General features: G+C 32.7%; 1 protein-coding gene and 1 long non-coding RNA gene across 6 annotated transcripts; one reads left to right on the plus strand and one right to left on the minus strand.

Annotated features, from left to right (window-relative positions):
* Positions 1-21,498: 21,498 nt before the first annotated feature.
* Positions 21,499-54,279, minus strand: LOC134238932 (receptor-type tyrosine-protein phosphatase T-like). 5 transcript variants are annotated; one of them, XM_062721048.1, is made up of 35 exons: positions 54,129-54,279; positions 46,543-46,794; positions 46,286-46,420; positions 45,278-45,415; positions 39,194-39,325; positions 38,899-39,030; positions 38,257-38,394; positions 38,020-38,151; positions 37,776-37,907; positions 37,482-37,619; positions 37,235-37,366; positions 36,777-36,914; positions 36,541-36,672; positions 35,910-36,047; positions 35,662-35,793; positions 34,754-34,891; positions 34,465-34,559; positions 34,026-34,141; positions 33,619-33,668; positions 33,196-33,470; positions 31,486-31,573; positions 30,176-30,249; positions 30,013-30,049; positions 29,831-29,928; positions 29,335-29,463; positions 27,651-27,799; positions 27,154-27,289; positions 26,616-26,762; positions 25,960-26,056; positions 25,561-25,634; positions 25,020-25,154; positions 24,617-24,736; positions 23,792-23,940; positions 22,497-22,632; positions 21,499-22,173 (listed from the first exon to the last, which is right to left on the minus strand). In XM_062721048.1, exons 1-35 carry the CDS (start codon positions 54,178-54,180, stop codon positions 22,096-22,098), a joined length of 4,374 nt encoding a protein of 1,457 aa, XP_062577032.1. In that variant the 5' UTR covers positions 54,181-54,279; the 3' UTR covers positions 21,499-22,095. The 5 variants fall into 5 exon arrangements, with proteins under 5 accessions (XP_062577032.1, XP_062577033.1, XP_062577034.1 ...); XM_062721049.1 differs by lacking the exon at positions 35,910-36,047; XM_062721050.1 differs by lacking the exons at positions 38,020-38,151; positions 38,257-38,394; positions 38,899-39,030 and having other exon boundaries at positions 54,129-54,277.
* LOC134238933 (uncharacterized) lies at positions 42,796-43,392 on the plus strand. Its single transcript, XR_009986123.1, has 2 exons — positions 42,796-42,908; positions 43,063-43,392. It is a non-coding gene; the product is annotated as an uncharacterized LOC134238933 (long non-coding RNA).
* Positions 54,280-58,970: the final 4,691 nt, after the last annotated feature.

Here is a 58,970-nt window from a genome sequence, read left to right on the forward strand (position 1 = left end):
TTTGCCAAATCAGTTATTTAACGGTTGAATGATTTTCATTCCATTACCGGAAGTTGATTTTTAGCTCCCTGAACAGAAATCAAAAATAAGCATTTTTAATAAAATTATTGACAATATTTTGGGTTTTCAAGGTTTTGTACCTGTTAATTATAAGTCTTGTACCCAAAGTCCGGAAAAAATATCCTTCTTTCTCTTCCGGATGTGATGCCTGTATTTCCTCAAATTAACTGAAAGCACGCATTTTCATTGCTAATGTTGGAAATTTTCAAAAATAAAGAAAAGGGAGAGCTACAGACGCAAATATACACTAGATAACGACTTTTCGGGCTCATGTGTTTCAAAAGCATGAATGACAGTTCCTTGACCGGAAGTCCAAGGGTTACTACACTACGCCACGTTAGAGAAAATTCGACCTCAGTATCTGAAAAACAGGCATTTAAAAAAGGACAAGAATATTTATTTCGCTCAGATTAAGACATTGATAAATTTACTGCATGGTAGAATTCGGGCTGCTTATGTTGTACAAGGCTGACTAGCACGTTTTAATTGAATGGTCGGAAGGGGGGATGTTTTAAAAGTTGTGTGTTACTTTCTAAGTTCTAAAGATAACATTTTGAGTTTAAATGAAGTATCATTGTTTTGTAAATTTACTTTTTAAATTTATGTATTCATTCTTAATCTTATCTTTAAACCTTATAAAGTAACACATAACTCTAAAACATCCCCCCTTCCGACCATTCAATTAAAACGTGCTAGTCAGCCTTGTACAACATAAGCAGCCCGAATTCTACCATGCAGTAAGTTTATCAATGTCTTAATCTGAGCGAAATAAATATTCTTGTCCTTTTTTAAATGCCTGTTTTTCAGATACTGAGGTCGAATTTTCTCTAACGTGGCGTAGTGTAGTAACCCTTGGACTTCCGGTCAAGGAACTGTCATTCATGCTTTTGAAACACATGAGCCCGAAAAGTCGTTATGTAGTGTATATTTGCATTTGTAGCTCTCCCTTTTCTTTATTTTGAAAATTTCCAACATTAGCAATGAAAATGCGTGCTTTCAGTTAATTTGAGGAAATACAGGCATCACATCCGGAAGAGAAAGAAGGATATTTTTTTCCGGACTTTGGGTACAAGACTTATAATTAACAGGTACAAAACCTTGAAAACCCAAAATATTGTCAATAATTTTATTAAAAATGCTTATTTTTGATTTCTGTTCAGGGAGCTAAAAATCAACTTCCGGTAATGGAATGAAAATCATTCAACCGTTAAATAACTGATTTGGCAAAGTAAAAGATTTCCCAACTTTTTTGGTACATAGTTAAATCCCGTATATAATTTTCACCCCTTAAATTTGGGTGTTGCGTTTCTATTGACGGTGAGTATATATTCTAATAACTTTGAGTTGTCTGAACATTTTTTTTTTTTGTCTTTGACCTCGTTTCAACCATATTAAAACATATTTCTTTTGATAGGGCGCCGTTTGGACAGCCGACTTTGCTTTTTCTGTCGAGTTTTGATATATATAATTTTTGGGGATTTTGTTTAGAATTTTTACAGTCTATATAGTAATCGATATTTATTACTATTACATATAATATCTTTTAAGTTTATCATGAAAAAATAACCAGTTAAATCCATACACTTTATTTCAAGTTTTATGACATTTTCACCTTGGTCCAAACGCACTATCTGCGACATTAAAAGACCTCTATTTTTTCATAAAAATATAAAGTTTCATCGTAAAAAAATCAGTAAAATCTGTCTGACTTGGTTTTATAAGAATTATTCTAATACACAGAAGATGTATACTATAGAACCATTTATTAAACTGCAAACGTCATTGTCAACGAACGTTTTGGACAACCCACCGTTTAAAAGCTGATTTTTCTGTTGCCCATTGTTTCAAGCTGGACCGATTCTATTCAGATGCATAAGTCTCAAAAATTTCATTTTTTTATTGCTTTCTTCGAAACAGTTTGAGCAGAAAACAAAAAACAGATTGTTTACAAAGAAAACATAAGACCACTTATTGACAAAACGTGCAATCCATTTAACGTCAATCATGCTAATTACAGATATTCTGATTCAAAATGTTGCAAACATCGTGATATTGTATAATATTCACTTTTTAGAGCTATTGGAAATATAAGTATGTACCGGGGGGGATTCTGTTCATCAACGTTTTTCAAGGTGAAAGACATGATGCAATATCTATGCATTTTCTTTTTTGTGAGTATTAACCTTGATTCACTTTTTAGCTCAACTGAGCCGAAGGCTCAAGTAAGCTTTTCTGATCAAAATTTGTCCGTTTTCTATTGTAGTTGTCGTTGGCGTCGTTTTCGTTTTTGTTGTAAGCTTTTCACATTTTCATCTTCTTCTAAAGAACAACTGGGCCAATTTCAATCAAACTTGCCACAAAGCATCTTTAATTAAAGGGAATTCAAGTTTGTTCAAATGAAAGGTCACGCCCTCCTCCACGGGGGAGATAATTATGAATCAGTAAAAAATTGATGGCATCTTTTGAAAATCTTTTTTTTTCAAGAACCACTGGGCCAGGAAAACTGAAACTCATGTGGAAGAATTCCCATGAGGTGTAGCTGCAAGTTTGTTCAAATCATGACCCCCGGGATAGGGTGGGGCCACAATGGAGTATCAAGATTTCATTTAGGAAAACATTCGAAAAATCTTTAAAAATCTTCTTCTGAAGAACCATAGTTCCAGTAAAGCTAAACTCATGTGGAAGCATCCTCATGTAGTGTAGATTCAAGGCATGACCCCTGTAAGTAGGATGGGTCCACAATGGGGTTTCAAAGTTTTACATAGGAAATCATAGGAAAAATCTTTAAAAATCATCTTCTAAAGAACCACTTGGCAATGAAATATGAAACTCATGTAGAAGCATCATCTGGTAGTGAAAATTCAAATTTGTTAAAATCATGGCCCCGGGGTAGGATGGGGAACAATGGGGTATCAAAGCTTAGAATAGGAATACATGAAAAAAAAACTCTTTTGGTAAAAAAACAGCAAACCCATGATTGCTCATAATTACATGTATTCCGAAGCATTCCCCCATTAAATAAATGTAAATTTGTGTTTGTTCAAATCATGACAACATTGGGTAGGATGGGGGCACATTGGGGGGTCAAACTTTTACATAGGAATACATAGGAGAAAATTTTTTCTCAGGAACAGCAAAGCCAAAGTTGGTCTTAGAACCCACTACCATTATGTGTCATATTAATTCAAAAGCACCTTAGGAAGAAAAGATTTATGTTTGTTCAAATACACCCCCTTCCCCTGAACCCAATTTTAAATATTTTTTTTAAACTTTTTAATACTTAACTGATTTTAGCTTTTATTTAGCCAGTTTCTCAGATGAGCGATTTGGACCTCGGCCGCTTGTTCTTAATTTTTGTCTATTTCTCTACCGTATTGTATAAATGTATAGCAGTTTCAGAATCAGATAAGAAATGTGTATGCACAAGTAAAACATCTTAGTTTAACTTATTGACTACTTATAATTGTCTAAGTGCTGATTAATAACCAAAATGTGTTTTCTGATATTTTAAAGAAATACTGCCTTTGTGTTTCAAAGTTGACCTTTCGCGTATAAATTAGACCCACACTTTTATGAAGGCCTTACCGTGCTGTTTTGCAAAGTAATGCCTTAAACCAAACTATTGGTGTCCTCCTTTTGTCATCTTTTTATTTTTGCCTTATTTTAGAAATTGTTAAATTGAGAAGTATGCTCCTATGTATCGAATGAGCTTTTAAACAAATCTAGATATAAAAGAAACAAACTTGATTTGGTTGTACGAAATCGTCTTCAACGTTTCTCAATCTTTGTTTCTTATTAAAATCTGTCAAATAAGAAACAGGAAGTGTAAGTGACGTCAATTTGGAAGAACTCAGCAGAGACCCTACTGTTGTGAGATGTGTATTGTTTCATTATGTATATAATTAGTAACATTAAGTTTCTTGAACATTCCAGAGTGGTCAACATCGCAATACAGTTAAAGTGCGCAGTGGAAATATCGACTAAATTTTGTATTTAAAAATGTGTTCTTAATCGCGATGGCGATTATTCTTAGTACATAATTTATATCGGATAATTGTAATTATGATTAATAACTACATATCGATGACGATTATATTTTATATTTAGACTAGTCACGTGATGTGGCACTCACGCGATTTTAGCACACTGACTTGCAGTATTGATGTTACATATAAATATCACTAGTGCAAGGGCATAACCAAGTTAATTTTCCAAGTTAAGTATATAAATATTCTCAACACACATTGTAGTTTCTAAAAAGTGCTGCGATCCTGTCTAAATTCTGCAATTTCATTGTTAAAATTATACTTGTATGACCGAATGCTATATTTTTTGCTGGTCAGCGGCATGAAATATTGATATAATTAAATTGTTTATATAAGATTTCATCAAGATCGCAGCACTTTTCAGATACCTTGATAGTTCTAGAGTTGAAATGTAAAAGCTTACTTTGATCCATAGAGTGTATGCCCTTGCACTAGATCGATTTATTAAGACCCCCCACATTACCCTCCGATATACTTGCATACAAATATATGGCAGTGTCAATTAAATACTCAATGTACAAAAAATATATTAATAAAATAGTGAAGAAGACATTCAATTCAAGTTATTGGCCCATAGAATATCTGTAAGTAATATTTTATTTAATTAGAAAATACATATCTTGTTGAGAAAATATTACTTGATCTGTCTCTCACTGCATACAAACTACGTCACGTTGTAAGAAATGACGTCATATTGACAAGTATATTGCGATCAGTAAATTGTTTATAACTTGTTATGTGGGATTTAACTAACGACAAAACAGCACGGTGTAGTAAGTTTTATGTAGTTTGATGACTTCTTACTAGTTAAATTAGCAGATCAACTCATTTTGTGGTATTTTAAAAAAATGTTGTATGACGTATATTGTGTATGATGTCATAGTCAAGTTTTCCCGTACAAATTAGGCTCCGCCTCCTTTTTGTAACCTTAACTGTGCTGCGATGTTCGGTCATTTTTCTAGAACATTCTTGAACTTTGTGCATGTCCAAAACTTTCCAGTAATATCATGTATTTACAATTTCTAGAATATTCTAGATTTATATTACTGTATAAATACCCTGTCAATTCGATGCAGAGATAGAATTGTCGTATAAGCATCATTGAGGTATTACTGGGATATAATTTCACTGGGACATTGTGTGCAGCAACGGACACTCTGATGTATGTATTTTTAGATTTTTGCTAAGTTTGTACTTAATGATTTGTATATTACTGTAAATAAATTATTGTTAAGTTTAAACTGTGTGATTGATCTTTGCTGGCATTTAGGGTTATTCTGACCCATAACAGAATTGGGGGCTCGTCCGGGATCAAGAATTTCTTGCACTTTTGCAGTTCATTGTCAGAATTTTGTTAATTAAATTGTTAAATTTGACTATAAGCCAGCAAAAATCAACATGGTATTTTCGGTCACAGACTTTCTTAGTTCACCAAGTGTTCAGGTTTTTGATACGTTAAAAAAGGATGACTTGATCGCATTAGGTTTGCATTTTGGGTTAGATGTTAAATCCTCTCAGAGAAAGCAAGACATTAGAATTAAGGTTGCAAACAAACTAGTAGAAGAAAACATCTTTGAAAAATACGATCTTCCAGAATATACAGTTAAATCAGAGTTAGGCTCTTACAAAATGGCAGAATATCAGTTTCAATTAGAGTTAGAGAAAATGCGATTAGAAAGAGAAAAATTAGAAAGAGAAGAGCGAGAAAGAGACAGAGAAAGAGAAAGAGAAGAACGAGAGCGTGAACGGAAATTTGAATTAGACAAATTAGAAAGACAAGAGCACTTTGAGTTAGAGAAATTAAGATTACAGCATAAACCAGAACCCTAATTTGTCAAGAATGAATTTGATGCAGCACAAAACATTAGGTTAGTTCCGAAATTTCAAGAAAAATCTGTAGACAAGTATTTTCCCCAATTCGAAAAAGTCGCAGAAAATCTTAAATGGCCACAACACGTTTGGTCAACAATGTTACAAAGTGTACTGGTTGGCAAAGCAGCTGAGGTATACTCTGCACTAGGGGTAGCTGAAAGTTCAGACTATGAGAAGGTCAAAGCAGCAATATTAAAAGCATATGAATTAGTACCTGAAGCGTATAGACAAAAATTCAGAAAGTATAGGAAGTTTGATAACCAAACATTTGTTGAATTTTCACGAGAGAAAGAAGATTTATTCGATCATTGGTTTAGATCTAAGAAACTTGATAAAACTTTTGCTAATTTGCGCCAAGTCATCCTGGTAGAAGAGTTTAAGGAATGTGTTCCTCAAGATTTGAAAACACATTTAGAAGATAAGAATGTGAAAACTGTTGAAGAGGCAGCAGTCATATCTGATACTTATGCTCTGTCTCATAAAAAGAATTTTGTATCAAGATCTCAGACTAGCAGTAATTCTACAAATTCAGACACATATAAAAAGAGTGGTTCAGGGTCTCAGTCTTTCACAAGTTCCCAGTCTCCATCCCAAGGTGGTTCTAAGTCCGGTCCAGGACGTTTTGAAGGATCTTCTGGAATAGGGTCGCTTCCTACTTGTAGTTATCGTAAGAAAAAGGGTCATTTCATCAGTGAATGCTTTAAACTTAAGAGAAAAAATGATTTTGATAAAACTCAACCACATGCTTGTGCGGCAGTTAGAGGGGATAGAGAAGCCTTAGTTTCAATTTGTTCTGACACTCCTGATGTCCAGGGTTCACAGTCCAGTGCTATTGATTCTATGGAGGATTATAAGCCCTTTATGTCTCAGGGATTTGTTTCACTCGGTGACTCTAGCGAAATAAAACCTGTCCAGATTTTGAGAGATACTGGTGCTGCACACACGTTATTGTTAGAGGGCGTGCTTCCTTTGTCTGAGCAGACTTCTACTGGTGGGTCAGTTTTATTACAGGGTGTGGAGCTAGGCGTCATTGATGTTCCCCTGCATAGAATTAGTTTGAAGTCAGATTTAGGTACTGGACCTGTTATCGTAGGTGTTCGACCTACTCTTCCCGTTCCAGGCATTTCTTTGTTGCTAGGCAACGATTTAGCTGGTGGAAAAGTTGTACCAGATCCTATAGTTTGTGAGAAAATCACTCCAGATGTCATGTGCGATGATGAAGATGATGACATTTATCCAGCCTATGCTGTTACTAGAGCGATGGCCAGAAGACGAGAAATGGAGGCAGACCATACTCAAGCCTTTGACGAGACGAATTCCTCTGTTGATATTGATTTGAATGACACTTTCTTATCTGACCTTGATGGCACTCAAACAAGCATGGAACCTCACAATATGAAGAAGCAAGAGAAGAAAGAACTTTTACCAAAATTTGGTGGTGAGGATGATGAGTTGCATCCACTAGTTAGCCAAGGCAAGGACATCCTCAGCCGAGAACGTTTACTCTCTGAACAACATAAAGACCCAGATATCATTCAACTTAGTAAGAGGGCACTTCCACCAGAAGAGGCTACTAAAGTTGGAGAATGCTTCTATATGAAAGATGGCATCCTTATGCGAAAATGGCGACCACCTGACGCTTCTCCAGATGAAGTGTGGCGTGTTGTTCACCAGATAGTGGTCCCAGCTGCTTATCGTCGAGATGTCATGAGTTTAGCTCACGATACACCTATGGCTGGTCATTTAGGTATCAATAAGACTTATAATAGGATTTTGAGTCATTTTTATTGGCCTAAGCTAAGAAAGGATGTTTCGAAGTTTTGCAAGTCATGCCATGTCTGTCAGATGGTAGGTAAACCAAATCAGAAGATACCATCTGCTCCTCTCCAACCCATTCCAACTTTTGAAGAACCGTTTAGTCGAGTGTTGGTGGATTGTGTAGGACCTTTGCCTAGGACAAGATCTGGAAACCAGTATTTACTTACCATTATGTGTACATCCACTCGGTTTCCTGAAGCCATACCTCTTAGGAATATAAAGGCAAAGAGCATAGTTAAGGCCCTAACCAAGTTTTTCAGTTTTGTAGGAGCACCCAAGGCAATTCAGTCGGATCAAGGCTCAAATTTTATGTCGGGGTTGTTCCAGCAAGTCATGCATGAGTTGGGTATAAGGCAATATAGATCAACTGCTTATCATCCTGAGTCCCAGGGAGCGCTAGAACGTTTTCATCAAACCCTAAAAACAATGCTAAAGACCTATTGTTACCAGTATGAAAAAGACTGGGATGAAGGGGTTCATCTTGTACTATTTGCTGCACGAGAAGCAGTCCAGGAGTCTCTTGGGTTCAGTCCTTTTGAATTGGTGTTCGGTCATACAGTTAGAGGTCCTTTGAAGTTGTTGAAGGAAAAGTGGCTGACTGAGACTAGTGATCTTAATCTTTTAGATTATGTGTCTGATTTCAAAGAAAAACTTTACAATGCTTGTAAATTAGCACAAGAAAATTTGAAGAGTTCTCAGATGAAAATGAAAATGTGGTATGACAAAGATGCCAGAAATAGGGTGTTTTAAGCCAGGTGATAAGGTTCTTGTATTTTTACCTATTCCTGGTCATCCTTTACAGGCCAAATTTTATGGCCCTTATGAAATTGAAAGCAAGATCAGTGATGTAAACTATGTGGTTAAGACACCAGGTCGACGTAAAGAGAAACGGGTTTGTCACATTAACATGTTAAAAGAGTATTTTGAAAGGTGTGACCGAAATTCTGTAAAACCAGTTTCCACTTTAGCCAATGCTAAGACTGTTCAAAATTGTATTGAAAGTGATACGAGTGTAGAAATGAATGAGAAAGATTGTAATCAGAGTGTCCGTTTGAAAAACTCAGAAGTTTTGGCTAATTTGGATGCTAAACTTGGACATTTGAACATTCACCAAAAAGAACAAGTTAAAAACTTGACGAGTGAGTATCATCAAATCTTTTCGGATGTTCCAAAGAAAACTAATGCAACTTATCATGATGTCATAGTGGGTGACGCTCTGCCTATCAAACAACATCCGTACCGTCTTAATCCAATAAAATTGCAGTACCTAAGAAGGGAAGTGCAGTATATGTTGGATAATGACATTGTTGAACCTAGTAAAAGTAATTGGAGCTCACCGTGTATTCTTGTACCAAAACAGGACGGTTCCTACCGATTATGTACAGACTTTAGAAAGGTGAATTCTGTTACCAAAACTGATTCATATCCAATACCTAGAATTGATGACTGTATTGACAGCATTGGAAACGCCAAATTTGTCAGTAAATTTGACCTGTTGAAAGGCTACTGGCAAGTGCCGTTAACAGAAAGAGCAAAAGAAATATCTGCTTTTGCTACACCAGATGGACTTTACCAGTATAAAGTAATGCCTTTTGGCATGAAAAACGCACCGGCTACATTCCAAAGGATGATTCACTCCCTTCTTCAAGACCTCGAGGGATGCGAGGCCTACATTGATGATGTCGTCATATACAGCGACACATGGGACGAACATCTCCGAATCATGCGTGCTTTATTTGACATTTTAGCTAAAGCAAACTTAACTGTGAACCTTGAGAAGAGCGAATTTTGTCATGCTTATGTAGAGTATTTAGGTCATAAAGTAGGTCAAGGTTATGTTACACCAATTATGGCTAAAGTGGAAGCTATTGCAAAGTTCCCGATTCCTACAAACAAGAAAGAGTTAATGAGGTTTTTGGGCATGGCTGGGTTTTACAGAAAATTTTGTCCAAATTTTTCCTCAGTAGTTAGTCCGCTTACAAATCTTTTGCAGAAGAGGGTTAACTTTGAATGGACAAAGGACTGTGAAAAATCCTTTCATAAAATCAAATCTGTCCTTATGAGCAACCCAGTTCTGTCAACTCCAGATTTTTCTAAGCAATTTAAGCTTACTGTTGACGCTAGTGATGTTGGAATCGGGGCAGCTTTGTTTCAAGAACATAGTGATAAGGTAGATAGAGTTGTTTCTTATTTTTCAAAGAAACTTACAAAATGTCAACAAAAGTATTCCACCATTGAAAAGGAATGCCTTGCTTTGTTGTTAGCCTTACAGCATTTTGATGTTTATCTGAATGTTACTTTGCATCCAATTCTTGTATATACGGATCACAACCCCCTGACATTTTTGCATAAATTGTCAAACAAGAATCAAAGACTGACTAGATGGAGTTTGTTGTTACAAGAATACAACATAACAATTAAGCATATCAAAGGCAAAGACAATGTTATAGCAGACGCCTTGTCAAGAGTATCGTAAACATACTAGATTTTGTATTAATGTACATGTTTTACAAATTAAGTTTTTCATTAACATTCAAACTTTTTAAGGGGGGAGGTGTTGTGAGATGTGTATTGTTTCATTATGTATATAATTAGTAACATTAAGTTTCTTGAACATTCCAGAGTGGTCAACATGTTTGGTCATTTTTCCAGAACATTCTTGAACTTTGTGCATGTCCAGAACTTTCCAGTAATATCATGTATTTACAATTTCTAGAATATTCTAGATTTATATTACTGTATAAATACCCTGTCAATTCGATGCAGAGATAGAATTGTCGTATAAGCATCATTGAGGTATTACTGGGATATAATTTCACTGGGACATTGTGTGCAGCAACGGACACTCTGATGTATGTATTTTTAGATTTTTTTGCTAAGTTTGTACTTAATGATTTGTATATTACTGTAAATAAATTATTGTTAAGTTTAAACTGTGTGATTGATCTTTGCTGGCATTTAGGGTTATTCTGACCCATAACACTACGTATGAATTTGCATATAACATAATTCCAACTTATCAAAATGGACACAGCCCTAAAGAATATCAAACCTGTAATCATTTTCTCAAGAAAAAGCTAAATGCTGCTAAAATGATTCATAACGGAAATCAATCACACTTATAATTATTGATGTCTACCTGGTACATGTAGGAGCGATTATTGTTATCTTAAAGTAGTCTGGTGGGGTTCGTGCTACATTCAATCACAGAGTTCAGGTCTATATCTGTATGTTTATATCGTTAGATTTGTATGTTAATGTTTATATTTTTAGATCTATATGTGTATACATGTATTTTTAGATATATATGTGTGTGTTTATATTTTTAGATCGATATGTGTATGTTTATATTTTTTTTCTATATGTGGATGTTTATATTTTTAGATCTATATGTGTATGTGTATATTTTTAGATCTATATGTGTATAAGTATATCTTTAGATATATATTTGTACGTTTATATCTTTAGATTATATGTGTATGTTTATATCTTAAGATCTATATATGTACTTTTATATATCTTTAGATCTATATGCAACTTTATTTGTCACTCACAACGGCACAAAGGTTCGGGCATGGGACTCCGCTTGGTAAGTATTATTTAGAAGCATCTCTCTCTCTCTTTTGCTCTCTATCTCTCTTTCACTAGTTTATCAAATTGATAAGTGAAATGTAGCTTTTCCAATTTCAAATTTGGCAGTTTTTATCAACGCGATGTGATGTGCTTTCAGTAGAGTTATGTAAACAAAACGAATGAGATAAAATTTCTCCTACGATTACAATTACAATACAAAATACAATGTCTCTATTATAGCACAATAAGACAATCTTATTTTTGGAAAGATCATGCATATATATATTTTATTAAAACTATGCAAGTAGGATACAATGTATGAAACAATATCTAGCCTCCCCCTTTCAAATTTTATTATGTCTTAGAATCAAATTAAGTAGAAAAAAATGTGTTAAGATATGGAAACAACGTAATTTTATTATTTGCTTGTTTTTTAATGTTAAAGATATTTTACAGTGAATGAAGACCAACATAAACTACCAGACGCAGAGGGACGTACGAGTTTTTTGTTGTAAGAATAGATTATATAGGCATGCTATGTCTTCAATTAATGGAATATTATCTAATCACCAAAATATCATGTTACTTTAAATTTTTATTTTATTTTACTTTATTATTTATCACTTATTGCTTTTTTGAAGGGGTGGGGGTAATTTGAATACATGTTCAGTGTCCATTATATTGGCCAATCAGAATACACTTCATAACTTACATGAATTTACAGGATGTTGATGTGTCTCCAGTGCAGGGCATTTCCTCATGCAATATTCTAAGATGTGGATAGACAAGGGACATATACCAAGGCATTTAAAAACCAAGCTTTGATGTCTTTGTAACTATGTTTTTATAAAAATGAATTTCTCAAGCTTAACAATTGAGGGTTTTTTTTCAACTAATATGTTATGACACAAAATTTTAACCATGAATTACATTTATTAAATTTGTAACACTTGTAATATAAAAATCACACCATAGGAAATTATTGTAACTAAAAAGAATATATACTAGGATAGTGTAAAAGATTGTGTTCACTCCTGTTCCTCACTGTATTTTATGTTACAGAAATGGTCACAGTACATTAATGGTGTTCAATTCAGAGGTATTAAATCTAATAAAATTTCTTCAGTGAAGAGCACGAGGATTAGAGAGCATTTAAACCAAATAACTATCATTGATAATAGCGGGCTAATATTTTACTATAGTACACATTAAACCGGGTTTTCCTCCCGTATTTTATTCGCTTTTTTTACACTTGCTTAAAAAAATTTCCCCGTTTTAAGCTCGCCCAGTCTCAATTGTATTTAAGACATTATACTGTGATCTCTGAACTTGCCTCGTATCAAATTCGCCACACGTGTTACAAAGGTGAAAGTGGTGACACTGAAACGAGGAGGAAAACATCCCTGAACACAGTAATTTTATGTATTTTGAAGTAGATTTTATTTAAATCATAGCACGTTTTCATTCAGTTAAATTAACCTACACTCTGACTCATGCTTATTATAATCTGAATCAAAGCCATTTCTTCGGTATTATACATATTTCATTGTGTCATCTCTCCAAACCATTTAAAAAGTCTGTGTGCATAAAGGGATCTTGTGTGACAGCATCCTCGAATAGGATAGATGAAGTGAGGTTTATAATGTATGACAAATTATCGAATGGGACAGCATACATTAACTTATTACAGTTCTAGTCATTAAAATCCATCTTAAGGTAAACTAGCATTACGAAAACAGCATTTAGTCATAATGAACAAAAATTTGAATATCGATACATCCCTAACAAAAAAATACTATAGTTATCTATAGTTTACTATTATGATAATAATAGTCATCTATAGTAAATCAAAGTGTCAAAGTTTTCGTCAAAGTTTTTCAAACTGTCAAGTTTTCGCCAAAGTTTTTCAAAGTGTCAAAGTGTTCCTCAAAGTTTTTCAAAGTGTCAAAGTTTTCGCCAAAGTTTTCCAAAGTGTCAAAGTTTTTCAAAGTGTCAAAGTTTTCGTCAAAGTTTTTCAAAGTATTAAAGTTTTCGATAAAGTTTTTCAAAGTGTCAAAGTTTTCAATAAAGTTTTTCAATGTATCAAAGTTTTCAATAAAGTTTTTCAAAGTATCAAAGTTTTCGATAAAGTTTTTCAAAGTATCAAAGTTTTCGATAAAGTTTTTCAAAGTGTCAAAGTTTTCGATAAAGTTTTTCAAAGTGTCAAAGTTTTAAATAAACATTTTCAAAGTTTCAAAGTTTTTGATAAAGTTTTTTGAAGTGTTAAATTATTCAAGTTTTCGATAAAGTTTTTCAAAGTATCAAAGTTTTTTATTCAAAGTATCAAAGTTTTCGATAAAGTTTATCAAAGTATCAAAGTTTTCGATAAACGTTTTCAAAGTGTCAAAGTTTTCGATAAAGTTATTCAAAGTGTCAAAGATTTCATCAGAGTTTTTCGAAGTATAAATGTTTTTGATAAAGTTTTTCAAAGTGTCAAAGTTTCTGATAAAGTTTTTCAAAGTGTCAAAGTTTTCGATAAAGTTTTTCAAAGTATCAAAGTTTTCGTCAAAGTTTTTCAAAGTGTCAAAGTTTTCGTCAATGTTTTTTCAAAGTGTCAAAGTTTTCGTCAAAGTTTTTCAAAGTGTCAAAGTTATCACTATAGTTAATCAAAGTTTTCAAAGTGTCAAAGTTATCACTATAGTTAACTATAGTTAACTATAGTAAACTATAGTTAACTATAGATAACTATAGTATTTTTTGTTAGGGATTTTCCACCAGTAGATTCATTTATAATTGAAGAATATGGCTAACATTTATGGTGCTTTATATGATAGTACCTGTGCTAATTACAGAATGATGCAGTAAAAGACAGACTTATTTATAAATAAAGAGAGTATAATAATGTCATATGAGGAGCGGTGCACCTATTTCAATTAATTTTGAGTGTTAAATTACTAGATATATGTCATATCTTGAATACTCTTTTATAATCCTTTTTGAAATCGAAATAGAAAGATAGCTCGAGGGATAGATAGAAAGATAAGATAGAAAGATACAGAGATAATAGATTTTATTTGATTTTTTAAGGACTTGACTAGCAAGTGGAGGTGCGGTAAACAGAAAAGTTAAACTTTCAATTTTTACCACGCTATATTATCTGTATATTAAATGTACTTTAATTAAGGAATGAATTCAATAGCTACCCATTTTATATAAACTGGGTTGGGGCAGTTTACGCTTTATAAACCGCAAAACGGTTTATAACAAGAGGCCCATGGGCCACATCGCTCACCTGAGCACTGTTGCTAGAAAAAAGCAGAAATTGGTTTATTATTGAAAAATTTAAATCTAAAAGTAGTCAAATGACCAATCATGACTTTGCTATATTCTTGAGAAGATGATTTTTAAAGGATGTCCCTATATATCTCCATGTAAAACTTCGGTCGGCCTACCCACGGGGGTAATGATTTGAACAATTTGAATCTACATTATCTGAGGATGCTTCCATAGGGATATGATCAATTATTGCTTTCCTATTCTTAAGAAGAAGATTTTTAAAAAGTTTTCCAATATATACTGACACGCAAAAGAAACACAACATCCTACTTTAAAGGGAAATGATTACGTAAAGTAAAAAAAAAAATTGTATCTTAAAATTATGGATATCTTCACTTTGGTAAACACCGGTAATTTAACGATTGAATGATTTTCATACCATAACCGGAAGTCAAGTTTGAGTCTGCTTACCAAAAATCAAAAATTGCATGTTTAACAAAACATCTGGCAATGTTATGGAGTTTTAAGGGTTTTAACTGTTCATCATAAGTAATGCAGTAATATTTCAAAAAATTAACTCCCCTTTCGTTTCCCCTAACGATGCCAAGGCTTTTTGAAAATGGCTTACGTACGCATTTCTATTGCTCTAGCCGGAAAAATTTCAATGTAATGGTTATGGAGAGTTGCTGATGCAAAAATTTACAAAAATACGCCTCAAGAGGGTCTTACGTATCATGCTAATGAAGGACAGTCCTTGTACCGGACGTCCAGGAGTGGCTACACTGCTCTAAGTTAGAGAAAATTCGACCTTATCATCTGAAAAACGGGCATTTAAAAATGACAAAGAATAATTCCTTCGCACAGTTCTCGATATTGATAAACCTATTGTATCGTAGAAATTAACCTGCAATTGTTGTTTAGGGCAGTCTTGCACGTTTTACTTGAATGGCTGGGAGGGGGAGGGGGGGGGGTGTTAGAAAAGTCATGTGATACTTAGTAAAGTAAAAAGATAAACATTTGATATTTTTATCAAATCTCTGATGTTCTGAAAAGTGAGTTTAACCTTACTGTATTTATTTTTGAAAATCATAAGATAAAAAAATCAAACATTTGTAGATTACTGCTTGTTGCGTTTCTTTTGCGTGTCAGTATATTTCTATGTACAAATTTGGTCAGCCATTTTGGCCCAGCCCTACACCCAGGGGTCATGATTTGAACAAACTTGAATCTACACTACCTGATGATGCTTCCATATAATTATGATGAATTATAGCTTTGTCATTCTTGAGAACATTTTTAAAGAAGTTTCCTATATATTTCTATGTAAAATTTTGGTCCGCCATTTTGGCCCCGCCCTAACCCCAGGGGTCATGATAAGAACAAACTTGAATCTACACTACCTGAGGATATTTTCCCATAAGTTTCATCTTTCCTTGCACAGTTGTTCTCGAGAAGAAGATTTTTAAAACATGCCACCAAATTCTCATTAATTCCACATTATCTCCCCTTGAACAAGGGCATGGCTTTACATTTGAACAAACTTTGAATTCCCTTCACCCAAGGATGCTTTGTGGCAAGTTTTGTTGAAATTGGCTCAGTGGTTCTTGAGAAGAATTCGAAAATGTAAAAAGTTTACAGACATACGGACAGACAGACAGCTGGACAAACGGACAGACAGACAGACGGACACCGTACAAAATGTGATCAGAAAAGCTCACTAGAGCCTTCAGCTCAGCTGAGCTAAAAAAGCGTAAACTGTTCCAACCCTGTGTATACCGTATAAAATGGGTACATGTAGCTATTAAATTCATTGCTTATAACTTAATTTTCATTCATATGATGTAAGAAAAGAAAAATTGTTCTAACAAAACGACTTCAGTTTGTACAAAATTTGAATGTAACGTCAGGCGGATTGATACGTTTTTGATGCATGTGATTGTTACGTAGGCAACCCATTTTATACGATATAAAGTAATTTTTTATCCAATCAAATACACAGTTACAACCAGAATTAAATTATTCTCTCTTGAATTCATTCAAACTTTAATAATTGTTTTAAGACCTAATTTTCTGCAGTCACGTATTAAAAGTCGTTTTTGGACAAACATACTTGCATGGGAACTGGGACTATATTTTTTGGTGTCAGATTAGCAAAGCAGGTACCAAAATGGCTCTAACTGACAAATCAGCTGAATGAGAATTGCATTGTGGGCTAGTACGAAATTACAGAAATATTACACTTAAATATTACACTTGGAAAAAATCTAATGGGAATGAACGGGCATAAAAACCTTTTTTTTTAAAAACATATGCGTTACTGTAAGAGTATTTATACATTTTAATTCTATTATTTCCATGCTCACAATTACACACAATTCATTTGTTAAATAAACGTGACAACGTGCAGAGAGATTTTCCTTCGAATGGTTTTCCTTTTATAAATATGATTGTCAGGTGGATTCCCTGTCAAAAGCACGTCATTACGGGTATTGTTATGAAAATATAAATTCATTGTCCATTTTATTAATATGCAATTGAGATAGTGACCGTTTTCCTAACCATTAATGGGTTGGTGTTTTGGACATATCATAAACTTCATTTGACCATTAAACATAATTCATAGTAGACAACAAATTACAAATGCCTATGACATTTTTCAAAGATTTTAATCTTTATTTTATCTTTAAACAACAACAGTGTTTTTTGGCAGTCCCTTTATTAATATCGATCATATATTGAACTGAATCACGTGTTTGAAGTAAAATGTCAAGTAAAATGTCAAGATGTACTGGGCGTAAACATTGCTTATCATTCATTTTTTTTAATATCGTTCGTGGTGATATTCACTGTGCGAGTAAATAACAATGACCATATAAGGTAAACAAATGTTTGTCAGTGTCGAAGAGATTCTATTAGTATATTAACGATTTTGGAAATTTTTTTACACAAGTGTCAGTGGTGACCTCAAATTTTCAATGTAATTTATCTCAAAAGCAAGGAGTGCATTTGTAAAGTGCATTGTAACTGAACACTCCCATTTTTTTTTTTTATTTAAGATCATGAAAATCCTTCAGAAAGGTTCAGAAACAATTTTTTCATAGAACATGTTTTCAAAAGAAACAGACTATAGAAATTCTCTGTTTACTGTCCATTCTATTCATACAACCAGTTCAACCAAATAACCTCTGAATGGGTAAACCTAAACAACGTGTTTTGAATTAAAATCGCACTGAAATTAGTAGTAGCCATCTCGAGATTCCCAGCATTAAAATATAGTTGCTATATGTGTCAATGCATAGATAATATTTTTTTAAGAGTCAAAATCAGCAAGCGTCGAGCATTTAGTTTTAAAAAAGTGTGGATAGTAGCATAAAACATATTTGGATAAAACTGATAAAATCCACGGAATATTATTTTTGGCAATGTTGCTATGGAGGCCCGATGGCTTTCAGAGGGCGTGTTTTGTAACTGATCATAACATTTGAATTTATATTTACAAAAAATATATAGAGAGCAAAACGTAATGGGGTAAGTTTCCTCGCAAGAATAAAACTGATTAAGGAACAATGCTTCAAAGAATCTTCTCTCAAAACATTTGACTGATCCAGTTTACATTATATGAAGAAAAGAAAAATATTCCAATTGAAAAAAGCAAATATCTACGGGATTTTTTCTCTTAGAAGAGTGTCAATGATACAGTAAATATAATATTCAAAGCACGAACAAACATTTTAACTTAAAAATTCGAAGGCGAAAGTGCAAAGGTGCGAGAGTAAAAACACAAAGTAAACATGTACTAGTTTACCCCCCCTTCACTTCGTCCCTTTGCACTTTTGCCCACGCACTTTCTCGCTTTGCCATCACATCTTCGCACTCTCGCTTTTGCAACTTCGTACTCTTGCATTTTCGCCCTTAAGGCGAGAGTGCAAAAGTGCGAGTGGCCCCATCTGAACACAATAGTTTTCCATATTGAAATTCGGTTTTTATTGACACATAATCCAAAAATTAAGGAACCTTTTGATCTCTATTTTTTTAGTAACCGGAAATTATTACAAACCATTATATTACGAGAATTTCGTTTCGTAACTTTATTCAAATCTTTCCCAAACATGTCTGTAAAGTCTAGCATGTATAGATAGATTTAGGGAGACACGCCCGGGATAAAGGATATATCTTTTATTTTGAAACGATTAATAAGCTGAACTGAAAACAATTTATCATGAAATATATTTCTCAAAGCATAATTGATAAAGGTTCTCTTTTCATTTCCTTTAATGACTTCATGCTAGTGACACGCTGCCATATAAAATCATTCACTGCTGAAAATGAAAAGTTTGATATTTTTTGCATGTATGAAAAACTTATCTCCAGCGACAAATTTGTAAAGAAAACATTGGATAAACATTAACAAATAACAGGAAAAGTGATACAATGTATGTTGTACCATAGTTAGGTGCGAATTCTTTGTTAAAAGTGTGGGTTTTCTGTACATAACCCACACTTTTCTATAATTCCGCCCATCGAGTTGGGACAAAAGAACTATATATAAAACGATCACGGTTTTTAAATGAAACAGTAATACGGGCTTGTTATACCAAATTTAGGAGAGTAAAAAGTAGTAAAACATTTCAATTGTATACAACATTTTGTAATTAATAACAATTAAAAACGGACATTAATATTTTAACTTTAGTTAAAAGTGAAGAAAATAAAATTCAGAAATCGCTTGAATCTTTAAAAACATTTTTTGAATAGTGTAATGACCAGGGTGACGTTAGCTTAATAGAATAGATTCCAATATATCGTTCTTTTGATAACCAACAAAGGAAACACGGTACATACTTGGCGTAAAAACAAGTGTACACTACTGTACTTAAATGCCCTTTTCGATTGCGGATCTAGCCGATCAAAGATTTAATTTTCATTAAATTGAAATATACATATACTCCAAACAAACATTTCAATCAATGTACCACTGTGCACGGCAAAGTTTGTATCAGGTCTACAAAAATTTAAGTTAAACCAAGTTCATAATAAATCTAACTTATATATATATATATATATATATATATATATATATATATATATATATATATATATATATATATATATATATATACCTATATATATATATCTCTCACTGCTCAATGACCCTGAGTGCCGAGTATTGGGCAAAATTTTTGCAAAATTTGAAAAGTATTGTATACAAATCACTTACCCTATATTCGATGGACGTGGTCAGAAGGACATGAAGGAGCATAAAATCATATAAAATCCAAATGCATCTTTGAAACCAAACACTTAATGTTTCAATCAAGCGAGCCAGTCCGACCGATTCCTAAGCTGACTTACGTATGAATGATTTTTGAAAATTATGGTACAAGTCATTTACCCCATATCACACTGTTGATTATGTGTAGATACCCGATGGGCGTGGTCATAATGACAACTCGGGAGCTATGCTCCTTCGTGTCATTATGACCACGCCCATCGGGTATCTACACATAACCAACAGTGTGATATGGGGTAACTACTACTTATTCTTTTTATTTGTACTTTGGAGGGTTTAGAAATACACTCTATAAGTGGTAATCAAACTTAAAACCCATAACTTTCTTCAGATTTTCAAAAAAATATATCAGACTGTATTGAACTTTTTTCTAATTTTCACAACTTCAATGAATTGAAATAACCAAATCTTCAAATGAAAACAAACATTTTTTTTTAAATTCTAAAGCTCTCTAGATACGAACCTGTTAAGGGAGGGTTTCACATTTTTTTTCTTGCAATTGTTTGAATATGTGCATATTGGCAAAGGAAAAAAGCTTAATTTAAAGTAATCAACATCATAAAATCAGACCGAAGCTTTAAAACAATCCAGATACGTGAATTATACGACAATGCAAAAAAAAAAAATCTGCATGCTATGCAAGAAGGCATGAAAACAATATGACGCACTCCATGACATTTTAGGTCAGGTATGCAAGGAATTGATGTCATGTACTATTATGGCGTCATGCTAGAATGTTCAGAGAAGTAATACAGTTTGAACTGTTGATATTTTTCTCCGACAACCTCATTCTAGCCGCGTAGCGTAGAATGAGCTGCAATTTGATGGTAAAGACTTATTTAAAGTATAAAGAACTATATGCGGTATATTGCATATATTTGCCCCCACAAAAGTCAAATTTTGAAAACTTCCTGAAATGTGCTGTATTCAATAAATTTTATGAGAAATATAAATTAACAGAAAATATTATAGTTTCAAAACAGTGTATTCACAAATTTTGTTTTTATGACGTCACAAACTAGTCCGATTTTATATCCTTTTTTCAGAGAGAGGACAAAATGGACAAAATTTCAACAATTTTAGCTTTAAAATTCATAGAGCGCAAGTTTGTTCAGGAACAATATTGACATATTTCATTGTAATTATCATTCGAATTCTACACATAACATGTATATCAAAATATTGATCCTGAACACACATGTGCTCAGTGACTTTTACTCAAAAAATCGACGAAATATGTACATTTTTCTGTAAAATTAATAAAAAACTGAAATTTACGTCATGTTTGTGACGTCAATATATACATATGACGTCATTACTTATGAAAATATTCAGTGCTTTGAAGTCAGCATTTACTCCCCTGTTTAAGAAATTAATTAAATATATCTCCATCAAAGTTTGATTTGGGGGGCAAATATTGGTTATTACCGAATAAAGTTCTTTAATCAAGTACATGGTGGTTTCAGACCACAAGAATGTTTGATATATTATGTATCAATTACGCCATATATTATGTAATCACGATTTACATATTAATCATATTCATAATTCGCATCATTCTGTTTGTGAATTTTGATACAGATAATAAGTCGTTTATTAATAATTTTATAGATTTCATGATCAATTATCACATAATTAATTACAAATATTTTCTATAATTAAAGTCACATTTGTGGCAAAGTGCAGCATACTTAAATGTCTTGAATCTTTATGAGAATGGAGAGTGAAGGCGGTTTCTTCAAATTTTGCGATATTACAATAACTGTGAGTTGGGTTCTCGACAGTAAACGAAAATATTAATGAACGAAAAGTTTCACAAATTAGTTATCATGTCAAAATAAATATGCATTGGCAATTGTACATAAATGAATTTTAAGTTTTACTTAAAATATTCTATGTACATTGGAATGCTCTGCATGTAAGAGTTATCGCGCTTGCATTATCCTCGGAACGTTTTTGGCGTGTTCAAATTAGGAGAGGAAGATGCAAACGATTCTTGGAAATGGAAACATTTAGTAAACGCCCAATGAAAATCGTGCGCGGTTAAAATTTCTGGACCCGGTCGTCCAGATAGCGTCATTTTCCAGTTTCTTTTATTACACCGTGAAAAGTACATGTGTGTTGGATAGCTTCATATTATTTTAAGCCACCTCCACCCCATCAATTCAATACAACAAAACGTTATTGGTTGAAGTAAATGTTTTCTGAGGAACTCTGTAAATGATCATTCACAGCTTTGTAAATCAGTTTGTATTCCTCCTGCAAAAAACATAAAACACAATTTGAACATATGAGTAATTCAATATAATATTTTTCTTATGTATATCAATTTTGAGCAGATATGAATAATGTTTATATATTTTTTTATGATTGTTGTGTTCCAATCACCATGTAATAGCGTATATTAGCTTAAAAATATGCTTAAATTGGACAATTGTCTATTATCTTTTTTTACATTTCTTTCGTGTACAATTGAATCTGCAAATTGACATATAATCAATATTGAAAAATTATCAGGTTAAGGTAAAACAGTATACGCAGATAACATTCATGTCATCAGAAATATGGATAGGGTTTCTTACTATTTTGGTGCAAAGTTCTGGTCTTCTAATTAGAATTTGCCTCACAGCAGTGAAAATATCAGCACATTCATCTAAAGTAATTTGTTCCAAAACATTGTGTATTGCACAAAAGATCCCACATAAGGAAGCACCGTCTCTGTATCAAAAGTAAAAATCGAAAATAAAATATCTGTTTAAGAAGGCGATGAGCTAGTAAAATAGAAATCCCTATTTACATAACTAAGGGGTGAAGATAAAAATATGTTCTAGGTTTTTCTTAAAGCAGCTATCATATTTTTTTCATGCTTTTTTCATTTATTTCTTTTCTTAATTTGTAACTTTGTTTAATTAAATAATTGCTGCAGTATGGCACCCTGATTACATAAAATAAAAATCAAATATTTAAAATTTATTCATCATTTCATAGTGTATATGCAAATATTTAGTTTTAAGAAGAAAGAATTGGCAATTTTTTCTTCAGGAATGCTCCCATCAACTGAAAAATTTAGAGAGAGGGATTTTGTGACTAACAACTATCTCAATATTGAAACATTCACGATCACTATTCAGGTTCTAGATACTTGAAAAATTAAAATATATAGGAGAGTGCGAGCATTCTGATCACTATACTAAGCATGTCATTTGTAGCAATGATTACATGTGAAAACCAAAAGAAAATTGCACAGAAATGAAAAGAGCCAATTGCAATGCTCACTAGAAATACCCTCGCTCTGATGTGAATATAATTATTATTTTAACATACATAAGTCGGCTACGGGCAGAAGCATTGAAAAACAGAAAGTTGGATCAGCAAGGATCAGCATTGTGTAGTTGGTAAGAAAACTTTGACGAAAATTTGCTATGTGAGTGGTACAGACGGACGCACAAACAAACAAAAAGTTGACATTACATTTACCACTATTTGACATGCTCAAGCTGAAGAATATGCTTAAAAGTGCTAAAATTTGAACCATCTGCAAAAAAGTTGGTTTGGAAAATTGCAACTAAAATTTGTCATGTATGATATGGACAGACATTATGCATAACATCGGATTTAAAAAAAATATATTTGAATAATGTACTTAAATTTCAAACATCTGTTATGAGTAGTTGCTGAGAGAAAACCTTATTAAGGACGGGCACATTACAGACAGAGAGACAGACAGACGGGTAGACACACAAGGGTAAAACAGTATAGCCCTTCTAATTCTGAGCGGCGTAGATAAATACATTGTGACATGAATGTAAGCACCGATTCTTATTTAATAAAAGGATAAAGAATATAAGAATTTTCCTTTCTAATATTAATCATTTACCTGCTCATCACAACTATTGGATTTTCAGAATCGGTGTTAAGAGCTGCTGACACAAGATTCCGAAGTTGTGACGTGTCCAATAAATCTCCAGAAGATTTTATTCTATCCGTTGGTTCTACAATCCTAACAATGTGTGCCTCATCCTCTTTCTAAAGATTCAATGATAAAAAAATTATATCAATTATAAATACATGCATGTTTTTTTTATAAAAAAGAAAATGATGCAATTACTAGTCAAATGAGTAAATCTTGCTTGTCAAATTGCATCACAAAACCTTAAATAAAATTTTATACCTTGCAAGTTCATGCAAGAAATGAAATGCCAGAGATTATGAATTCCTTCCTTCATACTTAGAACAATTTACAAAGAACAAAGTTGAGCATTTATATGTTTGATCAATATAGACGACACCTGTGTTTATCAGAGAAAAAGTGCAATGTGTGTCTTGAATAACCCTGAAAACTAGATACGAGATATTTGAAAGTACACCTCCAATACATATATGCAACATTCAACAACTTTGTCAATCTAGGCAGCAATTATACAATTTGTATCCGGAATATAGCACATTCCACGGTGTAAGATAAATATCTTTATTTTAATTTGAAGAACACTTTTGCTTATAATAGACTAGTTTTGTCTTCAGAGGACCAATTGTAACACAAGACAACGTCACACGAGTGTCCTGTCATAAGACAACATATTGAATTGACATTCTGAACAGCTATATAAGTTGTATCTCTTAACTTTGCTACTTTTAGCGTTTAATTCACTGCTACAAGTAAGATATTACACAAATTACATGTAGTACCTAATCAACTCACTTTATCATGAACAATCTGAATGGTGCTGCTGGAGACATCTGTTTTAGAATGTGACTGAGAGTAAACCATAAACGGAGGAACAAATTTGGATGACGAAGTAGGCGGGAACCATTCCTTGGTCTTAAAATGTACACACATTATTATCAATATTATTATTGTTATAATTATTCTTATTATGATAATGATTTTTTTTGGATCAGTTGAAGGCTATTGAAAAGAAATATTTCACGATATCAAAATTTAAGAGAAAATTCTTCACTCCCTCCCCAAAAAAAAAATAAAAAAAAAAAAACAAAAACAAACAAAAAAACAAAGAAAAATTACAAATATACATGTGTATGTATAGATACTGAAGATAAGTATGGATTTTTTTTCCAATCATGTTGTATTGGTTGATACATACTGACTGAATTCCTGCCAATGGATCCATACAGATGACTGTGTCACATTCATGGTCATTCAACAGACGTAGAAAATCTACTGCGTCTTCTGTCGCAGGGTATGACGTTACTATAAATCCTGTCGGCTTGGTGAATGACTGAAAGATTTTTTTATTTCAATTTTCATATAATGAAAATGCAATTTAATGCAATAATCGTACAAAAGAATAAATTTTAATAGTTTTTTTTTTTCAGTACATGCCATTGAATATCCACCATACGTGCAATGACTCTCAAAAATCCTTAATACTGATTTTGTTCTCAGTATAAACTGTACGTACACGTAAAACGTTTCTTTATTAACCCGTCATTAAAGACACATTTCATTAAATACCTTGTGGCTAGTGTCTGAAGGTTGGTAGATTTAGATGACATATTTAATATATATATTACAAAATTCATCAACATTAGAAAATGTCACCCAAAGATTTGAAATATATCCTTTACATAAAAAATTATAATATGTGTCACAGAGAATCGATTATTGAAATAAAATTAACTTACAGGCACTGAGATTGCATTAATGTAACTTCCCCTCTTTGGGACGTAGGATGATAGGTGGACATTGTATTTATCAACTGATGGAATAAAAGAGAAACAGGTATGTGTAAAACATAAATGAAGTTAAAAAACCTTTTTCTTAGTTCACTTATATATTTAGCAAATAAATATCATTTTCTGGTCCCTTTGAATATTTTTTTTTAATTAATGGAATACCTTTCACGTTTCCCTTTTTTGTTATTGTTTATCTTTTTTGTTGTTGTTTTTGCATTTACTCTTAAATTTAAACTATTCGAATGAAGCTTAAGCTATGCATAAAAACTGAAATAAATACAATCCCAAAAATGTGCACAAAAAATTCATTGACTTCTTAAACAGAACCGTTAGAAATGAAACACTTACGAGGGAGAATCTCATCATCATTATTCTTATGGGCACTACTCTGCTTTGAAAACTTATAGTCTGCCTCAGTATAAACAGGGCTTATTTTATGCAGGAGCTACAAGAAAAAAGTAATACTTAAAAAGAAAATAATGATGCATAAATAAATATAGTTATTGTCTTGCAAAAGATTATTTTTAATATTGTAGTGTGTTTTTATGCAGTAACAGTTGCCAAACATTGTCAAATGGTTTAAAAAATGTTTTCGAGAGAAAAAAATGGGTTATTAAATTGAAACATATTAGTAAAAAAATAGAATTATATTTTTTTAAATAATTTAATCTTATTTATAGAATATTTTAATCATCTCAATTAAAATGTCTTAGATGTGATCATGACATTTAGCAAGACCCATTGGATCTTCCAGGGGTGGTGCAAGGTGCCTAGCATACCTTGTGTATTGATCAAATAAGGTATGAATTCTGTAACTCAATATCAAATATAGCAGTCAAACTACAATATGAGCATATTATATGTATCATCTACTCTAAATAACAACAATAAGAATGGCGTAAATACTTTCATAGGATTTTTTAATTTTCTGTAGCATAAGCATATATATTACAAGCCTGATTTTTATTATAATAAAAAATGGCTCTTTGTGTATGATTCGTTACCTGAAATTCCTTACGAAGAATGTCTTGATTCATAGGCGTGTCTTTCCCTGTGTTTTCTATTTTCTCCTTGATATTTTCTATGCTGTCTACCTTCATTGGTGCTTTGAAGTCTTCTTGTAAAGTCAGAAATATTGTGATGTACTGTTCCTGTAGCATAATTTAACGTAACCAAAATAAGAGTATCAACAGAAAAAACATAAAATGAGAGTATCAATAGAACTATATAAATATGTACACGTACAATCGAGCTGTAAACTTTGCACGAGTAAGCCTATGATCAACAAGTAGCTTTGTTCAATCAATTTTGTTCAATCAGTTTTTTTTTATTAATTAAAGTTACAATTTTTTTAAATATATTATTCATGCATGGTAAGACAAATAATGCAAAAATACAATGTAACACACAATTTTGATAACTTTCTCAGTTAAAAATGTGATGTAACAACAATGAGTACTAGAAAAGAGTGTATTCTGAAAGTTAGCTTAGATTAATCCTCCCTTCAGGGTTGATCAAAACATTTTGATATGTATAACTTACATAGGTCTGCACCATGGTCATTCTGTTTTCCCGCATTTTCCTGACACACTCAGCCACATTGACTTTTCCTGTTTTGGTTCCCATCTGGTGAAGTATGTCCAACGCTATATATGTTCCCGTTCTACCAACTCCCGCGCTATTAAAAATATATACATAACAGGTCGTTTTAATTTTAAACCACCCCAAAAAAATCTTTCTCGTCAGAATTTTTGATGGATAAAACTTAAACTGTTTTTAATAAAGGTCAGTTCTTAAACATCATGCTATTTCTAAATGCGTTTTGGGGAAAATGTGTGATATTTTGGATTCATTTTTCTTATGTGCAATGAAACACAATTTTGAAGAAAAAAATCAGCATTTCAAGATTATTTCCATAGAATGAATGACATACATGTTGATATTCTTTTCATTTGCAAACATTTATGACAAGAATGTTGTTTCAAAGATTAAAGTGGAAAGGTTTCAAGAGGCATAGCACACATAATTTCGATAAATACCTGCAATGAACAACAGTCGGTGCATTTTTCTGATTGGATTGTGTTCGGATCACGTGGTTATGGAATATGATTAAACACAGTGGATCAGGAGTTCCGTGGTCGGGCCAGGCGGTGTAGTGATAATGTGTCAGAACACGTGACTTCTTCATCTGTTGAAGAATGACATCCATGATAAGTTTTAACTTATTATGCGCCTGGATCGATAGATCCGAGGCGTTATTGTTTTTGTCCTGTCTGTCTGTTTATCTGTTTGTCTATCTGTCTGTTGTCAACTTTAACCTTCGTTATAATTTTTGAACCATGAAAGATAGATACTTAATTTTTGGTATGCAGACTCCACTAATTCAGTTCTTTCAAATGACACTAAGGTCAATGACTTTGTAACCCTGACTGTGACATATGTGTTAAAAATAGCTTTTTCGAACTTTTGCCATAATTTTTGAACCATAAGAGATGCAAACTTTATATTTAGTATGTATACTTCACTAATTAGGTTCCTTCAAATGACACCAAGGTCAATGACCTTGTGACTTTGACTGTGACCTATATGTTAAAATACCCTTTTCGAACTTTCGCCATATCTTTGAACCATAGAAATTAGAGACTTCATTTTTGGTATGCATACTTCAGTAATCAAGTTCTTTCAAATGTCTTCAAGGTTAATGAGCTTGTGGCCTTCCCTGTGACATATATGCTAAATAGTTTTTTTTTCTTTGTTGCCCGGGGCACATAGTGTCTCACAAACTCATCTCATTTTGTAATCTTTTATAATATCCTTTTATTCAAATAGAAAACAATAACGGAACTATAAAAGGAAGACAGATGAACAAGGCGACAGGAATGTCTACAGTGTTAAAAAAATCAATTGTCAAGTAAAATGTTCATCAAAATTTCCCTTTGTATTTCATCTTATATTAAGTAAACTATGGTTAAAATGTTTACTTGTTGAAAAAAAAAATTCTCAAAGATTGAAATTTTAGCATATGAAATAGCACAGAAAATGTAAACAGATATTTTTTCACACCAATTTCTTCAGATGAGTAGGTGACTACTCTGATTCCTTAAAATTTTATCCTTAAAATTTTCGGAAAAAAATACAGCTCTTGGTGAACAAAAACATGAAGCTTAACCTTAAAAACTACATTTTTATATAAAAACATTAGCATCATTGCAAGATATCTTTGAAATGTCTTAAGTTAAGTGCCATACCATAAAGATGATTTAAATGCCATTTTGAAACAAGGGATGTTTAGCACAGTTATGAAAATTTTACAATACTCGGAATTCTAATTGCTAGGGAATAAACTCAAAAGATACCATATTTTCCTTTTAATTAAGACGGACTGTATTTTTTTTTTTTTTTGCAGAGAAAAATGTCGGAGTTACAAATAAAACGATGAGAGTTTTACTCTCAATACTTAATGCACAAACTGAATATGATGTTCATATATTAAAAAAAATATATAGAGGTATTCTATCTTCTTCAATCAAACAGGGAAAGCCCATTAACAAAACACAATCTTTGATTGATTATTTAAAAAAAATATATACTATACAAATTTTCTTACATGTAGTGTTTTACAGTACTCCACATGGATTGGGCAGAAAAATGCATTCACTATTGTAGAGAAAATTCATCTGATATTAGGAGATCACAGCAGGCATAGGAAAAACAGCGACATACCTCTTTATTGATGACTTTTAATTTCCGGGTAACAAAGAAAGCGTACTCTCGTTCTTCCATCCATTTCACAGAGACAGTCCCGTAGTTAATGTGTTTGTCCTTATCAGGCCAGTACTGAGTACACTTAATCTTAATAAAGTATAGAATATATAAAGAGATATAATATTTTTTACCAAAATAGACTTATTTTCACTAAAATTTCATTTTATATATTCTATATTATTTAATGAAATGTTTAAAAACACGTTTCATAAAAAGGGGAAAAAGGTGTTTTCATCCATCTTTATCCTTTAAAATTGTGACCAAATAACACATTATATATTATTCATTTTCTATGTAGCTTGTTATCAAAAAGCAATACTTTTTGATAATGCTTTTAAATCACTACATACAGGTACATGTATCAAGCAACGGGTGGATTCGGCATTTAAGAGCAGGATTGCAACGCAGATTTTCGTTAAAACTTTTTTGATAGAATAATGTAAAAAAAGCCTACTTTTTCCCCTTCTCGCAGATTGGTTAACATTACAACAGTTGTTATATTCTCTTGCCAAAGCATTGCCCAGAAGTCCCCTAGAGTATTCTGTTTTGGACCTTCAAATGTAGAATATTATTCAAGTTAATGATCGTGGAAACGGAAACCCTTCGAAAAAGTGGAAGAATCATTTAATATGTTACCTTGGGCAGCAATATATTCTTTCTTCCGATTTGGTCCCTAGATGACCCAATAAAAATGGAAAAAGAAAAAAAAAAAACGTTTTACTTCATTTCAAAATTTGCAAATTCTTAATATTAAAATTACATTCAAGAACAAGTTGCTCAAAAGAATTTTGTTACTTACGTCAATATAATTTGCATTAATGTAATCTGATAAATTCTCATCCTGTCTTCTTAATATGACTCTAGAATGATCATCTAATAAAACAAATGACTGCGTTTTGAACAAAACCATCAATGTTAAGCAGATGACTTAACTGAGTCGATTTCAGTTTTAGTTTCTTTGTTGTTTTAAACAATGATAACTATCAGCTAAATGATGTTCTAGAAGTAATCGTCTTGCATAAAAGTTGAAAAAAAGTTAATAGGTATATTTTTTTCATTATTTGATACCATTGTGGCAATGCACTTTGAAAAATTTACGCACTTTGAAAAAAAATTTCAAAGTACGTTAGAATCGGGAGGAAATCAACGCACTTTGAAATTTTTTTTTCAAAGTGCGTTAACTTTGGGCAACACTCAACGCACTTTGAAAAAAAAATTCAAAATACGTTAAGAGTGTACATAAACATTTTCTTTACAATGGGGACATTTAACTCACTTTGAAAAAAGAAATGTATAAATCAAAAATTTCTACACTTAGATTTTAGTAATTGACAGAATCAATTTGTAATAATTATATATTTTGATAAACTTTTTAAATTACATGTACTCATTTAACGTCATTGAGAACAAGGAGAAGACAAGTAGAAGGTCCCTCAGCCATACTCTTTTTTTCCTTAAACATTGTACATATCCGTCTGTAGCAAATTGAAACCCCCCAAGGTAAGCCCCAATTTTTCAATGCTTATATTATATATATCTTTGCAAAACTTTTGTGTGCCTAAGCCCCCATCCCAGTACCGATGCCTATGCTACACCCAAATATAACTGGTATGACGTTGAAAACTTTCAATGAATTTTTGTTTACATTAAATGCATGGAAACTGGAAAAAAATAAGTACAGTAAAACATTTAAGAGAGAAAGAATTTTCAAAGTATGGAAAAATCATAATCTTCACTTGCACATCCTGACGTGACCTCATCACGGAAGAGTTATCAAACAGGTTCAATTATTTATCATACCTAAGATTTGAAATATTGACCAAGCCATACACATTTTTTCAAAGTGCGTTAATATGGTCGATATTAACGCACTTTGAAAAGAAATTTTATTTTTTTTCAAAGTGCGTTGACTTGGTCCCAAATTTAACGCACTTTGAAAAAAATTTTCAAAGTGCGTAATTTTACAAAGTGCGTTGTAACATACCATGCTATTTGTTTAATTATATATTTTGGATTATTAACGCTACAAGTTACATTGAGTCAGACAGTAAAATATTTGGACCCCTCTCCCCTAAATTAAAATCAACAATAACAAAAACAAAAACTTACAAGGAAATGTTGTTTTGAATCTGTTCTTTGGAACATTTTCGGTTCTTTTCCCTTCATCACATTTATGTATTGCGCCAGATGGAAAGGCCTTAAATTGCAATCAATTTTATTATTCAAAAACCATTAGCTATCTATCCTTAACAATATGATATATTTGATGTTAATGGAAAAAATACCACATATTAGCTTACGAGTGCTGTTCAATAAATAATGTCCTGAACTGTATGACATATAATACAGATATCATATGACATTAAGCTTGACCTTCTCTCATTATTTAATCTTAAATAAATTTATAACAGTCAATGTGTCCACTTTTCATCACATAGTTTTATTATTCGAGACACTGTGTTATAAATGAATGGTAAAAAAGAAGTAAACTAGAGTGAAAATAAAAGCTTCATTAAAGCTGCTGTAAAACTTGTTAAAAATCCCAAAGAAATATTCACTGAAATATGTAACATTTACAGCAACCAAAGCCTATTTTATAGACAAATTAGCAGGTGGATTTTAATGATAAAAAATTAAATATGGATATTGTCCTTGCCAAAATATTATAAAAACTTATGTACTGTTTGCCAAATTTCAAAAAAACAATATTTGATAATGTATGATTGAATTTAAGACACTTAGCAAATTCAATAGACATCATTTCGGGGGTAGTTTACACTGTTTTTAAGAAACGTTTGACGGTAAAAAAGCTTAGTACTATAAGGTCACCCTATATTTTGAAAAATGAGTGAAAACGATAGCGTGTACAAATGTCTTAACAATGGTTTAAAAATATCAGTAGTTGTAGTTATCCACGTTTTTGTGATATTCAAAGAGATAATTGAACTTGAATCTATTGCTTTAAACCCTCAAAACAAAATTTACCATAATATGATGTACTTGATTAAACCAGCGAAGGTCTGACAAGAGCAGAGAATTGCAAGAGCACAGAGACAGATTTATATCCAATTTCTTAAAATATTAGTATTCGCGGAGACAGTTTAATTTCTAGAGGAAGCTAGAAAGCAAATCTTTTGCAAAACAATCGAAAGGTTAATGGGAGGAAGGACCCAGAATCAAGAAGCCACAACATTAATTTTCTTCATTACAGCGACCAAATCCGCACGCCCTCAAGAGTATATGGGTTTTTTGGGATAAAGAGAAATTTAATGTTTTTTCACATTAACAATATTCGCCAAATCTTTGACCTGTTGACTTGATTCTATTTCCAAACTTGAAAAAAAACACCTTTTAGAAGGAAGAAACAAGTCCAGAAAATCATTGGATCTGCCATTTTTCTAGTATACTAAGTGTCATACCCAAAACTGAGTTCTAAAAACACTCAGACATTGGATAAAAAATCTTTGGGGCATGTGTTTTAATTAAAAGAGATTAATAAGTTAAATCATGAAGACTAAATCATTGAAAAGCGTCTTTTGCTTCTTTCCGAGCACCTAAGACATTATTTATTGAACAGCCCTCGTATTCGAAATTTCATAGCTTATTAACAATTGCATTATTGGTATCTTTAAAATCAACTTTAAAAGAATTTGTTTATGAAAAGTTTTTTACTTGAAAGGTTGTTTTGATACAATCATTTATTTTTGACTGGATCTACTTTTGTACTGAATTATTTAGGTATAAAAAAAATACAAAATATGTACATGCCCTTTAAAATGAAATACATCAATAATAATAATAAAAAAAAATAAAACACACTGTATATTCTTTCCGAAATCCTTCGTTCTCATTTTCACTCTTTTCAGCTATAACTGCTCCCAACTGATCAATGGAAATTTGAGAAAAGCTAAGTTGGTTCACATATAAGTCATCCATGTCCCCACGGATATCTTCTTTTTCTTCTCCATTAGGTATCAATTGCTCCATTTTTAATTCGTCAGCTGAGTTGTACGTTTGACCTCCTTTCTTTCTCAATTCGTGCACAGCATTTGAATTCGTGTATACATTATTAATCTGGTGCTCTCCAGTGTTTTCTACATTTTGGAAACCGATAAGTAAAACTTAACAAAAAACTATTATTTATATTAAAGTTTACAGATATAAAATTACCTATAGTTGGCAGCTTTAAATCTCTTAATATACTACATATAGTTTTGTTTATATTTTGCCGTAAGTACTTACCTGGTAGAAGTCGTGAGTTTTTTCTTTGTGTATCTGGCTTCCTGTACCTTCTTAAAAGTGAGATTTTGAAATAATGAAATTCAAATGCTTGCAATTTTCATACAATGTGTTCTTTCTGTGAGGAAAAAAAAATCATTACATGCTGGTTCTCTTTCCTAAATAATGAATGTTGTTAAATCTAAATTGTGAAGTGAAAAATATTTTTATAATAATATAGGCATTAAATCATCTCACGCTTTTCCCCCAGAAACAATGCGAATAACGATTATGTTGTAACATAAAAATTACAATGTTTGTTTCGCTTTGAGGAAATAAGGTTAAAAGATAGACGAGTTTCTTCCAGAATAAAATGTTCATTTAAAAGGAGAGATAATGAGAGAAAAAAATTGAGAAAAATAGATTATTACCTCCTCACAAAAATAAACAATATGAGTGCCATAGCTACTACCAGCACAAAGACAACAGCTCCCACAGCTCCTCCCACTATCTGTGAGCTATCTTCTTCCAAGGCTTGTTTTAACCCCTGTTTAAGATGATGCATACATGTAAACATGTACATATTTTAATCCTTTAAATATTCAAAACCAACATACATGTATTAAGCAGTACTTAACAAAAAAGCAATGGAATAAAGTGATATAAACTACAAATATGACAAAGATACTTTAAAATACCATCCATCTGAGAATGCTTTGAGAAGCTTTCTTATCATGAATCAAATAAAATATTTGAAATGCGATTGCAACATTTTTTATACCCCTAACCCCTGAAGAATGAAAATTATTATGTTGAAATTTTACTCCTTTTGGTTTAAAAAGCAAATAAAATGACATTTTGAGAACATACCAAAACACAAGTTCCGTTATGTGACCAACAGGTACTTTCTGTACAAAAGTAGCATTCTTGTACGCAGTTAAGTCCAAAAAACCCTTTACTGCAGACTTCAATTCAAAAGAAAAAAGATACTTGAGAAATTTCATATTTTCGAAATATGTTTCACAGTAAATAATACTAATAAAAATGAACAAAAAATATTGGTAATGATAAGCATTCAGAAAAAATCGCATTTAAATGTTATCTCCCTATCGACAAATCGACAATTGTAATAAGATCCAGTTATGTTCAAAACTGTCACCTTCAGTGCACTGTGTTCCGTTGTAGCCTGGTGCACAACCGTTTAAGCATGATCCATTTACATGGTAACACTGGGCATCATTCAGACAATGTCCACATTTCATTTTACAGTTTTTACCAAAATACCCACCGCCGCACTCTACAAAATATATATTAAATTTGTTAATAATGTGCAACTTGTTTAATACATATTATTGTCTTATTTGTTTTTTTTTTTATATTTCCAGTAACGATATTTGGTTGGTGATGAATATTTCAGAATGTATGGGTAGATTTGAATAAGCGCTTCAAGAATGCACTTTACATAAACATAAATACAAGGAAAATTTAGTTATATAAATGATTTAGCGAATGCTGCTATCAGTGACAGGTGCTGAAGAAAAGAGACAACCATGAAATTTTCTTATACATTAGCAGCATGGAGTGAGATATGTAAAAATGAATTGAAGAAAAGAATTACTGTAAATGATTAAAAGAAATACAGATATATACATGTAGATATATTCAACAATTTTTTTTATGAGATTGAGCATTTTCATTTAAGGAATTATAAAACAATCTGCGGTTCTTCAGGATTTGTTTATAAATTTTATTAAATTTTACATCAACAGCAAAGAAAGCGTTGACATATGTTAATGTTAATAAGTTATATTAAGGTTACCCTTATCGTTTTTTATATATGTAATTTTTTGTATATGTTTGAACTTTACTAAATATCTGATAAGAAGCTCTAAATTTACACTTGATGTCTGAAAAGTAATAAAAGGATAATCCAAATATGAATTTTCTTTTAATTAGGCATCATCCTCACCCTGCATAATTAAAAAAATATAGTCGAGACGGTCAAGAAATCGAGAACTATAAAATGAATTGAATCACGGCAATTATATGTATGTAAGCAAAACTGACCTATATGGCAATAATCCCCTTTCCAGCCAGGATGACACCCAGTTTCACATTTACCATTGGTCGTGTTACATCCATAACACGTAGAATTACATGTTTCTAGACAGTTGCGTCCAAATGCTCCCATTGTACAGGCTGCAAAATGAAAATTTGTGCCATAAAAATGTTTCACAATCGAAATTTGAATAAAATTACTTAAGTATAATCGAAAAAGGAGATAAAAAATATATGTAATAAAGTATATTTCTCACAAGAGTTGCATAAATCTCCTTGAAAACCATCATTACAGCCATTTATACATGTCCCGTTGATTGGGTTACATTGTTCCATGCTCAAACAGTATCCACATCTAATGTTACAATCTGATCCATAAAAGCCACCATCGCATTCTGTAATGTAGATCACAAATACATGTCTGTTGTATAATATATAACTTTTCATATTTTTCACCTTCCTTTGTGTAGTAAATGCATGTTTAAAATCAGAATTTTTATATATCCTTTGGGTTGCCTTGTATTTTTCTGACACTATAAATTGAGGAATACAATTATATTTGATACACTATTTGTCATGCATATGTATGATTATATACATGTATCAACATACATGTATGAATAACTTCAATGATTGAAGAGAAAGTATACAACAAATTAAGTCTAAGAAAAAAATATAAAAATGTCAACATGCTTTGAACTTATTTAGAATTTTTTTTTAGATTGAGTCATTATTTTTTTAATAAAGGCAGAAGTTGTTCCTCTTTGAGAAAGGGGATTATTTGAAAAAAACATATGCAACTCTATTTAAAAGTTACTTTGTACCCATTCAAAGGAATTTGCTAAATTGCCTCGGTTTTTTTGTTTTTTTTTTTTTGGCAAAGTTTACCTTCATGACAATACTCTCCTTTCCATCCCGGGAAACATCCGTTTTCACATTTACCATTTGTACCATTACATCCATAACAAGTACTGTTACACTTCTCTAAACAGTTGCGACCAAATGTTCCGTTCTTACAAGCTGTAAGATGTATTATAATGTATATTTTCCTAGAAATTTCTTTAGTTGGTAACACTGTGGTTGTAATAAAAAAAAAATGGTGGATGTTTACAGTTTTGTCTTACTTTTGTTGCATAAAGTCCCTCTAAAACCATCATCACAGCCATTTATGCATGTTCCGTCGACTGGGTGGCATTGTTCAGAATCTAAACAATTTCCACAAAAGTCGCTGCAATCAGCTCCGTAGAAACCGTTGTCACATTCTTTAAAAAAGTTCATAAAAAGTTTTTAGCTTGTTAAATTGTTCCAATTCGTATTGCCTTTTATTCAAAAAAAAATCTGAGAGAATAAACTAAATTGTGAAACTACTGGTTAGTATCGTACACTTTAAAAATGATAGCATTTTTTTTTTCATTTTATTGCATTGGTAAATTTATTCTTTGAAAACAATTGATTTGAAAATCTGTACATGCTTATTTTTTAATACATTTGTTCACCTTGCAATTTACCGATAAACTTAAAAATATTGTTGATATAGAGCAAGATATGAGATCAGGATTTATGTTTTATCGGCAGAGGTTACCTTCATGGCAATAGTCTCCCTTCCAACCTGTCTGACACCCAGTTTCACATTTACCATTTGTTGCATTACAACCGTAACACGTACTGTTACATGTCTCAAGACAGTTTCGACCAAATGTTCCATTTCTGCAGGCTTTAAGGTGTTTAAGTATATAAATGCTTTCAATACCAGTTGATAAATAATGATCACAATATATTTCTTTTTACAAAAAGATGAAAGAGCATACACCATTCTTAGAATTTCTTACTTTTGTTGCACAAAACCCCTTCAAAACCAGCATCACAACCAAACAAGCAGGTTCCATTGATTGGGTGGCATTGACCAAAATCTAAACAGCTTCCACATGGTTTGATGCATTCGGTTCCAAAAAATCCCCCATCGCATTCTGTAATGCAGTTATTTTTCATTATTTCTTAAGAATAGAAATTAGAAAGATATGTGTAATTATATTGTTGTGATTCATTTGATTCTTTGTATATTTGTCACAATTCACAATTTCAAAAAGCATAATACTTGAAAAATAAATCTGATTGATAATTACCTTTATGACAGTAATCTCCTTTCCATCCTGGATGACACCCTGTTTCACATGTTCCATTTATTCTGTTACAACCATAACATGTACTGTTACAATTCTCCATACAATTTCTACCAAATGTTCCCTCATCACAGACTGTAAGATGTCATCGATAACTTAACCGTGTGTTAGTGAATGATGAGCAACATCTCTAAAAGAAATATCGCTCCATTTCCCACCGTACATAATGCATGTATGAAAATTGTACCTTCATGACAATAATGTCCTTTCCATCCAGGATGACATCCATTCTCACAGACACCATTTGTTCTGTTACATCCATAACATGTACTATTACAAACATTGAGACAGTTTTCACCAAATTTCCCGTCTTCACACGCTGGAACGGAATAATTATCTTTATAGAACTACTTATTGAAAAAAGAACTTTGAAGACATCAAAATATTTAAAAAATGCCCTAAACATAAATAAAGTAAATTTTACTTTTGTTGCATAGAAGACCTTCAAAACCCGCATCACAGCCATGCATACATGTTCCATTCACTGGATGGCATTGTTCTAAATTCAAACAGTTTCCACACTTCGTGTAACAATTTAGTCCAAAATATCCACCATCGCATTCTTTAGATAAAAGAAAATGACACGATCAAAGTTTGATTGTTTTAATTTTCATTTTCTCTTAATGTAGCATAGTTCAATTTGCGTATTCATAGTTAATATCAAAATTATACTTTCCTTTAACAATGTTTTTTATTTAAAATGTACATAGATCTTTAGTTATACGTGTAATTTTAACAGGTCCAAAAAAGAAACTTTTTCCGATGATTTTGGGAAAGGATCACGTTCCTTCTTTTATATTCTAATCTGAACTCAATAGACTTTTTTCCTTGGAATTCTGATATGTGTTATTTTTTTTTGTTAGTAAAAAAAACGTTTTGCTTCTATGAACTCTAAATATTATTCCTTTTTCCCTCTTTCCATAGATACATCAAAGAAATAACATATGAGTACGTCACATCGCTAAATGAATGATTTCGAACATGAAGCTTGGTTAAACTTAAAACAGCTGTATAAAACACAATGAAAAAAAAGAGATTAAAGTTATATAGATTAAAAATGCTATACCTTTATGGCAGTACGTTCCTTTCCAACCAGGATGACAACCATACTCACACACACCGTTCGTTTTGTTACATCCATTACATGTAGTGTTACATTCTTCCATGCAGTCTTCTCCAAAGTATTCCTCTGTACATGCTGTAAACAGATTCTTAAATCATTTTTATTTTTCAAAAGTATTCCCATATTACATTAAATTATTTACGTAAGTAAGTAAATGATTAAATTATCAAAAAAATGCAAATTATTCTTATAGATTCCGACAAAGGAAGAAGATATATTTAATTAAAGAATGACATACCTTCATGACAATAATCACCTTCCCAACCTGGCTGACAACCGCTGTCACAAAGGCCATTTGTTCTGTTACATCCCTTACAGGTCTCATTACATTTACTGACACAATCCTCCCCAAAGTATCCTTCTCGGCAAGCTACATGTAGGGAAGGAAAATGTTAACTAAGTAATCATATATATTTTTTTTATTTTATTGTCTTCTGGTTTATCATATGAGGTAATTTGTATATTGATATTACAGTAGTATATTATTAAATAAGTTTCTCTTTACTCATGTTACAATATTGGCCTTCGTATCCCTTCTCGCATCCACTCATACACGACCCATTTATATGATGACACATATCCAAATTCAGACAATGTCCACACACCTCAGCACAATTTGCCCCAAAAAGTCCAGCATTACATTCTATATCAACAAAAAAGATAAAGATAAAAAGTGTATATCTACAAAATACTAAGTACATGATGCATACACATATATTTTAAGAAAATATAAGATAATACGTGCAGTAGAATTTGAAATACCAGCAAGTGTCGAATAATGTTATTTTGTTTGTTTGTTTCTTGTTAAACGTCACTCTAGAGAATTTAAACTTGTTTCGAGACCCCGCTGATAGAGAGATGCAAAATTTGTCTTATTCTCGGTATATACGGCCATTGAACTACATGTACCAGGGATTTGTTCCTACTAGTACCTACTGAGAAACTATACATCGGTTTATATGATTTTTTCTGCAGGTTCAGTTCCCACGTCCCACTGTGGGATTCGAAGCCGCAACGTAGGGATAAAGTTTTTTATTCGCGAAGCTAGAGTTAACGATATAAACATCTTGGATGAAGTTAAACTGATATATTTTTTTATTTCCCCACAATTCAACTTTTTGCCTTGTTCGCATTTCAGATATATTCCGATATCAAATGACAGTGAGTCTTATGCTTGGATATTAATAAGATAAACAGAGGGTATTTTAAATCACTTTATATCATCGACTTTTTTGTGACGTAACTGCCCGAACAAGTTAGCTTAAATTAATATACTTTTCACTTCAGCGTATAAAAGTATTCATAAGATTCTTCAAAGCAATAACCTTAAATCGAGAAAACTTTGTCTCGATATATAAGAGACAATGTTTGTCTTATTCCAAAATAAAGGGACGCCAAAATAATGTGATCTGCAGTGCTCAGAAGTTATAATGAAGCAAAAAAATTAAGTAACCACATAGCACATGCTATTAACTGCAAATCAAAATACGATATCAAGCTCGATATCAAGATTAAAATTCTATAATTGATTAAGTTACAAATTAGGAGCTGAAACTTCCCATAGGCGTCGGATGCAAATTGAAAGTGTAGAGCGGGAGATAAATTGAAAGTAGGAGGGTACCAAACAAAAAAGCTAAAAACCATTTCTGAATGCTTATAATATGTATATCTTTACCAATAAAGTGGGAGGGGGCTAAGCCCCCTAGCCCCAATCCCCTTTCAGTTCCAACGCTTATGTCTTTTAATACTATTTTTTATCTTTTACTTTATTTTGAAGACTGGTTTTTGCAGGTAATTTTCACATCACATCTCCACACCTTGACCTTTAAACAGCTGGTAGCAAAGATCCAAATTTATATACTGAATATATTATAGTTTCAAGATCGCAGGAATATTGAGGAAGTTACATGTTCATCACATGCATGTTTTGGTCTAATATTTTGAAAACGAGAAAATCAAATGTGAATAAAATTGAGATTGATTATATGTTGTTTTTTTATTCATTCGAGAAGTTTTCAATCAAACAAAGAAGTCAATATACCTTGTATTCCGGTGAAGGGCTTTAAATTATGACCTTGACTCGGGACTAAAAGCACCATAACGCAGTGAAGATGTTAATTGCCCTTCGTTTGGTTGAAAGCGGGGGGTCGGTTATTGAGGTCTCTTCCGAAGGACGCACATGTATTATAAAGTGCTCAGCGAATTGCATGGGAACATGTGCTATCCGTTTTATCGTCTCATCTCTTAGCTCAGTCGCGACGGAAATCTGCAAGCATCGTCTACAGAACATGGATGGCTTGAGATATCGTGACATTTTAACTACGAAGAAATGATGTTGAATTTCATTGCAGGGAAAATCTGCAATTCGCAAATGTATATCACAATAATTGTTGTCAATAAGGGTAATCTGAATGAATTTTTTAAAGTAAGATATTACGCAGCACAGTTAAGATAACAAATGGAAATATCTGCGACTTTTTAAAGAGAGAAAATACCTGCTTTATAAGGATGGGCGATTCTTTTTAGGACTTCCCAAGATAGCAAGACTATGTTGGGCCAACATTGGCAAAAGGTTGTATGGTTGGCGTTGGGGGAACAACGTTGGGCCAACGTTGGACCAATGTCACCATGCCAACCTCCTCGACCATGACAGAATTCCTATGTTGGCCCAACGTTGGTTCAACGTTAGCAACTTCCATTCACTTTACTTCCCAAAGAAGGAGGGATGTTGATGTTGGCCCAACGTTGGCCCACTGTTTGTAATACACTCTTAAAGAAAGTGTCTTTTAAAGTTGGTAGTAGTATGTTGGCCCAACGTTGGTCCGATATTTGTAATACACCCTTAAAGAAAGTGTCTTTTAATGTTGGTAGTAGTATGTTGGCCCAACGTTGGTCCGATATTTGTAATACACCCTTAAAGAAAGTGTCTTTTAATGTTGGTAGTAGTATGTTGGCCCAACGTTGGCCCGATGTTTGTAATACCCTTAAAGAAAGTGTCTTTTAAAGTTGGTAGTAGTATGTTGGCCCAACGTTGGCCCAATGTTTGTAATACACCCTTAAAGAAAGTGTCTTTTAAAGTTGGTAGTAGTATGTTGGCCCAACGTTGGCCCGATGTTTGTTATACACCCATAAAGAATGCGTCTTATCAAGTTGATAGTAGTATGTTGGCCTAACGTTGGCCAACTGTTTGTAATACATCCTTATTACAGTCATATCAAACTGGTAGTAGTATGTTGGCCCAACGTTGGCCCAATGTTTGTTATACACCCTTAAAAAAAGTGTCTTATCAAATGGGTAGTAGTATATTGGCCCAGTGTTTGTAATACACCCTCAAAAAATTTCTTATCAATTAATTTGGTAGAACATTGTAGTATGTTGGCCCGATGTTAGCACGAGTGTTCTTTTGTTTAGGTGTTTCAAAGATGGAATATTTATATTGGGCCAACGCTGGCCCAATTATTATACTGCCAACTAAAGATGGTGTCAATTTTAGCTGCTGAGCTGACATTCTATGTCCATGCTTTTAATTGGATGACTGTTTTTGTTTAGATCTGATATATTCAAATTTTAGATTTTAACTTAAACGATCACAGCACCAAAGAGTGTTTTACTATATTTTTTAAATTGTGCACATGCATGATTATCTATTTGAAATAAAACCCTTGAAATTATGAATTTTTTCATGAGCGTTGTATTCATGAGAATTTAGAGAAGACTGAACACGTTCTCAGGAACAGGATGTGAATGAAACCTACATATACATAAATCAAAATGACACAGCTTTATAATTAAATTGAAACAAAAGTTAGGCGTTCGCTATCACGTGACCAAACTGTAGAGTGAGCTGTCAGATTCAATTGCTCACAGGTGGTGATATTACAGGGCAAGCAAGAAGAAGTGAAATTTAAATTTGTGGATTATACACTTGCTATACAGCTGCATTTAGAAGCGATGTAAGTAAATTTATTCTTATTTATTCAGGTTAACTGTTAAAATTGATTCGGAATTCATTCTTGTCATGTTTTTGCACACAAGCACTGTAAGTTAAGGTTAAATAACATCTTTTAAGTTGTTTCTATCTATCTAATTCTTAACTGTCTATTACAGACACGATTGTAACAAAGAAATTCAGCCAGAGACTGCAAGGAAAACAAATGTTGTGGCGGCACATGTAAATAACAATGAAATCGAAGACCATGCATAAAGAAGTGTATAAAGTATGAGTCCGTATGACAAAGATCAAGATGAAGAAAACGGGAGGCGACGAGGGGACGGAAAAAGAGCGGGAATACAACAAAAGGACTATTATAAAGGAAGTGAGCCCTGATTAAGAACTTTTAATTGATAATTTTTCATAATTTACCTCTGTTGTCTATTTTAAAATTTATTTTGTAAATTATGATTGAATTGATGTATATAAAATATTATCACAGTGAATCATTAGTAATGTTTTCATTGAACATGTATGCATTATGAATGCAGATTGAATTGTGTATTAATTATTTTAAACAGTCATAAAATAGGTTTATGTAAAGAATCACTTAACCAATTGCCAATTGCAAATGTTTCTATGCAATAACTACGTTGGCCCAACAATTTGCCATCTGACATTGTAAAAAAAAAGGGGGGTCAGCATTGCGTCAACCTAACCAACCAGTTTTTAAGGTTGGCTGTTAGTTGGCATACACTTAAAACTACATTGGCCCAACAATATGCCATCTGACATTTCAACATAGGGCCAACATTGGGCCAGCCTAACCAAACAGTTGTTAAGGTTGGCTGTTAGTTGGCATACACTAACTACGTTGGCCCAACAATATGCCATCTGACATTTCAAAAAAAGGCCAACGTTGGGCCAACCTAACCAACCAGTTATTAAGGTTGGCTGTTAGTTCTCATACAATTATACCTACGTTGGCCCAACAATATGCCAACATGTTGGACCAACGTTGGGCCGATGAGCAAAATTACCGTGGGCCAACGTAAGGTTACCAACAGTGGGCCAACGTTGGAAAAAAAAATTGGCCAATGTTGGCCCAACTATGTCTTGCTATCTGGGGATCACTGATTTAAAAAAAATAAAATGTGGCTCAAATCTACATATTGTGGACCTTTATATTTTTTAATTTAGACTTGTCACGTGATGTCGGAGTCACATGAAATTAGCAGTTATACTTGAAGTTTAGAGGTCATCTATAAATTCCAATATTGCAAGGTCATATCCGAGTTAAAAATCTTAGTTTAATTTATAATTCTTTTCAACGATATATGTAGTTTGTGAAAAGTGCTGCAAACCTAAATAGATTCATTTATTTAATTGCTAAAATTAAATTTGTTGGTCGGCAGGTTGAATATTTTGCTGGTGAACTACATTAAATAAAGCTAAAATTAATTTATTTGCAAGATTTCATGAGTTTCGCAGCACTTTTAAAATATCTTAATGCTTCTCTAGTTTATGTGTAGAAAGTTGGCAATATTCATTGTGGATATTCCCTTGCAATAAATCGATTTATTAGTTTTTATTATTTATTTCTTTTTCAATGAATCTGCATACAAACACACGACTGTATCACTTGTCTGGAGAATATACGGACATTATATATACTAATAAAATAGTAAAATACACATTGCATCCAAGTTTACGGCCTTTTGTATAAATGCAAATAATATTTTATTTGAGAACAAAAGACATTTTTCATTGTAAAAAAAGTGACTTGATCAGCCTCTCACTGTGTACAAAGTGCGTAATTTTTGCGAGATGACGTCACAATGACAAGTGCATTGCGATCGATCCATCGTTTATATGCTGTTGTGTGGGATTTGACAAACGACAAAACTGCATGTAATGATAAGTCTTTATGTAGTATACAGCTATCCAGCTGTTTGAACTAGCAAACAATTTCGTTTTGTGGTTTTTTGAAGACCTTATATTATGTGTGACGTCATAAACATTTCCCGTACAAATTAGGCCCCGCCTCCTTACTGTAGCCTTAAATGTGCTGTGTTCATATTTTGTTAAGTTAAATGGATTTCTGAGCGTGTATACTTTCCGTTATCTAATCATTTTTAAAAGATTCTAACTCTATAAGAAGAAGGGTATAACTGAACAGTTATAGACCTAGATTCAAAAACATATAATTTTGCTGACCTAAAGACGAAAGTATTTCCCTTGGCCAGCTGTCACGGGTTACATTTTTACCGTCAGGTTCAACAAATAACATGCTGCCCTCTTAACAAGTCAATAACGCATATTGAGTGTAACAGCGTTATGACCTTGTGCTTCAAGTGTAGTTTTAATTTATGCAAAGGACTATCCATTTACTTGTGTTACAGTAGTGGCCTTCGTATCCTTTCTCGCATCCACTTAGACACGTCCCATTTATATGATGGCATCTGTTGAAATTCAAGCAATTACCACAGATCTCTTCACATTGCACACCAAAAAATCCACTTGTACATTCTACAACAAACATTGCTTTAACAATAAACATATACGTTTACATCACATTATAAGCGTATGCTGGAAATTCACAAATGATACTATTTTAATAAAATAATTAATTTTTTTAAATAAGGACACAATGCACAATCTGAATCAAAGTTGCACGATTGGCACGTTTAATTTCTTCAGCTGGTAAACTGTTAAATTTTGCAAAAGAGAGTAATATCTATTTTCTGGGGAGGAAAAATCCCAAACACGACCACACTGAGTTTGTTAAGATTCTTTTAGGTATACAAAACAGGGATACAATGAATAGAATGCTTATCAAGTTAACATATAATTTTTTTTTCTGACGTCATAGTCTCTCTCTTGTTTGTAATGACAAGATAAAAAAAATCTTGTTTTATATTTTCATGTTTATATCATTCTGGTACCGTTCACCTAAGCTCAGTCGGTAGAGCGTCTGCTCCGTGATCGGGAGGTCGTGAGTTCGTATCTCGGCCGCGACTGACCTAGTCGTTAAAATGGGTAGCAACTATTCCTTCTCCATGCGCTCGGCACTTTGAAGTGAAAGTTTCGGGTCCTTCGGATGAGACCTTAAAAACCCAGGCCCCGTATCAGCGGCAGGCGTTGGCACGATAAAGATCCCTCACTGCTCAATGGCCCTGAGTGCCGAGTAAAGGTCAAAATTTGAAGCCCTTCACCGGCATATGGTGACGTCTCCATATGAATGAAAAATTTTCGAGAGGGACGTTAAACATTAATATACAATAAGTCAATATATCATTCTGGTGAATTCCAGTTTTTTATATTGAAATGAAAAAAAAAAAAAAACAACACCAAATTTTGTATATAGATACACATACAAATCTGGTGTTTTAAACATACTTTGTTCACATCTTGGACCTTTGTAGCCAGGCTTACATTGAAGACAATCCCCTGATTCTATGTGGCAGTATTCATCGCAATTTGTCGGACATGGTTTGGAACAGCTCGGTCCATATCTACGCGGGACGGAACAACCTTCAAAACATTTTTTTTTCTTTATTTTTTTTTTAAAATATGATTCTTAAAAAAAACATGATTCTTTTTTTCCTCATCAACAATGCATATGTAAAAAAAAAAAATCAGTTCGAATATCTCACCGTAAACTTCAACCTCACAGAGTTCAACAAAAGCATTTGTAGACAACCCGGTTCTGTTATCCTTTACTGGCCTCTCGTTATAATAGATGACGTATTGTCCATGTACAGGACAGCTTATATTGATGACGGCTGGTATCGTTGTAGTGGTATAGTTTTTGTCATGAAAACATAAATAACCTTGAAGTTTGTCTGTTGAATTCGATACGTAGAGATAAAATCCCGGAAATCGGGTTGTGAAGCCGTTACTTGCATCTGTAATGTAGTTTCTGTCCATTGTAATGATTTAAAATCATATTGATAATACAAATATGAAAAAGTATAACAATTTAAATAAACAATAAAAACATTCGCATTGTTTTCTCTTTTTTTGTACCAAATTATTGGAGTGAAACCTGGTTCTGGTCATGATCAATTTACGTTTTATAATCCACAAAGAGGATAAATTGACCTAAGAAGAAGGATATGCAGATAACGAACAGTATTTAATCTCAAAGTCCATAAAACAATACAAAATAGGATCAGAGCAAACACGGACCCCCGAAACATCAGAGGTGGGATCAGGTGCCATGAAGGAGTGAGCATCCCCTGCCGAACGGTCACATCCGCCGTGTGCTCCTTGTCATGATCAGGAAATAACGGAAAATCCATCGTCAATTCAGTGTATAAATAATGGACTAACATTTGGTATGAAAAATGTCAGTCAGCGTTTGACTCAATGATAAATTCTATTTGCTGACAAGGACACCTAAACCAGGTTATGCTTGAATAATTTAGCTCAGATTTAGAGTTATATATATTATAATATATAATTTTTAAATCATTAAACAACCATGGGTGTAAAATTTAGTTGTTTTTTACATTTTCTCATTTGCCGCTCAAACTTACAAAGGCTCTAGCGGAATTGGTTGGAAAGGAGGAAAGATAAAAACTGAAGCATAAACCTAGCAGACATGTTTATTGTTTACATTCGATGATATCCGAGTTACTGCTTGACGTTAAAGGTGTATTCAATAAATATGTAAAAGTCCCTGGAACCCGAGGGCTGGGATGAGATGGATAATTATGATTAAGAGGGTAATTGGGGTTGTCAGTTCACGGATTGAATATGGCATTTGAAGAAAAAATTATGAAAAATACAGAAGGTTTTTTTATGACGGATAAAAAAAAATTATTTAATCGACAAAAATTGTATTATCCAATATTTAAAATTTTCATTTCAAAATGAAAAATGTATGAAGGTTTTGAATGTGACAAATCATAATTTGTAAAGAAGGGCACCCAAAACATAATTCTATGTGATCCTATAAAAGTTTTACCTTCCAGGTTAATTGACAACCTAACAAGTTAATTTCTGAAAAATGGTAAAATTTCCGTGTTTTAAAATAATAAAAACAAATTGCACAACAAAACGTTGTTGCTTTTTCTTGTCTTAGGCAGTTCCATGCACACAAATCGTACTCGTGGATCTTTCTAAGAGACCTCTTTCCTTTCAATATATTTGATACAGAAATAAATGTTTCGTGTCACATAGCCAAATGAAAGCAACTAAAAATATTTTACCCCTCAAAAGTTTCCTGAGTATCAGATTAGCCTATCTTGCCCAAGATAAGTAATCGTGCATATCATACATAGAAATATGCATTTGAAGAACTTTTTTTTACATTATTTTTATTTGTAATTCTTATAATTCAATTTAAACTCTGAAAGATATTTTTTATCTGTTGGTTCAAACTATCAAGTTCTCTTTCAAATTGATAATTTCATCTATTTTTCTCAATCTTTGCTTTTCAAGTCAGCGGCAGGCGTTGGCACAATAAAGATCCCTCACAGCTCAATGGCCGAGTAAAGGGCAAAATTTGAAGCCCTTCACCGGCATACGGTGACGTCTCCATATGAGTGAAAAATTCTCGAGAGGGACGTTAAACAATATACAAAAATAATTTTGGTCTTTAATTTGCTAACTCTGCAGTTGGTGAATGAACTTTAATCCTGGATTTTTCAACTTTTCAGGTAATTAGTTGTCTTTAATTTCTAACTTAAATTTTGAGCTTTCAACTTAAAAGTTGGAAATGTAACTCTAATCTTGGCTTTTCCTACTATAAAGTTGTTCATATTAAAAATTGGTTTAACCAACCCTACGGTCTCCTAAGCCAATATTAACTATAAAAAAATAGGTTAAAGTTGAAAGACCAAGCTTAAAATTCGGATTACCAACTCAACTTTAAAATTGGAAAAAGAAAGCAATATTAAGGTTCAAACGAAAAATTTTAAAGTTGGAAAAGTCAACATGAAAGTTCGAAGAATCAACTTGCACTAATATTCTTCAGAAAATGAAATTGAAATCCTATTTACTCCAAACTGCATTAGCCGTCCTGTAGTATATCACAACGTTTCGTATGCTTCGAATTTCAGAGAGATCCACCCGCCATGTGGCTTGTTTTTTTCCATTCTGTGAAATACTGCATTGGTGCCCAGCATGAGATAAATTGTTTTTGAGTCCATCAACAGCTTTCTCCGGACCAACATTTACATCAAAAGTTGATGATTGCCATGCAGCTTTTTTATAAGCCATGTTTTCTTAAGCAATAAAACATGATAATTAATAGATTTAACAAAATCAGTTTCATTTAAGGATAACAAGGAACACGTTAAATTCAAAATTGATCAATAAACGTATTATGTTCAATAGTCTTTCTACCTATGTTACAAAGCAATCCATGAAAGCCAGCGGCACATCCCTTTGAACATGTTCCATTTATTGGATTGCATGTATTAGAATCTTTGCAATATCCACAAGTCAGGTTACAATAATCTCCATAAAATCCCGTCTCACATTCTGAAACAGAATAGTAGTTGCAAACTTGATATCACATATTTGTTGAAAGATATTCTATTTGAACACAATTATATTTTGAAGTTGATATCAAAAAATCCTGGGGTTTATAAGGAAAAACCCATACCTTGCTCACAGCGGTCCCCTCTATAACCAGGGGAACATTGAAAACAGTCTCCCGATTCTATGTGACAGTACCCTTTGCAATTAGTTGGACAGGACTTTAAGCAATTAGATCCGTAACGTCTGGGACCAGAACAGCCTTATAAATAATAAATTAAAAAATGAATGATCTTAAAAAAAATACATTAAAAGATATAAAAAGCTTTAAAACTTCTCTCATTTACAACCCCCCCCCTTTAAAACTTTTTCGTTGAAGTGAATATGCTTCTCCTACCATAAATTTCGACCTCACAAAGTTCAGTAAAAGCATTTGGAGAGTGTCCAGTTGTATAAGTATCTTTCACTGGTCTCTCATTGTGGTAGATGACGTACTGCCCATGAAAGGGACAGGTTATGTTGGCGACGGCTGGTATTGTAGCTGTGGTGTAGTTTCTGTCATGAAAACACAAGTGACCATCTTCTTTGCTTTTTGTGTTTGAAATGTACACGTAGAATCCCATAAATCTGCCCGTATATTGATTCGATTGTCCTATAAATAAAAATCTTGGCTTTTAAGGACAGATAATACAAAAAAAAAATTATTCAAAAAAATTAAAAAATAACAACTAGGGTCATGTTTAAATTAATAAAATTAATAATAACTTTCACCTCCTAGTTTTTCATTTTTTATTCAAATTTGCACAACAACGGAATTTAAAGTGAAAAATATTTTTATAGAATTATACGGATGGTTTAGGAAAGGCACACTTTTGAACATCACAGAAGGTTTACAATTTCTTTATATTCTAGAAATTTATTATTTGCATTATTTGCAATGAAATTAGGCCAAAAAATATATACCAATCCAGGCATCCATTTTTTGTTTGTATCATCTGTCCTTAATCTACATATGAACACTCAGTTTACCGCTCCAATATATGTAGGTGTAGTAAACAATTAATAATTCATACATTTTTACTTAATTTACAAATTCATCAAATTTTCTTATTCAATATTCATTTTCATCCATCCAATTAACAGTGAAATGTGGAATTCGATATCCCTCTGTTTATGTCTCTCTTTCTGAGTATTTGTAAAGTGTTCTCCTTCTCTCTCTTTTCATGACTTAGTACTCATTTTTCAAAACAATATAAAGGTAAGAAAATTTGCAATTAAACAGAATATATAGTTGACAAAATGTCCTAAGCTTCACTACATGTTCATTTTGTTATTCATAAGCTCAAGAAAAAAAGGCTTGTCTTGGTACAAATTGTTGTTAGCAACAGTTTGAACCGATGAATGACGAAATGTCCAATGAGTTCGACACTGGCCCAGTATTACACAAAGCGGACCAAGAGAGCAAACCCTGTTGCGCTCCGGCTTCGTTTTCTGTTAGGTTGTATCCTGTCAGTGTAAAAAAAAAATGACAATATGGACACATCCCTCGAAATGTTTAAGGTAAATCAGGGACTATTTGAAGACCTGTTTTCACTGTTGCCTAAGGGAAAACTAATAATAAATTGTACCCATATTTAGCGATTAATACAGAAGATTATGGTACATGCATTTAGCATGTACAGTGATTTTAAGTATAATGTTTGTAAGAATCTTGGAAAAAGAAACTTACTTGAATCATAGTTTAATTGATGTAAGACAACATTGTGGAATATGAAAACAAAAATTATTCTTCATTTTACCTCACTTTTTTAAGTTGTGTTTACTTAATATGAAGAAGAAAACATTTTCAACTATATTCTAATTGTTTCATGATCTTTTTTAAATTTTTACGTTAAATGTCATTGTCTCATACAAGAAAGACAATATTGTAAAAATGTTCTTTTTTTAACATCATGCATTCAATTGAAGCTGTACACCGTAAGAGAAATAATTAATACAAAATGTGTACATGAATAGACAAAATGATAGGGGGTTTTAGAATATATAAAAATATATTTTCAGACGTCATTAAAAATACTTTTGTAACAGATAAATGCGTAAAAACTTAGTTGTTATCGTATTTCATTTTTCATTTGTTTGAATATACTGTTAAACGTTCTTAACGCAATGAAAGTAATTCTGGATGTTTGTTAATCACTCTGAATTTTGCTTAAAAAATACTAGGTTTGTGGTATCTCAGTCGATGAAGTGTTTGCTTCTGAACCAAAGGTTCTGAGTTTGAATGTCGAACACGATAAACCTAAATTCATAAAAATTGATGCATGTAGCAACTGTTCCCTAGCCAGGCGCTTGGCACGTTGAAATAAAAGTTTGGATTAGTTATTTTTGAATACATAATGAAGTCGCTTCCTCTTTTCCAATACCTCTACTTGCATATAATTTATATACGTACCCCATGCTTTATCGTCGGTTCTGTAGTAGATCACAATGTTATAAATGCTAACAATGTCTGTGAGGTTAACCCACCAGGTAGCACTGCTTCTTTTATCAGCTGATACACTACATTGGCGTCCATTATAAGATAAGTATGTTTTCAATCCGTCAACAGCTTTCTCAGGACCGGATACAGTGGCATCATGTGAAGAACTCTGCCAAGCCGGTTTCCGAAGAGCCAGATTTTCTGATTTAAAAATAGATACAAGCACAAATTATGCGTTAACAAACAAATTATTTTCATGCATGTATAAAGATTATGCTGCAACAAATAATTAAAATTGTTTCCGTACGTATATATTAAGTCTTGGTAATCTGCGTCTCATTTCGCATACATATAAGTTTAAACTGTACTTCAAAGACATGCATAGTACAGTTAAGGTGCGCAATGGAAATAAAGACATTTTTGTTATTATGTCCCCCTTTGAAGAAGGGAGGGCATATTGCTTTGCTGCTGTCTGTCGGTCGGTCTGTCGGTCTGTCGGTCCAATTATTTTCCATTCATTTTCTTCGCAACCGTTGCACATACTGATATGAAATTTGATATACAGATATATCACATGAATATCTAAGTCAACTTCTGTTTCGGGTACGATCGCGCCATTTTTGACAGAGTTATGCTCCGTGGACTTAAAAAAATTCCAATTATTTGCAGTTTCCGTTCATTTTATTTGCAAGTGTTGCACATACTGAGATGAAATTTTGTATACAGATATATCAGATAAATACCTAGGTCATGTTCTGTTTTGGGTATGATCGCACCATTTTTTACTGAGTTATGCCCCTTGGACTTAGAAAAATTCAATTATTTGCAGTTTCCGTATATTTTATTTGCAACCGTTGCACATACTGAGATGAAAATTTGTATAAAGATTTATCAGATGAATATATAGATTAAGTTCTGTTTTGGGTACGATCGCATAATTTTTCATAGAGTTATGCCCCTTGGACTTCCAAATTCCAATTATTTGCAGTTTCTGTTTATTTTCTTCACAACCGTTGCACATACTAAGATGAAATTTACTATTCAGATTCATCAGATGAATTTCTAGGACAAGTTTTGTTTTCGGTACAATCGTGCCATTTTTGACAGAGTTTTGCCCCTTGGACTTGGAAAAATTCCAATTTGCGGGGAGAAGGGCATAAGTGTTTTACAAACATCTCTTGTTGAAAATGTATTCATAATCAGGATGGCGAATTTTTACTACATTATTTATATTGGATAATTGTAATTATGGCTAATAATTACATTATGATGACGATAAAATTTTCTATTAAGACATCCAAGGGACTTGTCTACCGCGGGAAGGTTAAACTACTTACTTTGCGATTGTAGAGCCAAAGCTCTAAAGACTGCGCCACACAGCGACGGTAGCATGTGTAATGTACTTAAGCTATTGCTTACGTCGGCATTCAAACGTATGATTGGGGAAACATATCTCACCTTAAAGATTCATTTGTATGAAAGCATTGAGGAATTTTTTATTATACCTAGGGAGTAATATGATATCTCTACAATTTTTACACAACTGATTATACACAATTTTTAATAGATTGGGGTTTACAGGACTGGTTTATTCTTTAATTTCAATTCACTCCAGGAAATAATCAAATATCATGCATTTTTATGTAGGTTTTTTTTATTTAGAAAGAAACCGGATTTTTTCCTTTTGTTTTTTTTTCCTGATTTGAGACACTTTAATATACAAGCATGCGTGATTAATTTACTCTGTTTAAAACAGTAACATAATCCTAAGAATCAGAGGCGGTATATTTATATACCGAGTTTTGTGTTCCTGCTATGTATGCAATATATACATTACATGTCAAGTTAAACGTGTGTATTACAAAATGCTCTTCGTCTGAAATATCTTCATCACGCAACAAATATTTATTCTAGAAACACGCATTTTAATAGAAAAAAAACTAGTGAAACATTCTCTACTTTTTCAACATCTCATTATCTAACACAGTGAACACAATGTTTATTTTATTTAAGCAATTTGATGAAACAAAAAAACAGAAGGGACAACTTTATGTTTTCGTTGAGTTGTAACAGATACCATTCTTCCTTTGTTTTCATTGACTCCCACATTGAATTTTAAGAAAGTATTTATGGTCACGCAAGAATCGAATAAGTCTTTTCATAAGATAATATGAAAACCTTGAATGAGAAATAATAAATACATATAAACGTAATGTATTAATGCAAAACTCTCCATAGCTAAAAAAAATGAAAAAAAAAGAAAAGTTCTCTCACCGTACGCAGAAGAAAACATAAAAATCCCTAGGATAAAAATGAGCACATACATGACTGTGCATGTAAACCTCACAAATTAAAACAGGGAAGTAAAAGTTTTATAAAAGCAAACAGTGACTCCAGAAGATCAAATCTCGCATTCATTGTCATATTTGATACGCATGGAGTCCGGAAAAAAGTATTTATAATTCGCCGAACACGCGAAGGAGCTATTTAATGAAAATAAAGCCACTTGCGTGCAGAAAAGTATCCACTCTAACTCACAATGTAATAAGGATAAAATTATACTTATTAAGTACCTCAATTTTATAAAGTAGTTTTAATATGTTAAGTACAAATGTTATAAAATTGTCATTATTCATACAAATTTTACGAACTTATAAAAGAGAATTTTTATTTTGAAGCTGTTGACGTAATGGAACCATTTACATTGATTAATTTCCTACTGTTGGAAAAAAAAAATTATGTATTATGCATTTTTGGTGTCCCTTTCCGTTTTGAAAAAAAAATTAAATGTATATATATATATGTAAGACTCCAAAGTCCGATGGTCACGCCAAAGTCCGATGGTCTCGCCAAACCCCGATGGTCTGCGCCAAACCCCGATGGCTCATTGTCTTTACGGGCGCCAAAGTCCGATGGCCACGCCAAAGTCCGATGGCTCGTTTCCTATGAGACGCGCGACGCTAAAGTGCGATGGTCTGACACGCCGAAGTCCGATGGTGCGGATGAATAATAATAATCCAACGTCAATCCTTGACGCCGTTGTCCTGCATTCAAAAGCAATCATTTCTGAACTTGTCCTTGAACACAATTTTTATTATTGATTTTGCTTATTGCTTGCACCTTCTAGAGATATTCTGCGGGACGTGGAGGCCGGTCCTTCGGATGAGACCTGTATAAACCGAGGCCCCGTGTCACAGTAGGTGCTGGCACGAAAAAGATCCCTCCCTGCTTAATGGCCCTAAGTGCCGAGCATAGGACAAAATTTGCAGCTCTCCACCAGCAAATGGTGGTGTCTCCATATGAGTGAAAAATTCTCGAGAGGGACGTTAAACAATATACAATCAATCAATCAATCTAGAGATATAAGGGTTAGTCCTCGCACACCACTCGATTGATTAGGGTTAGTCCTTGCATTGCACAACCCGAGTGAATTAGGGTTAGTCCTCGCACACTAGTCGAGTGATTAGGGTTAGTCTTGCCCCAACTCAAGATATTTAGGTTATTGTTAATACACACTTTTCGAGCGTTAATCTCGCACCCATGAGAGATAAGGGTTAGTTTTCGCATTTATTTACACTTATTTTAAACACCTTGGCATGGCGCAGCATTGAGGTTTGGCGCAGTGCTACTATGACGTCATTAACGTTAATTGATTTCCTCACCATCGGACTTTGGCGTGTCAGACCATCAGGGTTTGGCGCAGACCATCGGACTTTGGCGTGACCATCGGACTTTGGAGTCCCATCGCACTTTGGAGTCCTACATATATATATATATATATATATATACAATATATATATATATATATATATATATATATATTGTATATATATATATATATAATATATATATATATATATATATATATATATATATATATATATATATATATATATATATATAAACATTTTCAAGTAGCAAGATTGGAACATATTTAACAAGAGGCCCAGGGGCCATATAGCTCACCTGAGCAATTGGCTAGGAAAAAACACAGATCAATTGAATTTTTCACCCCCCCCCCCCCCCCCAGGGGGTCATGATTTGAACAAACTTGAATCTACACTACCTGAGGATGATTCCCTATAAATATAACGAAGCCTGGCTTTGAAGTACTTGAAAAGAAGATTTTAAAAAGTTTCCCTATATGTTCCTATGTAAAACTTTGATCCGCCATTTTGGCCCCACCCTACCCCAGGGGGTCATGATTTGAACAAACTTGAATCTACACTACCTGAGGATGATCCCACATGAGTTTCATCTTTCCTGGCCCAGTGGTTTTTGAGAAGAAGATTTTTAAAGATTGAAGACTTGAACCTTCGGCTCAGGTGAACTAAAAAGTTCTAGACACACAAATATGATTATGTTTTATCAATATTTAAAACGCCCGAGCGTTCATTGGAATTGTAAGTTTAAAAAGTTTATTAGATGCTTTCAAATAGGAAAATCTCTAGGGGAAGAAAACAACAAAACTCTGCAAAAACAGTGCAAATAATATCGATATATGAAACCGTGCTCATGTGGCATTATTAATAAGTATATCCAATGAATATCTGGATAAAACAAACAGTATTCAGGATCAACATTTTATTAAAAAAATTCAACACAGACCTCCAAAGCGTCAGAGGTGGTGTCACGCACCATGGAGGATTGAATATCTCCTGCCGATCGGTCAAACCCGTCTTGTTCTCCTTGGCATGTTCATTAAAAAAAAAAAAAACTCTGAGAAATGGATGGACAACTCAGTGTGTAGATATATTATGACCTCATAATATTGTATTTGCTTACAAGGTCATTAATTCGACATTCAATCTAACTAAATGATGGCTTTAAACCAGGAATCTATTTAAAAAAAAATAACTTTTAGTAAAGTGCGTCAAAGACCAAGGTCGGTGGTCATGAGATTGGCAACAATGTCAATTTACAAACACAATAGTGCCTAGCAATAAATGTGCAAAATACCAAGTCCACATCTCTTACAGTTCTTCAGACACAATGTGTGACAGACGGACGGACAGTTGGACAGGCTACCAAAAAAAAAAAAAATAAATAAACCAAAAAAAAAACTTATCGTGTATAGCTATTAAAATAACAAAATTAACAAAATATGATATACTTGAGGTAAACTTTGTTTAGTGTTTCATCTCATGTTCAATTGAATATATACAATCGAAAGTTATATATAAAAAAAAAACACCATTCTTACTAGAATATACATCTCTGGATCAAAAGTAAAACGTATAGTTGAAAGCAAAGGAAAGTTTTTTATGTATAAGTTTTAAACGCTACTTCATACGAATGAAAAGGAAACAGGAGTAAAATCAGTTCTCATAAGACATCGCAAGTGAGTTAAGGCTACGTATGAGGTTTCTTTGAAATATATCTAGTTAGAACCCGTAATTGCTATACATACCGCAAAGAAATGCTATGACTTGTTTTCTAATACATTCTTTGTACCCACGATATGCGATAGCCAGTACACATTATGACGTCATATTATGACATCATCAGCCTTTACTACACCAGTTTATAAGAAACATCAACAAAATCGCTCTGGCGCAAGGGCATACATTACTTTGTTTTACAGAAACAATGTATAAAGAAAAGCAGAATATTCCAAGGGTTCAAGATATTGCTGCACAAATGTCGAAACTGCAATTGTCAAGTTACTATTCGTACAGCACTAAGTTGAAACAGGGTAAAAATGCATAGTCCAGTGTAAGTTTCGTAAAATTTCTATCGTTTGAAGAAGAGCATAGCATTTGTGCAGCATTTTTATTACTTTTAAGAATATTCCCCTTAGTATTATACATTACTTATTTTAAATTAAATAGGATAGGCCCTTGCGCCGACGTTGTTTTGTTGATGTATTTTATTACCTTCATTGGGAAAGAACTCTGACGTCATAATATGACATCATAATGTGCACTTGCAATAATATACTGTCAGTACTAAGTATGTATAAGAAAATCGATTTGAACATTCTCGGTACATAAAATACACAAAACATGCAGTTTTATTAGCTCATTTGCATAAAAAAGCCCATATTTAGCCTTAACTCACTTGCGATGAAACAGGTTGTTGTATGTCCTGACCTGGAGACCATGGAGCGAAAACAAATTTTGACTAAAGTGCGTTGTCAATTTATTGTCTTAGGGCCTGTTCTCCAAATGTTCCCAATATTAGATTCCAGCTTCCTTTCAAAATTTCAGCTTACACATGTGTAGAATTAGAATTTTTTTTTACAAAACACTTTACAATAGATAAGAAGTTGTTCCTTTTAATAGCAACAAAACTTTTTTTAATTTTTCTCGATTCAGTGTAAAACAACTGTACGTTTTGATATTTATAATTTTAGAGAAAAAAAAATCAAAAAAGTGCGTTGTCAATTTATTGTCTTAGGGCCCGTTCTCCAAATGTTAGAGAAAAAAAAAATCAAAAAAGTGCGTTGTCAATTTATTGTCTTAGGGCCCGTTCTCCAAATGTTCCCAATATTAGATTCCAGCTTCCTTTCAAAATTTCAGCTTACACCTGTGTAGAATTAGAATTTTTTTTTTACAAAACACTTTACAATAGATAAGAAGTTGTTCCTTTTAATAGCAACAAAACTTTTTTTAATTTTTCTCGATTCAGTGTAAAACAACTGTACGTTTTGATATTTATAATTTTAGAGAAAAAAAAAATCAAAAGAATCAACTTTTTAACTGTTCTTCTGAGTTGAGAATCCAAACAGATAAATATGAAATATATTAAATAGTGTTTTTATAAACTCTAGAAGTGAATCAAAATTCATGAATATTTTTTCTTCGTCCCGTTTCTTGAATATGTTTGCATGTTAAAATAGAGAATCTCTGAGTAGAATAATGATTTATATGTCTATGCACTTGTAACAGTCAACAGATTTGTTTTAACGTACAGTATTGAAAAGAGAAGTGACATGCTGTGTAGATAAGAATGTAAAGGACTGTTTTAAATCAAGGCATATATGTGTGAGTGCATTTATGTATTGCCTAGTGTATCTCTCATATATATTTCTCTACATGAAACCTTACATATATTTCCCTGTATTATAGTCTTTAAAAGTCAACTTTATATTACTTTTGTTAATTTAATACATCT

Source organism: Saccostrea cucullata, unplaced genomic scaffold, assembly GCF_032062105.1.
Source record: "Saccostrea cucullata isolate Sc308-1 unplaced genomic scaffold, CSIRO_AGI_Scuc_v1 ctg3063, whole genome shotgun sequence".
NCBI lineage: Eukaryota > Metazoa > Mollusca > Bivalvia > Ostreida > Ostreidae > Saccostrea > Saccostrea cuccullata.

Bases quoted from the DNA above. Each gene is read 5' to 3' on its own strand.
- LOC134238932 (XM_062721048.1), bottom strand. From the start codon at position 54,180: ATGTATGTGCTCATTTTTATCCTAGGGATTTTTATGTTTTCTTCTGCG. The intron at 36,673-36,776 runs GTAAGACAAAAC...TACATCTTACAG, and splicing joins AGGGACTTTATGCAACAAAA to CTTGTAAGAACGGAACATTT. The intron at 30,250-31,485 runs GTAAGTTTTTGT...TTGTTTTATTAG, and splicing joins ATTCAAAACAACATTTCCTT to ATGATCATTCTAGAGTCATA.